The sequence below is a fragment of the Rhinopithecus roxellana genome, chromosome 1 (assembly GCF_007565055.1).
Source record: "Rhinopithecus roxellana isolate Shanxi Qingling chromosome 1, ASM756505v1, whole genome shotgun sequence".
Classification (NCBI taxonomy): Eukaryota; Metazoa; Chordata; class Mammalia; order Primates; family Cercopithecidae; genus Rhinopithecus; species Rhinopithecus roxellana.
Window position 1 is genome coordinate 32,558,385 of NC_044549.1, and position 72,089 is coordinate 32,630,473.

Here is a 72,089-nt window from a genome sequence, read left to right on the forward strand (position 1 = left end):
AGGGGTCTTTACCATTACATGTCACCTATTATTATTGTAACCCTGGTGAGGGCTGTTTATGAACAAAGCATATTAAAGAGCTTGGAAAATTTTTTTTATATTTACAAGAGAGGCCACTGCAGGTTTTTGAGAAGGGAAGCAAAATTATTCACATTGTATTTTAGGAAGATAATTATGACAGAATGGGGAATGGTTGGAGAAATAAGAGTGTAATGGAGAAAAAATTTCCAGAAAACAAATTTGTATATGTATTTACATAAATAAGATTGGTTGTGTTTAATAAAAATGGATGAACAGTTTGATGAGTTGTTCAAGTAATAAAAAGTAATTTAAGAGGCACGGAAGCTACCCACTCAGGCCTTAGAATTACAGGTCCTTGGGGTGAGAAGTGGGGTTGGGAAGGCAAGCATCAGAGTTAAGAAAGGCCATGCATTTAGTCTCTATGTGCCAGGTCTTTGCATTTTTTCTCACTTTGCTTAATTGGTTTCAGTGATTTATCTGAAAGACTGTTATTTCCCCAAGCATTCTCCATTCTGCCATAGTTACCCTCCTAAAGTACAATGTGAATCATTTTCCTCCCTTTCTCAACAGCCTGCAGTGGCCTTTTTTGTCAATAGAAAAAAAGTGCAATCTTTAATACGCTTTGGTCATAAACAGGCTTTACTAGGTTTACAGTAACAGGTAACATGTAATGGGAAGCCCCTGACACAATGATCAAGAGACTTGGAGTCACAGCTATGCAACTCACTAGCCATGAGATCTTGGACAGGGTTATGTAGCCACTAAGCCTCAGTATCCTTTGTAAAATGGGAACAGTAAGAGTACCTAATTCGTGGGGCTCAGACTGTAAAATTACAGACTGTGAAGATTAAATGAGAGTAAATGAACTATATTTCCGACTTCTCTCATATGTCACTCTAGTATATTTTCTGTTTCTCACATCTATCATTCATTGTCATAGCTTTGCCTCTGTTTTCCAAGTTACATATGCCTCTCCCATGCCAAAATCCTCCACCCATTTTCCATAGGCAGAAACTTTTCTCAGAATTCAAGACCTGGTTTGAATACCATGTCCTCTAACAGTGCATCCCTTGGCTCTTCCTCCATCAAAATATATACCTCTTTATTATCCTCCACTTGTGTGTCTCTGTTATCCCTTCATTCTGGCTGATATTACGATGCACAATTCACATATCTGACTCTCTTTTCTACTGGATTATATATTACCTAAGGATCATTTCACTTTTCTTCTACTCCTAGGACTTACCAGAACGATTTATACACAAAAAGCACTCCGTTTGCTTGTAATTATTCATTAAAATTTACTTACTTCAAAATTTCAGTCCTCCTGTTAATTGAGTTCTCTTCTTTTGATGTCATAATATAGTATGTATAAAAATATTAACTATCCAAACTCTAAACATTAATTTTTATTTAAAAAACATTTTCCCCTATATACGTACGGCATGGTAGAAGAATCCCACTAGTAATTTGGTTTCCATGACATAATAGGATTAAAAAAAAGACTATCTTAGAGATTGTTAGCTGAGTTTCTTTAAGCACATTTATTTTATGATTATAAAAGTTATGTAAAAACATTATAAAATCTTGGAAAAGAGAGAAAAGCACTGCGTATCCTACCTATCAAACATGAGCCTGTTCTCTAAGGCCTTGCTACTCAAAGTGTAGTCTGGGCCAGGAGTATCTGCATTAGCTAGAAGTTTGTTGAATATTTAGAATATCAGGTCCATCTCAAATTGATTTAATCAGAATATGATTATTTACATATTAATGTCTGAAAAGCACTGCTCTAAGACACTACTTAGAGCCCAGCAGAGCATGACATTTACCAAGAGCTTTAACCAAGCATCTCCCTCCTTCCAATAAATATTGAATACCTGCTATATGCCAAGTACTGTACTAGACACTGTGTTTTCATTTGCTAGATTTTTCCCAGGACTGACTCAGGAATATATGGAAAAAGTGTTGCCCTTCTTTTGAATTGTTTTCTTGGGCAAATCAAGTAGCTGTAAATTTAAAAGCCAATTTCAGAGAGGTGCGACTCATCTCATTCTGAAGTGGTTCTACTTGCTTTCAAGTTCTCACTTAGTGATGTCGCTAAGTGTCTAAAATTTGATGCTTTTTTTTTTTTTTTTTTTTTTTTGAGATGGAGTCTCACTCTGTCGCCAAGCTGGAGTGCAGTGGCAGATCTCGGCTCACTGCAACCTCTGCTTCCTGGGTTCGGGCGATTCTCCTGCCTCAGCCTCCCGAGTAGCTGGGGCTACAGGCGTGCACCACCACACCCAGCTAATTTTTGTATTTTTAGTAGTGATGGGGTTTCACCACGTTTGCCAGGATGGTCTGGATATCTTGATCCCGTCATCCGCCGTTCTCTGCCTCCCAAAGTGCTGGGATTACAGGCGTGAGCCACCGCGCCCAGCCAAATTTGATGCTTTCTAACTATCACTCATTCCTTTGGTTAACAGTTGAAAAATAAAGGGGAAAAAAGGCACTAAAATTAACATTTCACAGTAGAGACTAAAGAATACATTGTGTTTGCCTTAGACAACTTTCATAAAGTTTTATGTTTGGAAATTTTAGGCTGAAGGGGAAGCCCTGAAAGCTGTCACTTCAAAAATAAATCTTAAGATATTACTTCACAGAGTGATTTTTCTAGGCGAGTGCGTGGGAGGAAAAAACCCAAAAACATTGTTGATGCAAACACCTAGGTGACATATTCCCAATATCCTGTGGTATACTTAAAAACAAAGAATACTATGTTTATACTGAAGTGCCCTGTAAGCATTAGAAGATAAACGAAAAATGTAACACACCTTCTTGACATACAAGTGACAATGCCCCAGACCAAACCAAACAAACAAAACAGAAAAACTGGGAATATCATGTAGCAAAGCAGGTTTAAATGAATGTTAAGAATAACCTGGAAAAGGAAATGTTAATAAGATGTCAAAAGGGGACACTACGCAGCAGGAGTTATGTATATGGAAGGTGCTTTGGGGCCCGGGAGATAAGGTGGGGCCATTTGGTGATTAAATGTTAGCTGACCTACAGATCTGTATATGAGCCCTCAGTCTTGTCTTAGCTCAGGCAACCGCTTTCTTTTCCCATAAGGTCCTCCTGAGTTACTGAGGACCTGTCTGGTCTGAGCCCTCCGGAACAGTATCATCGAGTATTCGGAACCCTACCATCAAGCCCTCTGGAATCCTACCATCAAGTCCAGGGCGCTTTTCTTGATTTGTCTGTTTGCCAGGATGTCCCTGTGATTTTCATGTGCAAAGTCCTCAGACCAGCAGAGACCTCATAGTTTTCCGTCACGGAAAAGTACCATTTGAAGGAGTAGTGAACACTGCAGAAAGCGGGGAAATGAGTTTGTATGCAGCCTCCATACTAGCGAGACTCGTTCCAAAATGGGATTTCCAATAGTGCCACCACATTCAGCTCCCTGAATGCTTCCAGACTTTCATTTCATCTACTAAAGGGAATTATATCAGCAACCCTCCCTGCCTGGTGGGGGTACTGTGAAGAGCACATGGGACAAGGAATTTGAAAAAAGGTTCTAAACAACAGGACAATACAAATACGTTTCATTATTGCCTCCTCTGTAAAATGGGAATAACTGCACGGAACTACTGCCTAGTGATGTGCAGGTGAAGCTTAATTATGTAATGCCTGAAACACAAACCATCCTAGATGTTGTCATCCAAATATGAGATACAGCACCTTTCTGGGCCTCTTACCAGTCATATTTCTGCTGCTTCTGTGGTTTACGGAAAACGTAACCCTTTCCGTGTGTGAACATCTGAGTGCTGACTGTGTGAGGGACTGAAGGAAAAAGGACCTATCTGAGGACCGACTGGCCGAAGCCTGCAGGTTTCCACGAATGCAGTAGCTGCCGCGGGGTCTGTGTACACACACACAGAAAGGCAGGAGTAACGGAGGGAGGAGACTGGGGAGCAGGGGAGGCGTGGGAGTGGGACAGAGGGGCAGCCCGGAAGGCGCTGGCCAATCGGAGCGCGCTCCGCCAGCGGCCAATCACGGGCCGCCTAGCCCGGCAAATCTGCCCGGCAGTGCGGGGAGGGGCTGCCGGGAGTCGGGGTGCCGCCGGCTGCACTTCTGTGTGTCTTTCAGGAAGCCACAGGGCAGGGGGCGTCTGTGCAGAGAAGCGGGGGAGTGAGTAGCAGGCAGGCCCAGCTTGTGTACCAGCCCAGTGACATATATAGAAAAATAAATCAGGTTAGAGCCGGGGCGCCCGGGTGCGCACATGTGTATGGACCGGCAGGCATGTCTGTACACTGGGTGGGCACCTGTCTTGTGAGTGGCTCCGGGTGTGGCTGCTCCTCGGACTTTCAGTTTCTGTAAGATTTATCTGTAGGGGCCTACCTTCCCCCATCTCCAGAGGGGAACGTAAGAAGTTTAACGGAGCTGAGACTGAGCAGATTAAGGGAGTGGAGCAGAGGCTGGGCCGGGGAGAGTGGGGACTGCGGGTGCTAGTGGGTAGGGATCCATCTGTTTGTCCCGTCTCCCAGCCAGAAAGGCATTTTGGAAAGACTGGAGTGGCAAGCGTCGCCCTGAAACGTCCACAGAGCCCGAGAAGTGATGATCACTGAGTGAGTGGCACTGGGCTGAGACTGGCCAGTTTGTTAACAACAGGGATGCTAGCAGTTAGGAAGGCTAGGAGGAAACTCAGGATGGGGACCATCTGCTCCCCCAACCCCAGCGGGACAAAGACATCATCGGAGGTCTGCAATGCCGACTGGATGGCCTCGCTCCCCCCTCACCTTCACAACCTCCCCCTTTCCAATCTGGCAATCCCAGGTATTCGTCTATTCCTACTTGTTCCCACTGTGTTTAATTCTGCCATTTTAGTGTTGTTAAGGGGTTGGGTTGCTTTTCTATTGTGCTGAGAAATTAATTGTCAGTGACCCCTTTTTATTTTCAAACCAAAAACTTAACACTGAAGCAACTGCTTTAAAGAGATTTCAGTACACTGCATCATTGGTAAAAGGACTCATGAAAACGGAAGCATCATTGTTTTTGCTTGTGGGTTTTTTATTTGTTTGTTTGTTTGTTTGTTTGTTTTGCTTATATTTGCTAGCCCCAATCTAAGAATATTATCCTTCTTACTGTTGTTATGTGTATGTGAGGGGTGCATTGACTTAAATCACTTGAAGGGGAAATCAAAGGTAATGAATTAAAAGTCACAAATAATTTAGATCTGGATCAAAATTAAAACTGAAAAATATTTTATTTCTCATTTATCTGACCTTGTGTATTGGAAAAACAAAAAATAGATAAGCATTAGAGAATAGGTTCGGAATCAGAACTGAGTATAAAGACACATTTTTGTTGTTAGAAAAGCCAGAATAGAGAATGCAAACTCTCATCACAGGCAGTCATTAGGTGTGATGAGGTGGTGGTGTTTGAAGCTTTGTCTCTCTATATATGTATGTATACAGGTGTCTGCCTGACTGATTTAGAACTGCAGCCTTGAAAAGCATTTCTGCTCCAGCCACTGTCTCTCTGCTGGAGGTTTTATGCCTTGACTTCATTTGTTAAATGTGTCCTCTTCCTTCCACTCAGAAGGTGGTTATTGTATGGTTCTAGGGAAGGATATTTGGACAGTGAGTTTGACCTGGTGTGCTGAGCAAGTCCTACAATGGTGATACTGGAAAGCACTCCTAGGAGCAGGGGATGGACTACTGCCCATCCTTTCTTTCACTCGGAGACATAACAATTGAAGTTCACCATAGACTACCAGACAAACTCCCAAGCATTCCCTAGACCCGTCTGGGCTTTTTTGAGGTTTGGTTGGTTTTTTTGTTTGTTTTTGGTGGCTGAAAATATGACCTCATGCAACTCCCAATCTTTGCCTTCTGTGCACAAGGAAGAGCAGTGCTGGCTTCAAATACAGGCTTTTCTTTACTCACCTCGTCTTCTGGGTGTCTTCCAGGTTGATTGTCCTCATGGGCCCCGGTTGCTTTTGAGCAAGGAGAGGGCTGCGAAATTTCTTTATAGTTATGATCACGTATGTTTTATCAGCCATTGACTACAGCTCCTTGGGAAATGCCAGATGGGCATGCTTCAGAACAGGTCTTTTCCATGTTTAATTGGCTCCTGTGGAGTTGTCACTGAAATGATGCATGGGCCACTTTTAACATTAGTCATTTGCCTTCAGGCCTTCTGATGGAATTATTTTGTTGAGTGATACGGCAGGTAGTATGTGTTTGCAAACAGAATGGCATCTTAGGCAGGCCCTAAATGGCTGTGTCATTCAGGGCATGTCCGGGGTAGGTTGGGGCTTCCTCCTTCCTTGTTGTACTTTAGATGGCTCAAACCATAACACCAGCTCTGCTAATGGGTTGGCTGTGTACTCTGACCCCATGACTGTAGAAAGGAGCTGGGCATTTGTTCTGTGATCCATAGGATAGCTCACAGTTACTAGAATTGCTGGGGTAGCGGAGGAGCAAATAGCTGGGACCTGCTGTTGAAACTGGAAATTATATGATTAGCCACCATGGAGATCATGCGAATTCTTTCACCCTGCTTTGTGCAGTCTGGTCCTGCTAAGCAAAAAGAAAAAAAAAATGGCTTTGATTCCTCAAAAGATGCTGAACTCACTACTGTGAAATGCCGTTTCCTCAGCAGTGGAAGGGGCATTAAGTGTATGTATGTGTAGGCTCCAGACAAGAAAATAACATATTAAATGCTAGCCATTCATGAACTTCCCCCTACTAGTTCTCTTTCCTCTACCTCGAGCTTCATACTCACCAGATAAAGGCTAGCAGTCAAGTTCTACCAATCCTTGCTGAGAAATCCCGAAATATAGAAGGGATTTGGGAAATGGGGGCCATGATTGTCCCCCGTTTCCTCTTTAACTCTTCCCTCTTATCATCATCTGCATCATAATAGCTATTATGTACTGAGCACTACCATGCAGCACCCATTGGCATACAATACCTCCAGTCTTCATAACTTCATGAAGTAGATATTAACATCCTCAGTTTAGAATTAAGGAAATTATTGTTCAAAGAGGTTAAGTGATTTTCTCAAGATCACACAAATAGGAAGTGGTAGAAGTTGTATTTAAACCCCTATGTAGCTGCAAAACCAAGGTACTGTCTCTGTGCCCCTGAGGGGTCCTTGGGAATGGCAGAGCAGTGGGTGTAGTCTCTATCTGAAAGCCAGTTTCTTCAGACCATCCTCTGCAGTGAATGAAAGAATTTTTAAAAGCGAGTGGTATTTATCTAAGTGATTATCACTTTGAATATATAGGTAGATAAATACATATTATATATACATATACATATACACATGTACATATATACATATTATATATACATATGCCTGTTTAGCATTGGAACCCAGTAAGTTTTAAATTCAATTTTAGTGCTTCAACCTGGTGTGTGTGGGTGTGTGCGCACCCCCATGCCCAATCTGGGGCATCTATAGGACTAGGTCAGATCTATCAGGATGACAATGGGGGCAGGGGGATGTGGGAAAGGGCAGGGAAAAGGCAAGCCTTCTGGCAATAATAGCAGGACTGAGATGGAGTAAACTGTGTCACATTTGAGTGCACCTGCTGCCTTTGCCTAAGTCATGATGGGAGAGAACATGTATGAATGTGCACCTCTCAACAGAGCCTTGATGTATTATTTTACTTCCGCAACTGTTAAGAACACCTGTTAATGGCCACTACCACCAAACATACTAAAATATCTTGGAGAAGAACCTCAAAATAATTCTTATTGCTAACTGTATAGAATCATTTGATGTCTGAAGGATAAAGGATCCAGACATCATAAAGGACAGATTTTTAAATTAAAGCTTTAAACTCTACAAACATTTTCACTGATGTTTGTGAAAGCATGATGTTCTCTGTGGACAAATGGACTAATGGAAAGACATTTCTCTGTAATGTATACTGCTTTTCAATGAATTTTTTTCTCTGTACATTTTAATGCTGTTACATTTTTTTAAAAAAAAAAACACTTTCTTTCTTATTAAAGGTAAACTACTTGGTTTACATTTTGGGAAGGTTCTATTGGGAAGATCCTTGAACTTAAGGGTTGTAAAATTTATTGTTGATTCTTGCTGTGTAATATTGAATAAGTATCTAAATTTCTCAGAATATAGTTTCTTTATTTGTAATTAAGATATTGGGTTAAATGAAATATAGAGTCCTTTCCAGATTAAAAATTATGTGATTAATTTGAGTTTTGTTTTGTTCTGTTTTGTTTTATTTTGTTCCCTGTTCTTTGTCCAAGGTAGAAAGAGCTGGAAGGAATGATTGGGTCATTTTAGGTCTGAAGGCTATTTCTTTTATGCCTCTTCAAAACAAGAAAATGTACAAACAAGGTTTCACAATTGCCAGAATGCAGCAGGGTCTATTCACTTTAGCCTCTTAAAAGGGGCTGTAGATTACTTGATGTAAATGAACTTTTACCTCACCAGACCCTAACTGCACTTTAAGAAACCTCCATAGAGATATTTATATATATCTACCATATATATATATATATCTACCTTATATATATATATATATCTACCTTATATATATATATATATCTACCTTATATATATATATATATATATCTACCTTATATATATATATATATATCTACCTTCATCATACATAGTTTTTTTTAAAAAGAACTAATTAGAATAAATTTTAATCCAGAGATATAAATAACGTTACAGAAGCACACAGAATGGAAAGATTAATTCCACCTTCTGAGATTAGGAACTACCTTGTTGAGAAAATAGCATTTGATCTATAATTTGAGGAATGGTCAGGACTTCAAGGGATATAGGTTGAGGGTTAGGGTTGGGAAGGAGACTTTCCAGGTGGAATGGGGGTATATGGGGGTAAATGATGGGGGTATACGAGGGAAATGGCTAGAGGACACCCTCTCTGGTCCCTCCATATCCCTGTTATAGTTTCTTTGTCATAGTACTTCTCAACACATTGTTATTTTTAAGTGTATGTTTTTCCCATGTGAACAGTCTGCTGACAGAAAATATCTTATTTCACTTTATAATCCTAAATCCCAGTAGAAGGTAGCAGAGCAGCCATTGGTAACAGTTGAGTGAATAACTGAAAATATGGAAAGTATGGAGTAAGAATGCTAGAAACGTGGTTTGCAGCCACCATTGTTTTTCACTGTGATGAGAGCTAGAGATTGGTTAAGTTCAGCTTTCACAAATAACCACATGAAACCATATGAAGATTTTCCAATCCATTTCTTGTTATTGCACATAATATTCCTGAAGATTAGGCTTGATAAGGCTCATCACTAAGCCCGATTAGAAATGAAAATTTTAAGGCTGAAATGGTCACAAGAGTCAGAAGAAGAGGCCTTGTGTAACTTCTGTTCTAGGAGCAATTCTTTCACCCAACATCCCTCCTGCCTGCCTTCTTCCCTTGTCAGATTAGAGTTTTTCATCTTTGCTGCCTGGCTGCTGCCTCTCCCTGATCTCATTTCTTGTTCCCCTCTTTGCTTTCTTTCCACTGACCTGACCTGGTCCCCGGTCTTCCCTTGCCAGGATCAACCCTTCCACAGGTGCTCCTCACTGCTCTCCGATTCCCAGACGATTCTCTGTTCTCATGTTGCTAGTGATCATTCCCTTCTCTTCTTTTCTGCCTTTCTGGAATCCTATCCTTTTCCTAGCAGTTTTGCCCTTGAGCACTTGGTGATTTCTATAGGTCTTCCTCCTGTGGCCCCACACCCTCTTCCCACATGTGTGACATGGAGACAAAATCCCTGAGTGTTGCAGGATGGAGTCATTACTCAGATATTGCTTCTGAAAGTTGAACCAGATCTGGCATATCTGAAAGAGATTTGGGGACCACCCCAAAAGGGCACAAAATAAATTGTGTAACAAGAAGTTTTGCTTGGCTCTACTCTGAGGATAGCATGAACCATGAGTTGGCCTAAAACAAATCCATTCTTCTACAGGACTTGAGGTTGTGGGAAACCAGGGACCAAGCTGAGTCTACCAAGGCTAACTCAATCATGGAAAAAAAAAAAAAAAATCATACGAGACCAAAATGGTCTCTTAAATGAGGATAGTTTATTTTTGTTTTGTTTTGCTTTTCCCCCCTCTGGGTGGCCACACTGAAAAATAAAAAGATGCTATGACTGTGGTGTTTCCATTAGTAGGTTTAACTCCTAAAAAGGCTCATCATTTCTCTAGCCCTCTGTCCTCCCGCAAATCACAAAAGTCACAAAGATTTCCAGAATCACACATGTCTATAAAAAGAAAGATTATGGATTGGATTGGTTGAGTATGAATGCTACAGCCAGACTATGTGGATTTAAATACAGACTCTGCCCTTTACAAGCCCCGTGACTTTGGACAAATTACTTAACCTCTCTGTGCTTCAGTGTCCTTCTCTGTAACACAGAGGTAATCTGTGCACCACCTCATTTTCTTAGTGTGAGAAATAAATTCATTCATATAGTATGCTCTGTCACAAAATAAGCACTATATAATAATAACAATTGTTATTATGTATCTTTTTTTAAAAAAATCAGTCAGAACCTTCATTTATTGAAAGCCTGTGCCTGGAATGGACAACAAAAAAGAGGTTTAAAATGCAGTTCATACCGTCAGGTAATTTACAATCTAGTTACAGAGCTGACTGTCCAATTAAACTGTCTCTGACTCAGTGTTCTCTGTCTGATCAGATTAGGGTAACATGAATGGTTGCCCTGCAAAGGAAGCTTTAAAGTTAAGGGAAGGATACACAGAGGGTTGCTCAGGATGTGAGTGCCAAGAGTGTCTTAGATGCAATATGGGGTGGCTGATCAAGATGCCAGAAGACTTTCTTTAGTTATTTACTCAGTCCTGTCCCATCCCAAATTCAGCTGTCAGACTTTGTCATCCCCAGACATCCAGAGCCTTTGGGAAAAACTCAGCCCTCTGTGACAGAAGCATGTTGTTTAGCTTTTTTTCTGCTCTCCTCGTTTCCTCATCACTTGCCCTCCTAACCCAGTCATTTTGTTCCTAGCTCAAGAGTGGGGATGTTATAAAATGCTTTTCTTTGAACAAATCCTTATACATATTTTATAATTCCTTCCTCCAGCTATTGGAATAATAGCTTCATCATCCCTCCAAACACATACATCACCCATACATGCAACACACATACACCACCCATTGCCCAACACACACACATGCACAGATACTTAGCTATGGTGTTAGCCTCAGCCTCAACCTCCACTGGGCCCAAATCTCAATACCTGCTATCGTTCACCTGTCATAAATATCTTGCAAAACACACCCACTGACACTTCAGACCCTTGGAGCGTGCTGCTTCCACCTGCAAGCTCCTCTCTCAGACATGTTTCTGAAGCTGAGGAGTTGGTTTCTAACACGTGATCTGACCTGACCTCCGCTAGATTGACAGGTAGCTTCTACATCTCTCTCCTGCCTCTAGGAACTTAGGAGCACAGGCACACTAAAGGTAATGCTAGTGAAGTACTTTAGCATCCTGCAACTTTGGGAAAATCGCACACCACTTTGCCAATGCTGACTAACCCCAGTTAGAGTTTCAAACTAGGCCTGCAGAGGAGGGATTATTTGTAGACATTGTAATAGGTGGGTGTGTTTGTGTGTGTGAAAAGAATTTGAACATGCATCAAGAACCAAATTTAGGTGGAGGAGATCTGTGGCTAAATTTGTTTTAGTATTTACATTTGTGGTTAAGCGGGAGTCTTCCACCTTCTCTCTTGTGTTGTGAAACATCGACAGGAATTTGGATTATATTACTGAACACTGTGAGGATCAAAGTACATGGGAGGATTGTATTAGTAGGTCTCTAGGTAACTTCAAGATAAAACAGGTTGAGCTACAGAGGTCTGCATTGCTCTAAGGGGGATGTCTAGGTTATATGATCTATGAAACACAGGCAGTCTTTTGTGGCTTCATTGTCTACTAAGCAGCTAAAATTTTCTAAGAAAGTAACAGGTTGGGGTTTTTTTGTTAATGTCCAATTACTCTAGAACTGTCAGCTGTAAAGTATCATTTCTTCTTAGAGAATATTCTGTCAGTATTTTTATTTCTGTTCAGACCTGTCAAGATGAAAATAAAGGAAAAAATAGTACCCATTTGTGCGCTATAATGCAAATGTCTTGGAGTGTGGCAGCAGTCTGCAGTAATGGTGGAACTGAAAAATTCCTAGGCCCTGTCAGACTGAGATGAATATTTTATGAACATGTATGATTTGAAGGCTTATATATGAAAAGCATTATTTTTAAATTGAAACCAGATACACCCCTCCCTAAATAAATGCCAAACAAAGAAAGGTGTAAACAGTTCTCGTCCACCCTCCCCAGGTTTGAGTGTAGGTGATCATCTTGGCAGTAGGTGTCCATATGGATCCTCACAAGAATTATATGAGTGTGTTGTGTTAATTTGGCTAAAAATATACATCAGTGCCTGCTTACTCCTTTTGCTTTTTTTGGTTCTCATTGCCTATATTTTAAAAATTGTATTCATTTAAAGGAAAATCATTAACTCAAAAGGTATTTACTGAATGCCCTTTTGTGCCAAGTACTGTGTTAAATCAGGTGATCACACAGATCAGTAAGATTCTTCTCCCTGCTCTTCATGAAAATATGACCTTAGAAGAAAGCCAAAATTCAAACATGATAGAGAAAATGAATGGGGTCTGTAACACTCAGAAAACCAATACCCAATTCTGTTACTGGTAGTAGGAGAAAAGCTTGGTAGGTCGGACTTCCAAGAGCAACCTTGGGTCGAAATATAAATAGCGAGGAGTAGAAAGCCAGATGTCACAGTGCAGAGGGGACTGAGGGGTCAGATAGCATGGTAACCTTAAGCAAAGCCAACCAGTCTGGTGTGGTTAGAGCACGGATTGTATTTAAAGAAAGGAATAGATGTGAGGCTGGAAAAGTAGGCAAGAACTAGATCCTAATGAGCCTTATATGCCCATGCCAAGATTGAATGTCATCCTGATGGCAAAAAGCAGCCATTGAAAGAGTTGGTCAGAAATGGGTGGAAAGCCCCCCCTAAAATAACTGCATAAGAGTGAAGTGAAACAAAATGATCCAGCAGTTATTATGGATACTGTGGGTTAAGATGAGAAACTCATTGTTTCTTTTACTCTATTCAACATGTGTGTTAATTTTCTTCCATATACTGGGCTCTCTCCTAGGCACTGGTGATTCAATGATGATCAATACAGACATGGTCCTTGCCTTCAGAGAGCTGACAGTCTAGTTGGAGAAATGGACATTTAATCAAGCAGTTATAACACAATATGCTATGTAGGATGACTGGAGAGGTATACATTACTGCTGGAAGAAGCATATAGCAAGGGCATCTTAACAAGACTAAGGAGGCCTCCTGGAGGAAATTATGAATAAACTAAACTCGGAAAAATACACAGAAATGAGCCCTCAGGATAAGACAAACAGAGTAAGGATGCTCTAGAAGGGGAAATGAAACGGGTGAGAATCTTGAAGAAAGGGAATGGCGCATTTAACAAACCAAAATAGTTTATTATGGTTGTACTGTGGGTTACAAGGAGGAAAATGTCAGGGAGTAAAGTGGCAACATACTTAGAGGTCTTAAAAGCCTTGTTAGGCCGGGCGCAGTGGCTCACGCCTGTAATCCCAGCAATTTGGGAGGCCAAGGCAGGCAGATCACAAGGTCAGGAGATCAAGACCAGCCTGGCCAACATGGTGAAACTCCATCTCTACTAAAAATACAAAAATTAGCTGGGCGTGGTGGCATGTGCCTGTAGTCCCAGCTACTCGGGAGGCTGAGACAGGAGAATCTCTTGAACCCGGAAGGCAGAGGTTGCAATGAGCCGAGATCGCGCCATTGCACTCCAGCTTGGTGACAGAGTGAGACTCCGTCTCAAAAACAAAACAAAACAAAAAAAAAAAGGCCATGTTAAAGTTATCTAACTTCAGGCTGGGTACAGTGTCTCATGACTGTAATACCAGCACTTTAGAAAGCCGAGGCTGGTGGATGACTTGAGGTCAGGAGTTTGAGACTAGCCTGGCCAACATGGTGAAATCCCGTCTCTACTAAAAATGCAAATATTAGCCAGACATGGTGGTGGGCGCCTGTAATCCCAGCTACCTGGGAGACTGAGGCAGGAGAATCACTTGAACCCAGGAGGTGGAGGTTGCAGAGAGCCGAGATCGTGCCACTGCGCTCCAGCCTGGGCGACAGAGCAAGACCCCATCTTTAAAAAAAAAAAAGAGTTAACTGACTTTACGTGAACAGGAATGGGAAGGGTTTTAAGCATTTTAAGCATGCAAATCACAAGGTCCACTTTGTGTTTTAGAACGATCACTCTTGCTGCAGCACAAAATATATGAGAACCAGGAAGTACTGTAACCAAGGGGACCAATTGGGTTGCTGAGGTCATCCAAGCGGGAGGTGACCCTGACCTGAGGAGGAGGGTGACAGCATGGACAAAGAAAAAGAGAACAGACTTAGGAGCTATTTAGGAGGAAGTGTCAGCAGGACTTGGCTATTAATTGGAGGGCAAAAGAGAAGGTGCAATGGGCTTGGGTGAGAGAGAGGAAGTTGGTGGCATTCCCAGGAATATGGATAAAGGAGAAGGAGCAGGTTTAGAGGTGGTGGAAGGAAGCAGGTGCTTAGTCTGGAGCAGGCTGAATTTGAGGCACCTGTGGGACATTTCAGAATTGGGAGAAGGGCACAGGTGGCACACAGTGGAGATGGTTTCAGAGCTAAGTCTTCACATTTCACAATTTGCCCAATCTTCTACCGTCACCCACAGCTACTATTATATCCAATATCAGATGGTTTCCATTTAAAGCTGATATACTCATTTATTAGATTATGTCTTTTAGATTTGAATGAAGATTGTACTTCTTTTAGAAAATTTGTCGAGTTTCTAGTCCCAGAGAGCCCCTTCGTGTTCATCTAGTGTCCAGTGTTCTGCCTGTTCTATATGAATTGTCTCTTGGCAGGTTGGGCATGAGCGTAGGAGTTAGCTTCTGTATACTATACCATAAACCAACTGTGAAATGGAAACTTTTAGTTACCACAATCATCAAACCTGATTTATTTCATACATGGACATCTCGGGTTGCACCAATAGACCCAATAAAAGCAGGAGAATTTTACAGTAGAATAGTTCATTTAATGTAACTTTTTCTCCTAGCCTAAACATTTTTCTGGTTTTTCCTAAAGCTTATTATTGTTCTTTCTTCTGTGTTTCCAAAAAGGTTGTTAAAGCAAATATGGTTATCTCAGAGCTCAGAAGGCGCATTAGGGAATGACCAAGTGCCCCTTGCAAGGGGTTACTTCATACAAAGGTGATGCCATCTATTTGGAGACAGAGCAGGTTGCACGGTAGCAGAATAGAAGGATTTCTTGTGAATGGATTATCTACAGTATCTTATTTGGAGTAGGGATTGGGGTCTATTGGACAATGGAAGAAGAGAAAATCTTTCAAAAGAGAATAGGTACCCCTCCCTGTGTAGAGAGCTTTAAAATGCACCCCCACCCCCGACATGCAATTGAAAACCCTTTGACTCACATAAATCATAGGACATTGGAGCTAACTTGGAGAATACCTTGGGCAATGGAATGCTTATTGTGCCTGGCAGAGCAGGGAAGGTTTGGTACCCCTTTGGTGCCCCTCTGGCCACCTCAGGGCAAGGGGTAGAGACTGTTGGGGAGAAACTTCAACTAAAGAAGGTCTGGTTGCACTTGTTTCACATATAGATAGTTCATTTGAAAGTACTGCAGGTCTAAAAAGTGCCCTGTAAACCTCTGATTTACTTCAGTTATCTCTGAGCTCATCCAGCCAGTTGCAGGGGTAGACCGAGACTGACTCTTTGAATTCCCAGGCTGTCTCTCCTCAGATAGTGAGATGCCCCTTGGCTTCTCAGCACATAAAAAAGAATAAGTTGATCAACATCCTGTGCTTCCAAGTATTCTGCCTTAAACATTTGCTTTGTTGCATTGTGGATAATTATGAATTTAATAGGCGACTGATTAAAAATTAAATGGGCCACATGGCTCTCTGATTTTGCAGGCAGTTTGATGGTTATTATGAATACTCTCCCACATGCCTCATGGAAAATAAACAAGTATGATAGGTTGAGAAGAATGTTTAAAGATGTTATCTTTGGTTCAAGGGACTACTAAATGGCCCCCCTCATCTGGAATCTTGGATTCATAATGACTAATTTTGTATACCCTAAAGATGCCTCAGCCTTTCTCCACTTGTTAATATGGAGTGAAGTTCTCTACAAATGTTGCATTTTTCTCAAGGACCTAATTCAGAAGTGTGAGATTGGTGACTCCACAGAGATATTATTAGAATATAATTTATGCAGGCATAAGTTGCAGGAAATCTACTCTCTGGTACCTTTCTTTTAAAATTGTTCAATGTAATATTTTATTATAGTTGTTCCTTTGGTCATCCTTTCTGGTTAATTTTGTCCTCTATGTTTTCTGACACATTCCTCTTCATTGACCCAGATAACTCAAGCTAGAAGGACAAAGGGAGATAAATGGAGCTAGGTATAAACAGGTACAAGGGGTGAAAAGGAGCAGAGAGGGAACTCTACCTGTTTAATGTTGGAGGGACCAAATAGAAGTTTGGGAAAGGATCAGGAGACCTAGGCCTACCAGCCTTAGGCAACTCTCTTAGCATCTGTTTATTCAGGTATTCGTGCTTGTATTTATTCTGTATAAATGCATTCAGTACCTACTAAATTCCAGAAACTAAGTATGGAGACATAAGCATGAATTAGACATGATCCTGCCCTCAAAGACTTACACTTAGGTGGCAGAGACAGATGTGGAGATAAATAGCACTCAATGTCCTAAGTTCATCAAATATCAACTCACTGCTATGGAATCACAGAGGAAAGAGCAGGTCAGTCTCCTTGATAGAGTCAAGTGAGCTCACAGACTAATGATGGTAATTAAAATGGAAAGGCAAGGGATGATAAGATTGTCCCCCCAAGGGGACAATCCCCCAAGGACTCTAATGGTTTTTTGTTTTCTTAGACAAATCTTTTGCTACATTCAATAACCATAAGGTGTACTTCTCATATGTATTAATAACTTTGTAAATTAATATATTCTTAGCTCAGGCCTCAGATATTTTAACATGCAAAATTATTATCTGTTTATATTAAATTTATTGTAATATTTGTATAGATTGAATACCTGAGTCGGAATACAAGATGTTTTTCTATGAAAGCCACCCTAAGCATCTTAGCATTTAAGAACACATGTTCATTGTAGTGTCTGTTCTTTATGGGTTCTTTCTTTCTTTCTTTCTTTCTTTCTTTCTTTCTTTTTTTTTTTTTTTTTTTTCGAGACAGGGTGTTGCTCTGTCACCCAGGCTGGAGTACAGTGGCATGATCATGGCTCACTGAAGCCTCGACCTCCTGGCTCAAACAGTTCTCCATCTCAGCCTCCTGAGTAGCTGAGACTACAGGCACGTGCCATCACACCTGGCTAATTTTTTTTTTTTTTTTCTAGTAGAGACCAGGTCAGGCTGGTCTCAAACTCCTGAGCTCAAGGGATCCTCTCACATTGGCCTCCCAAAGTGCTGGGATTACAGGCATGAGCCACTGTGCCCAGCCTCTTCTTACATCTTTTATCTTCTCTCTATCTTTGTTATTCACACAGGAGGCACTGTGAAAAAGTAGTTCAGCGTGTAGGTTGTAGGCTCAAATCCTAGCTACTATTAATAGTTGCATGATCTTTAGTAAAAAGCTTTACCCCTCTGTCTCTTAGTTTTTTCATCTGTAAAATTGAGATAATTATAATATCCACTTCACAAGTGCAAAGTTAGAGGAAGCACAAACCAGAAGACCACCCTCACTCTGACACCAGTTACAGGTTTGGGAGCCTTAAGATCAGCCTTATGTTTGATAATTTGCTAGGAAGATTGACAGAACTCATTGTAAGTTGTTATACTCATAGTTACTGTTTATTGCTATGAAAGGCTACAGATCAAAATCAGCTAAAGGAAGAGGTGCATGGGGCAAAGGTCAGGACATTTCCAAATGTGGAGCTTCCAGTTGTCCTCTCCCCATGGACAGTATTTCTTTCCTTGTATTGATGTGTGACAGTACCACACAAAGTACTGCTAACCGGGGAAGCTCACCTGAGCTTTGGTGTCCAGAATCTTTTCTGGGCTTCCACATGGCTGACATAAGTATCCAGCCCCTTCAGAGGTTAAGCCCATACCTATGTGACTCAAATGCTGCACCATAACTCACATCCTTAGACTTTTCCCTTATGGCCCAAAGCTCTCAGGCAAATAAAGATACTTTGATCAGGTAGGACATTCCAAGGGCTTAAGCAATTGCTTCCCGAGGACTGAGGGCAAAGACCATACCTCTCTTTGGGTAAGGTTTAAATTTTTTACTACACAAAGTTACTTAAGAATTAAATAAGATAATGTATACAATGTGATTACATTATTACCTAGTATGAAATAAATGTTTTATATATATACAGCTATGATTATGAAACATCCTTTTGATTACCTAATATGTACCTAATATCATAATAGCTACTGTAGGAAGATTGAAAAAATGAACAAGATGTAGTTCATAGATCTTACAAGAGATATACAAGAGTTCAAACAAAAGCCGAATGAGGTGAGTACCATGATAAAGAAACAAGCAAACTGTGCTGGGACCTGCAAAGGGCAAGGTTACTTCTAGATGGGGCTTAAGGAACCACCTCAGGAGAAGAGCACCTGTGAGCTTGGCTGTGAGAGATAGGTAGGATTTCAACATGAAGAGGGAAGGACATTCCAGAGACAGGGAAGCAAATGCCCAAAATTAGAGATGAGAAAACAACGGCACCTTCAGGAAACAGAGAAGGGCTGCCATGGTCACCTGTGGAAGTGACAGGAGAAGGAAATGGAACAGGTAGGGAAAGACAGACAAACCAGCTGGAGAGAGATTTTCGGCATTGTACTAAGCACTTTATGCTTCGTGTTGTAGACTATAGGGAACCAGTGACAATTTTGGGCTTGAAGAAAACCGTGAAAGAAAATGTACTGTCCCTGTTATAATTCCAGTCTTTGAACACCCTCCCTTCCAATAACCCACCTTCACTTTGCCTGGCCAGTTACAATTCAGCTGAGGTATGACCTCTGTAAACATTTCCATTATAGGACATGGTATACCCCATTGAGACTGTTTATCTCTGCTGTGTACAACTGTTTTGTCATTTATGTATACTTGCTGTCTTGTTCAGAATAAGCACCTTATGATAAAAGTGGAGGGAAAGAAGGAGGAGGGGAGAGACATGGAATCTTGAAATATATCTACAAAGAATTTAAGCATAAAAAACAGATATTTTAAAAATCTATATTTCTAGTTAAGGAGAAACTAGGACAGGCAGGAAGCAAGTAGTAATGCCTAAGGTAAGACAAAATCTTATAACTGCATTGCAGTCTTCTCAAGATGCCTCAAGGCTTTAAGAAAAAGAACAAGTATAATAATAATAAAAGAAACAGAAGAAGAATAGCTTGCTCATTTAACATTTATAGAGCACTTCCTAGGAGACCAATATTGCTCTGTTTGATTGATATGAAGCCAATTAATTCTTATAACAAATTAATGATGTAGGTACTCCTACTATCCCCATTTTACAGATGAAGAAATTTAGTCACAGAGAGGTTAAGCAGATTGCCCCCCAAAATCCTGATAACAATACCAGAACTATAAAAAATTAGGTCATGCCAAATTCATTAAATTGCATTTGAATAAAAGACACTCATAGAGTTGAAGACTGACCCAGTGTTGGGTTGTAACTTTAGTTTCTTTTGTTGGTTGTAATATAGGGTAATTTTCTTTTCATCTGAGGCCATTTGCTCCCATGTCGGCACTCTAACGCATGAGCACCCATGAGGATGGTTATGTTTGAAGGACTACATGCTGACCTGTTCTGGCTGAACAAGTTACATTTTTTTTTTCAAGACCAGACATCTAGGAGGCTTTTTATTGACTCAGAACAAAAGCAGCCCAGTGGTTTAAGTGGTCTGTGTAGTAATCACCCAGCGAGGCTCCGGCACAGAAAAAAAATCTTTCTGGCCTCTATTCTGCCTGTACACAGAAAGACCAGCATGAGGCTTTAGCGGGTGTGTAAGCTCTCAGAACGCTGGTCTTCAAGGGTGGGGTGTGTTTTCATTCACTTTCTCCGTTGGGTGTCATGTACAAATTCCCTTTAAGCCCACCATTTCATGTAATTTAAACTGCTACTTACTGGATTTTCTCTCCTCCCTTTTCCCTTTCCTCTGTCAGAACACCTAGCTTAGGCCTTTATTTACAAGAAAGAGAAAAGACCTCTTCTTGTCCTCGAGGGGAACTAGCTAAGAAGCTTCTCTGTGTCTCAGTCATTCTTCAGTTTATCAAATGAATCTTAAAATAACCCTGCCCTAGATTGAGACCATCTTGGCTAACATGGTGAAACCCCATCTCTACTAAAACTACAAAAAAATTAGCCGGATGGCAGGCGCCTGTAGTCCCCCCTACTCAGGTGGCTGAGGCAGGAGACTGGCATGAACCCGGGAGGTGGAGCTTGCAGTGAGCCAAGATCGCGCCACTGCACTCCAGCCTGGACGACAGAGCGAGACTCCATCTCTAAATAAATAAATAATTAATTAAATAATGAAAAACTAAAGTAAAATAAAATAAAAACCCTGCCCTGTGAAAAATTCCAGCAAAACTAGGTAACCATAAATATTTTTTTTTGAAGTCCCAATGATAAATTCCATTAAAATGACCCACAAAATAGTGAAACACCAGCCTTTAAAGTGAAGGGCACTGTCACATAAATGCTAAACAATAAGTGAAATATTGACCGATGCATTTAATCACTGTAAGACAGACCTAAGGCCCAACAGAAATATGGGTCCTAAGAATCTGTGTGAGCAGAAAGAAAGAGCAATTTGACAAAATTCTCAGATGAGCCAAAAAGCAATAAATACCACTTTAGACTTGGCAATGATTTGCTTTTTGCAAATATGATGAGTTAAATTTACAGGCCTATTTTCTGTTTAAGTATGGTAAGTATGAAAGAAAAATGTTATTTATTTGCAGTGATTAATAGTCCTTCATAAATAGGGTGACAAATGCCTTTAATAAGCTGTTAATAAGTGGAATTATCCAATTCTTAAGATAGAAGAGACCCTAGGTCTCATTTCGCTCCCTTTCCTAAGTTTGCAAATGAAGAAACAGAACTCCAAGTACAAGTTTGGAAGCCCAGGTTCACGGAAGTAATCATAGCAGAACTAGCACTGGGATTCAGGCTCAGCTGTGGAATTACAGACAGTTTCTTCAACTGAGAGAAGGTTAGAGTGCCCTCCTGTGTCCCTATGTAGAAATTCTTTAGGTCTTTACAAAATTTAAACTAGCTTTAATCTCTTCATCAATTTTCCTGCACTGGGGCAGGGACCAGGCATTTAGGTCCAAAGACAAACTCTGCAGTCACCGTGTTATTGAAAGTACATGAGCAATGCACTTGACTTGTTTAATCAGTAAGGACATAGAACCAATAATATCATCCCTAGGGTATCTTTGTGTACACTGAGGTCTGACAGACCTGGGTCTATGTCCCAGGCAGCCACATGCAATCTTTGCAACCCTGAGCTAGTTGCAAAACCAGTCTGAGCCTCAGTTTCCTCATCTGTAAAATGAGATCATGTAAGTAAAATGCCCAGCCTGGCATTAGGTACATAATAAGCACTCAGTAGATTGAAGTTGTTTCAGTTATTTTCAGACAAGAGCTCCCACCAGGGTTATAAAAAAGTTAATGATGAAAGAGCTGAGGTAAAAACACGAGGGAGATAAACTGAATGTCTTCAGGATGCTTTTAGTTACTGGATGAAAAGGTTTCCATGAGTTCCAGGGGCAGAAGAAAGGGAGAGAGAATTTTTAAAAGAGGTATGTACTGAATATGTGATTCCTGAAAAATGAATTTCTTCTTCAGATGGGGAAATTTCAATGGACCTAAGCCACATGGCTTGACCACAGGTAGAAGCTCTCTCTCAAAGGTAACACCTGGCACTAAGGGGCCAGCAATTTTTTTTTAAAGTCTCTGTATGAAAGAAAATATTGGAAAACCAGATTCTATTTATGTCATTGACGCAGGTGTAGAAGTCTTTATTTATTGAGAGGGTAACCATATTAAAATCAATTAAGAACAGAGGTGAAAAACAATAGCTGGAGGAATCCATCCTTTGATTTTAATTTTCTTCAACTCTTCATGAAACAAGCTATCTCCGCTACAGTGTTCAGCAAAATTGCAGTAAATCAAGTCCTTTTGCCAAGTGAACTTTCAAAAGTTCTCTCCCCCTCTGACCTTAGCTAATTTTCAGTTATCCTTTCCCTACGTGTGGAAGGGAGATGTCGTTATTTATGATATAAGGAGACTTGACCTTTAAATGTCAGTGGAAGTGTAGAGTCTGGCCATTCTGTCTGTATCTTCCACCAGCTTACAGGAGAATTAAGGGAAATAGTCCAATAGCGTGCAAATGGGGAAGAAGGAGGGGTAGAAGGAACACATCATCTATGCCACCATCTTTTTGTTATATACCAGGGAAAAGCAAAGGGAGAATTGGGCTGGCCTCTGTTATTTAAATACTTATTCTAGATAGGACAATCACCAAGAGGTTTATGTAGATTATTGTACTGCAAGAGCTCATAAAAGGCTGCTCAGAGTTTGTGAGGCTTACCCCTGAGCCCCAGGGGCTTGCTTACCCTTTCCCGTTATCTTTTACCTTTAAATAAGGCAAATGCAGCACAAGGCTGAGGCATTTAATATTTATAGAAAGTTCCTCATCAGACTCATCTATGGCTGTGGAGGAGCAGAGTCGGAGTCTCTGAGCCTCCACAGTGATGACCTGCTACATTCTACACTAGTGCAGTGTTATTCTGGGCAACATGAAGCTTAAGCTGGATGCTTTGTGGTCGTAAATTTTTAGTCAACTAATGAAAAGATATTCCCGGCCTCATCCTTGAAAGTCACCTATTTGTATGGATTATCTGAATACTACATTTTCTGGCTATTGTAGTTACTTCAATAGTATCTGTGGGATGCTCTATTCCTGATGTTTGTCTCATTTTCTACTTCGTGGTTTTGTGACTTTATACATCATTCTCCTTCGAATGCCCCCAGATCGATATATCTTGCTTCTCGATGCTTATGTTGCTAGCTCTTTGGGTAGGGTTTTAATTCCAGTACACCATGAAAAAAATTCATTCATATAGGGGTCTCTTTTAAGGGGTTCATCTCAATCGAGAGAAAGCTTTCTCTTGTACTTTCCCACCTCCTTCACCCCTTTGTGTGGTACCACCCCACTCCTCAGCTAGGTCTACCCCTGCTCGGGGACTCTGGTGCAGGCACCAGGTGAGATGAAGCCAGGAGGCAAGGTCCACAGAGCAGAGCCCCTTGAGGAATGGGGCCTCAAAACAGGGCTGAACTGAGACACGTGTGCTTCAGACAGCTTAAGAATAGGCTACCCCTTCAAGTTGTCACTTTAAAAATATTTACTCCTCATTTGGTAAAAGATGTAGAAGTGAAAGTGTTCTGCAGCTTTGAAATTTTTCTATTAGGTTTGCCTCCTTTCCTGAGTCTCTCTTCTGAGCCCTGCAGCCCCCTCTGATCTCCCTCCCTTCCCCCTTTGATTCTCAGCCTCCTCAGCCTTCACTCCCAGCTTCTCAACCTCTCTGTCTTTCCTCAGCAGATCCACTGAGGTCTTTCCAAGAGTCTGTCTCTACATTGGCATACCCCCCACCCACTGCTTAATACTGCTTCAAGTATGTCAAAAGCTCTTAAAGCCAGAGATGAATATTGCAGTTGTGCTCAGCAAACAGGAGATACTACAGCTACCAGGATTCCGTGTGCTTGGAGGAGAGTGGTGCTTAAAAATGACTCTTTTTTTTCTTATCACATGTTCACATTCAAGATAAAGAGTTTACTCTGTGCACTGAAGAGAGCTTTTTTGTTTGTTTGTTTGTTTGTTTGTTTTTTTAACATCTTGCCCATTTCATAAGGAGTCGCTGGTGAAAACCTGCAGCAACTGGGACCAAATTTGCAGTTTATCTGAGCAATATCTTAACATCCCTTGTAGACTAGTCCCTTTGGTCACTGCTCTGTGGGTGTGCCCCCCAACATGGCTGTACCTGGAAGCCCATCGTCCTGGCAGAGCTGGCTGCTGTCGTGAGTCAGGAAGATGTTCTACAGGGAAGCGAGCTGGTGATGGTCTGCATGGGAAGTCAGAGCTGGATCCCTCCGGCTGGGCCAGTGCTCTCTGAGGGGCCAGAGAGGTGTTCTGGCATATCCTCATCACTGTCTAAGTCTGAGAGTGGACATTGATGCTGAAGGAGGAGCAGCTCCTAAATGGCTCTTCTTCCAGAAACCTGGCCTTGCTGATTTTGCCTGTATTGCCTATATGCGTATTGAGACATATGTTTTCAGCCGTTTGTAAAAGGAAGTAGTGGTTTCTCTAAACCTCAGGAATATATTCAGAGTTTTTAATCAGGTGAACTTGAGTGGGAATGTTTTGACTGCCTTCGTTTTAGTACATTTGAAAAAAAATGTTGAATTTCTTAAAAATCATAGGTTATTAAAATGCAAGCACTTTTAGCAAGATAATGTGTTTGAGGGCCTAAATCTCATGTTTTTAACCCATTTTCTAAAAAAAACAAAAACTTGTTGAAACATTTTTAATAGAAATTCTTTGAAGACAGGGTCTCTGGCTCTCTGTAGATCAAATCATAAAATCTTCTTACGGTAGTCTCTTTTTATCTGCAAGTCGTATGTTCCAAGGCTCCCAATGGCTGCTGAAACCATGGATAGAGCCAAACCCTATACATCCTGTGATTTTTCCTGTACATACATGCCTATGGTAAAGTTTAATTTATCAGTTGAGTACAGTAAGAGATTAACAACAATAACTAGTAATACAGTAGAACAATTATAACAATATGCCAGCATCACTGCTGTCACACTTTAGGGTCATTCTTAAGTAGAATTAGGGTTCCTGGAACACCAACATTGTGATACTGCAACAGTCATGCTTGGCCATGCTTACGTCTCTAAGAAGTCATCATTAATATTTTCAGTTTGTAGAAAACATACAGAAAAACTTCTGAAAATATTACTGGTTCTGCTGTCTACATTAGGGAAAGATTGTCTGTTGATGGTTATATTGGTGTTTGAGTGTTGTAATGATAATTGAGATGGCTAAGTGACTAATGGTTGGGGAACCTCTACCAAATAGATACGCTAGACAAAGGGATGATTCACATCTTGGACTGGAAGGCCTGTGGGATGGCAAAACACTTCATCACACTCCTCAAAATGGGGCACAATTTAAAATTTATGAATTGTTTATTTTTTAAATTTTCCATTTAATAGTTTTGGACCACAGTTGACTGTGGCTAACTGAAACTGTGGAAATTGAAACTGCAAATAAGAAGGGACTACTATATTTTCTCAGAAAAATTCAACTCTTTAAAATTGATTAACAACTCATGAGGTTGACATCTCTGAAACCCTCAAAGATGGACTGGCAGTGATGAGGGAGGAGGAGCTATTGTTTAGCTGGACATCTCTGATTCCAGTTCCATCAGAAAGGGGCATCTGTTCTCTCTTCTTTTCCTGCTTCGGAGATGGGAACAAATTACTCTTTTTCTTGGCTTGAACACTTATATCTTTTATCTTTTTATAAGCATGATACTGCTTTCTCTTCTGCTGTTTGCACAGATTGTCTTTTGACCTAGTTGAGCCTTTACTGCTGCCCAGACACCTTCTGGTAGCTAGCATCATATGAATTACTTAGCTTTATTAAGATAAAGTGTGAGCAAAGGGTTTTTTTGGTCTTTTGTGTTTGGGCACCTTTAATATCCTTTTGCTGTTGCTGGGCAGGAAAGAGTCTTTGCAGCTGAGATCTTATTAATTTGCCTAGAATTTTTTTTAGTTTATATATTTTATATTAATTAGAAAAACTAAATTTGACATTCAGTGCAATTTTATGTAGCATCAGCTCTAGTGGGTAACTGGAAAGATAGCTGCACCTGGATTTTTTGCAAGCTGCCTGCATTACTTTGACCTCACTTGACAAAGTATAGGCTAATAGAGGCAAAATATGCAAATTACAGACATGTGACCTAAAATTCAGACTGAGATAAAATAGACAAGCTTTAATTGAACACTCTGACTATTCGTTATAGAAAATACATGCACATCTAGTATATGTTTTTAGCCCAAGCTTACAATGGACCAGACCATCTTAGTTTTGATAGAAATAATATTATTTAGGTCTTGATAAAAATTTGGAGCTTACATGGAATATAGATGACTCTTTCAAAAATGAACTCAAAATAATATTTGTATTTAAAAGAATTTTTTAGAGAATAATTATTATCTATTAGAAGTTCTCTATTGATATTAGTAAAAATATTTCCAAATAAATGAAAAGTGGACTTTTTTCAAACTGAATAAGAGAATTTTCTGGATTTCATTTCAGATGGGCCAGTTTTAGTGCTAACATATACACATAGACATGCACATAAATACTTTGGTAACTGAGAGGAACTTAGCTCCAAACACCTCTGTAGATATTTCATCCAAACTCTTGCTGTCCAAACATTTGCTATAACAACTTATAAGATTTGTTTTATCCAGAATTCACTACCTAAATAAAAAATCCCATTGTGGGAGCTAGCAAAAACATTTAAGTTGCAGGTACACCTTGGCAAAAAGATGGAGAATGTGTTGCATCCATAGTTCAGCTACCCTCCCAGCAGGCACGAGCTGTGCATTAGTGCTCTCAGCTTACCACATTATTGAGTGAAATGTCTTCTAAAAAAAGCAAACAGCCTGTGAATAAAACAAGCACACTCGAGAGGCCTAAAAAGAAAAATTGGGTGATAAAGCATATTGAGAGAGATGAGCTAACATAAACTTGGCCATGCTTACATCTCTAAGAACTATGCATTAATATTTTCAATTTGTAGAAAAAAAATACAGAAAATTTTCTGAAAATATTACTGGTTCTGCTGTTTATATTAGGGAAAGATTATCTGTGGATAATTACATTGGTGTTTGAGTGTTTTAATGATATTTGATATTTGAGAAAACTGATAGGGTTTTTTTGATGGGTTGGGAAGACATTACTGTTCTTTCTATTTCAAATAATGGATCATACAGGCTTCTACTCTCAAAAAATCTGTGATTCAACATATTTTTGGCAACAGGTTGTATTTGTTTTTCCATAAAAATCACTTGATGACATCTAATTTTATATTTTTAAAAATAAAAAGTTTAAGAACATCCTCAGAATTTTCTCTCTTATACTTTCAAATTGTGTAGTCACTGTATTTATTTCCAAGTACTGACATAGGAGCAGATTAGAGATATTAACAATTTATAATTTTAGTTTTAGTGCCAATTTGAACTTCAACTGTAGAATACTATGATCCAGACTTACTCTTTGGATGTCGATTTTGGGTGTAACCTAAAATAAATGACGTAAATTACAGACTTCATTTTTCCTAGCCCTAAATGTTAACTGCCACGACAGATCCTCAAATATAAATATTTTCTGAGGTTTCATGGCTTTATTTAGAAACCAGAATTATTTGTTTCTCAGATAGTATCATCCAAATAAAAGATGACACAAATTTCTTAATAATTAATAATAATAACATGTTTGAGCTCATTCTATTAGCCAAGGATGACTCTGAGTGCTTGCCTGAGTTAACTTGTTTAGTCTTCACAACAAACCAATGAAGTTAGTACTGCTGTTGTCCACGTTGTGCAGATGAGGAAACTGAGGCCCAGCATTTTATTCACATAACTAGTAGGCAGTAGGGCAGTAGAGTCAAGATTATGAACTCAGGCAGCCTGGCAACAGACCCTGTGCCCCTAACCACTGTGTGGACACTCCATTTAGCTTATTCAGAGCTATGGTAATTCATTAAGTTAGGTGTCAGGACTCACCATTTGTAAAGTTCTTCTTTCTTAACTAGTATCTTTCAAAGTGCAAGTCTGGGTCCTTTGGGACTGCGTAGACAGAAAAATGATTTGTTGGTGGTCCTGGAAATTGTGAGTGAGAATACTTAAAAAGATTACTGGAAAAGAAGGAACTCAGTGGTTCCCAACCCATTAGTGTTCTAGGGACAGGGGATGGGAATAGAACCTTCGAGTACTGGGTCACCTTGTGGATGGGAGGGAAACGTTGCTGGAGGCACTGAGAGGCAGGCCAATTAAGGTTAAAAAGAGACAGGGTCAAAGGTTCTGCCCAGATAAGCCAGGAACCTCAATCTAGGGCAGTGGTCTAGCTCAACCTTTTGTTCATAATCACTCCCCGAAGGAGTCTTTTTAGGCATTTCTATTCCTTATTTCCCCCACTCCTCCTCTGTGAAATTGTAACACTCAGATATATCTGTACTTTGTACATAGAAGAGTAAGATTTTTCGCCCCCTAAGAACAAATTTTTTCGACGTCAGTGCTTAGAGGCACAGAAACACTGAATGGTGTCAATACACATGGGGTGGGGAGAGTGGGATCAGTGAAACACCTGGAGGAACTAATGGGCTTCAAAGTTAGAAGGACTTAGAGACAGGAGAACCTAAGGGAGGTGAAGACAGGAGGTTTTCTTAAATATGTGAAGTCAGGAGTTATTTTACTTGGGGTGACCATCCTCACCTCCCCAGATGGGGGAGTTTCTCTCTGTCTTCTTATGCTTCACTTAACTCTTGTCTCAATCTTCCCTCCATGGCTAGAAGTGTGGTCATCCTATAATCTGAAATGCCATTGTACTGTAATGAAATGTATCATTTCATAGTGTGTGTTTTGAATTCTTTTTATTTAGAAACCAGGTTCCCAAGAAGCTAGCTTTAAATTCTTTTTATTTGAGTTAAGAAAATGGCAACTACTCCAATTTGCAAGAAATGGGTAATGAAAGTGCTTTAACTAAAAACTAGTATGCACTCATTTGAGATCTCTAATCCCCAAATGACAGCCCTCTGAAAGAATCAAGCAGTAATTTGTGTTCCAGATAAAGAGCAAACTGATTGTGCCTGGTCTCACGAGGCCAGCTAGCTCATTTTCTCCTACCTTACCTCTCAGATAATCTAACACCACCTAGGAGACAATAACTATAACTAACAGTGAGCAAAAATCTTGCTAACCTTTTCCCATTCAAATCTCTCTCTTCCCGTGTGACTTTGCTGCCACGGGGACTTTATTCTGAGCTCTGTAACCCAGCGCACATCCCAAGGACCCTAATAAACCTTAAGTAACCTAATCTAATCACATACTAGGAGGCATGATAAGGAAACCAAGGCCTCCCAATATTTTCTGCTTCACAAACAAGCTGTGGTGACTTAATTGTTTAAAGGGCAGGGTGTATCTTAGAACAAAAGGAGTGATAAAGAAAGCATCTACCAATATGTGGGAAAGGCACTTCACCAGATTATTATGTGAAGGTTTGAAAGTACTAGAAGACCAACCAGAGAAGACCATGCCCAGAAGTTAGAAAACTTTTGGGAAACTATAATCTTAACATTTGTGGCTGTAAGTATCAAGCCTGGGTATACATTACGATCAGCAAGAAGCTTGTCAACTTTCATCCCACAGAGATTTTGACTTGGAAGGTTTGGGGTGAGCTCATGAGCACTGGTGGTTTTTAAAAGCGCCCCCTGCTCTGCCACCTCCCAGTGATTCTGATGTGCGTCTAAGGTTGAGAATCACTGCTTTACATTATAAAGTGCTTTCACATACATGATTCAGGGTTTTGTATGCATACAGAAAGGAAAAAGAAACATTGTTAATGACTGTTGACTATATAAGAAAATAGGAAGAAACGGGTAGTAATTTTGAAAATGAAAGGATTAGAGAAAAGTCAATTTCTAGAAACTGGAGGAAAAAAATTTCACCTTTCTAAGGGCTAAAATTAGTCCTAGGCTTATAGAACATTAAGGAGGGACTTATATGTCCATATTTACTGCTATATATGGAATAGTTTTTAGATGACAACGAAATTCTCTGCCCAAAGGAGTCTGAAAACAATCATTTAGTATTTGATGCCAATTACGTCCTAAGATCATATTGCTTCTCCTCTATAAATGAAATACATCGGAGAAAAGGAGAAAAACGTTGTTAGTCAAAAGGTAGGTTAGAAAATGTCATATTAATATTTCTATGTGTATTTCAGGACTGTATAGACAGACAATGTACCTCAGCAGGCTCCTAACAGCTTTCAGATAGTTATAATTAATAATTCTGCATGTGAAAGCTGGCAAGTGGATGATCTTAGATATAGCTGAAGGAGAAGTAAAGCCAATGCTGGGCTCTCAGACTGCAAGGGGTGGGGTGCGGGACAGGGGAGGAATATAAAAGTCAGGTTGAAGCATGGCAGAAGTAAAGAAGTTAAAAAGTCAGAAATTAAATTTTAAGATTTTCAATGTGGGTGATGACAAACTTAGACTGTGACCAAAAGAGTGGTGGTGGCTATAGCCAACAGAGTGGAGGCTAAGCTGTCATCTCCATGTCAACTAATAAGATAGAGAGGAATGATGAATCAGGTACAGAAAATAAAATCTTCTAGACCATCAGTATTTAAGGCAAGAAGCTTCAGTTAATCAGCCCTTCACCCTCTGATTTCCGACTAATTAAGAATGACTAATAATAGCAATAATTATAGTTCAGCACTTACTAAGTGTCAGTATTGTTCTAAGCACTTTGCTTATGTTTCAATATTCACAATAATTTTGTGACAATAGGTACTATTGACCCATTTGACAGATGAGGAAACTGAGATATGGAAAAAGTAACTTACTCAATATGGGTTATAAATGCTGGGGAGAAAATATAGACATAGTTGGGGTGAACAAATATTTTACAGAAGGTATCAGCAAAAGTGAACAGAGTCCAGAAAGAGGCCTGCCTATCTGTCTATGTTGCATACCAACAGTTTCCAGGCTGTATGTAGGGGCCTGGTAAGAGATGAGTCTGAAATAATGCATTGGCACCATATTGAAGACAATTCTAAAACCCCAGTGTTGAGTTTGAGCTTTATTTGGAAGGCGGGAAGTGGGAGGAATGTGTCATAATCAAAGCTGTATCTTAAGAAAACTGCCTTTTGAGTATGAACAAATGAAAAAGAGTGAAAGGATCCAAATTAGGGTTTCTGTTTGGTGGTTGGTTGGTTTTTGGTACTATTTGACAGGCAATGAGTGTATCAATGAGAACAGTGGCAGTTGAAAGTTAATGAAAGAGACAGGTTTGATGTATGTTGCAAAGGTCAAATGTAAAGTTTTGGTAACTGGTTAAATGAAGACGGTGAGAGAAAGAGAAGAGTTTAAACAGAATCCAAGATTTCAAGTCTGAGTGACTGGGTAACTACTGGCAGAAATTCAGGAGAGACACTTTGGGGGATGAGAGGGCCAGCAGGAGAAGCTAGACTTTGAAAATACGCACTTTATTGTGTGAGCAGGCCATTGGAGGCAGGCCATAGCAGAAAGATGGGAAGGTAAGTTTGCAACTTACAGGAGTCTGGGCTAGAAAGGAAGCTTTTGGTGTCATCTGCATACTGTGGTAAACTGGGGAGTGGGACTGAAGTCTCTGAAGGTGGACAAAGGAAGAGAATACAGAATAGATCCTTGGAAAACATTTAAATTTAGGGACAATAAAGAGGAGTCAGAAAAGCAGACAGAAGGTAAAGGCAGGATGGGAGCACCCAGAAATATGCAGAAATATACACTGAGCACAAGGGAATGGAAGATTCCACAAACAAGCTGACTTGGCAAACCCTCATAGAAAACAAGAAGAATATGGCCATTTGAATTAGAGAGTTGTTAGGATCAAGAGTAGCAACAGAAGGAGAGAAAGTGGACTCAGATGGAAAGGAGTGAGTGTGTCATAGCAGACAAAGGCAGCAGGACTGGCCTACACTTTCAAGAATTTGACAGCAGGGAGGAAAGAGAAGACAGTCATGTGTGGAGTAAGGCATGTAAGGAAAAGTACTTTGTTTTAAGACAAAGGGGTACCATTTAAATATGTTTTAGACAGAGATAAAGAAGCCAAAGAGAGAGGTGAGTGAAGGTGCATAGGTAATGCCAGGTAATAGCAGCGAAGATTATTTTAGCTGCAGAAATTACAGTGGGATGAGGTCCTAAGCTGTTTGCTGACTTTATCATAAAACAAGCTAGAATGCATGGAGCTGCTATCCCTACCAATTCCCAAGCAGCAATTCTCTTAGAGAATAAGGCAAGGACCAGTGGTGCAGGGTATTTTCCTCCTCTTCTGAAGAAATGCTAGAATTTTATTCATACATTCCAGGACAGAAGGGGAAGAATCACTGTCTTTAAAGAATAAAATAATTTCCATGAGTTGTAGGGGAGTAATAGGGGAACAAACTTTGATAGTGAATTTGGATTATAAAATATTAGGATTTTCTATTTGTAAGTACTGTTGGCAGATTACTTGGTTTATAAATATTGTATGTGCAGGAAAGGGGGGACATTGTTAGCCTGTTTTTCCAAAAAGAAATAATTTAATGTACTTAGGCAGTTAAATGTTATTTCACCCACTCCATATGATGCAAAAGCTTTCTGGAAAAGAAATAAGTAGAACAGGAAAAATATTGATAGTGGTTAATAAGTGATGGTTGGCTTTGGCTGCTATAGGCCTATATAGGGCAAGTGCTATAAAACATTCAGCAGTCTGCTTCATTGTTCTGTCCTGTCCTGTCCTGTAAAGGGGTTGGAGGGATGCAGGGACGGTGCTGGGCACAGGAGGTCAGAAAGCATAAGGTGGGGCCGGAGAAATGAAGAGAGAACAAAGAGGTAAAAAAAAGACTCTGTTCCTAGGAAATATACACGCTCTCCCTCTTCTGTGGGATGATCTGGGTACCATGTATGTCCTTGTGTATTCAAAATGATCCCTGGGGGTCCCATTGCTGTCACATTTCTGCACAGTCCTCAGGCACAGAGAAAAGTGTTGGAGGTTGTTAGCACATCTCCCTCTGGAGATGAAACTGGTCTCAACACCAACAGGAGAACACCAGAGGGGATTTGTCTCTCCTCTACGCTTGGATAATGGCTATTCCCGAATGCCCAGGGAAGAATTAAGTTCAATATGTGCCTTGCACTATATAACACACTCAATTCTGAACAGCTGGGCTGTTAATGCAATTTAAAAAGAAGAGAGAACTCGCTATTCACCATCTATATCTAATGTATTCATAATAAATCTCTCAATGAGGAGGTATAAAAATTTCCTGTTCCTGTACAGCCAAAGGAAGCAGAGCATTAGGCAGGTATCCAGGGAGCCTCATTAACAGAGATAACCACTGTGGAAAATCCAGGGGGACTTGTTCCACATTTCTATTAGTAATGGCAATTTTTCTTACCTGAAATATGCTGGTAATTTTCTCACTTGCAAAATTCAATTTGCCTAAGGATGAATAAATAGGTCTTTTCTTAATACTTACTGGATAGTCTCTGTGTTCCAGATGCCACATAAAAGTAAAGCATTATTTGCTATTTTTTTTCCTTTTTCACTTTATTTCTTAGGAAACAAAACACTGAAGTCATCACAGAATTATTTGTTTTCAAGAAAATTGAAATAATATAAAATGGTAGTGTTTTGTAAAATTTTGCATTATGTGTGAAATACCTACACTAAAATTTAGAAAAATGGAAAATGGATGACAGTGAATGAGTATGAATACAGGAATTCTGATGGTAATATGGGGGGTAGTGGTTAAGAACAAGGTTAGTAGTGCCAAAGCAAAGGCATTTTCCTTCTAGATTTTACTTGCAAAGTGAAGCCACCTCTGTGGAGTCCCTCACCTCAGAGGCAGTCACAGCACTAACCAAATTAGCTTCTGCATGAGTTAGTGGATAATAGACATAAGAATGATTCACCCTGGATAGAACCAATAACCAAAATGAAAGATATTTGCTAAATAAGATGATTTTCATCTAGAAATAGTTACTGTTGAAATATTTTCTCACTATAATTAGGAATGTGCCTATGGTGGTCACTCATACTTCAGAAAAAGATAATCTCTGTCTAGGGGGATTCATGCTTTCTTTCTCACACACCCTGCCCTTTTATTTTTAGTTGACAGTAATAATTGCACATATTTATGGGATACAGAATGATATTTCAATACATGTATACAATGTATAATGATCAAATTCGTGTAATTGGTATAACCATCACCTCAAACATTTATCATTTCTTTGTTTTGTGAGCACTCAGAATCCTCTCTTCTAGCTCTTTGAAAGTATACAGTAAATTATAGCCAACTATATTCATCCTACAGTGCTGCAAAACACCAGACTTCATTCCTCCTATCTAGCAACTTTTTTTTTTTTTTTTTTTTTTTTGAGAGAGAGGGTCTAGCCATCACCCAGGCTGGAGTGCAGTGGCGCCATCTCAGCTCACTGCAACCTCTGCCTCCCGGGTTCAAGTAATGCTCACGCCTCAGCCTCCCAAGTAGCTGGTACCTTGGGCATGCACCACCACACCTGGCTAATTTTTGTATTTTTTTAAGGTAGAGACAGGGTTTCATCATATTGGCCAGGCTAGTCTCAAACTCCTGACCTGAAGTGATCTGCCCACCTCGGCCTCCCAAAGTGCTGGGATTACAGGCATGAGCCACCATGCCCGGTCCTAGCATAATTCTGTAACTGCTAATCAGCCTCTCTAGCCTACCCTCTCGGCTACCCTTCCCAGTCTAATACCCACAGTTCTACTCTCTACTTCCATGAACTTCAAAAGTTTTTTGAGTCCCCACGTATGAGTGACAATATGTAATATTTATCTTTCTGTGCCTGACTTATTTTGCTGAACATAATGTCCCCAGGCTTATTCGTGTTGCTGTGAATGGCAGGATATCATTCTTTTTTATGGATGAATAGTATTCCAGTGTATGTTTATGCCATATTTTTTATGCATTCATTGGTTGATGAATATTTAGGTTGATTTCATATCTTCACTATTGTGAATAGTGCTACAGTAAACATGGGGGGTGCCGGTATCCCTTTGATATACAGCTTTTCTTTCCTTTGGTTACATACCTATTATTGGGGTTGCTGGATTGTATAGTAGTTCCACATTTAGTTTTTTCAGTAACGCCCATACTGTCTTCTATAATGACTGTACTACTTGACATTTCCACCAATAGTTACATACATCTCCACAGTTTCACCAGCATTTGTTATATTTTGTCTTTTTTTTTTTTTATAAAATTGCCATTGTAACTGGGCAGGGATGATACCTCATTGTGGTTTTGATTTGCATTTCCTTGATGATTAGTGACATAGAGCATTGCTTCCTATGTTTGCTTACTATTTATATGGTGGTGTTGTTGTTGTTGTTGTTGTTGTTGTTGTTGTTGTTGTTGTTTTAGACAGGGTCTTACTCTGACCCAGGCTGGAGTGCAGTGGTACGATGTTCGTCATTCACTTCAGCCTCAACCTCCTGGGCTCAAGCAATCCTCCCACCTCAGCTTCCTGAGTAGCAGGTGTGCACCACCACTCCTGGCTACTTTTTTTGTATTTTTTGTAGAGATAGGGTTTCACACGTGTTGCCTAGGCTGGTCTCAAACTTCTGGACTCAAGTGATCCACCGGCTTCAGCCTCCTAAAGTGCTGGAATCACAGTCATGAGCTACCATGCCCATCTGTGTGTCTTCTTTTTGAGAAATGTCTATTTAATTCTTTTGTCCTCGTTTTAATTTGATTATTTCATTTTCTTGCTGTTGAGTTGTTTGAATTCCTTGGATATTCTGGATATTAGTCCTTTGTAAGATGAATAGTTTGTAAATATTTGCTCCCATTCTACAGGTTGTCTTTTCACTCTTGATTGTTTCCTTTGCTAGTGTAGACACTTTTTCAATTTAATATAGTTCCATTTGTCTATTTTTGTTTTTGTTGCTTGTGTGTTTGAAGTCTTAGCTATGAAACCTTTGCCTAGACCAGTGTCTTGAAGCATTTCTTCTATGTTTTATTATAGTAAAGTTAAACAATAAAAGAAGAAGAAAGGAACAAAGAATATACAAAGTAATTAGAAAATAATTAACAAAATGACAAGGAGAAAGTCCTCATCTATCAATAATAGCCTTAAATGTAAATGGTTTAAATTCCCCAATTAAAAGATATGGACTGGCTGAATGGATTTTAAAAGAAAAAAAAAAAGACACAACTATATACTGCCCACAAAAAACTCACTTCACCTGTAAAGGCACACTTTACAGTCTACTGAAAGTGAGGGATGGAAAAAAATATTCCACACAAACGGAAACCAAAAGTGTGCAAATTAGCTATATTTATATTAGGCAAAATAGACTTTAAGGCAAAAAAAAAAAATAAACACAAAAAGAGACAAAGAAGGTCATTATATAATGATAAAGGGATCAGTTCAGCAAGAGGATATAACAATTGTAAATATATATACACCTAACACCAGAGCACCTAGATATATGAGGCAAATATTATTAGAGCTAAATAGGTAGACCCAGTAGAATAATAGTTGCAGACTTCTTCAGCATTGGCCAGATGGATTATCTAGAAAGAAAATCAACAAAGAAACATCAGACTTAATCCGCACTATAGACCCAACAGGCATAACAGACATTTACAAAACATTTCATCCTATCCCTTTGTTGAGACAGAGGAACAGAATGTGCATTTGGACCATTTAATAGCAGTTTTGGCTCATTAAGGTACGAATTCAAAAAGAGGAACATATCAACTAAACTGTGTCGAGCCCATCAAAATGGTTAGCTGATCTGTCAATAAATCATTCCTACTGACTCCGACTTTTACAATAGTAAAATAATAAATATAATTTTTTATATGTTTTAAAAACATAGAAAGTAAGTTGGGTTTCTTGAAATTCTGCCTTTCCTAGAATTTAAATCACTTTCTCAGCATTGTTGAGATAGACACAGTGTTTTCATATCCTCTGTTTCAATGATGGCATGAATAAAGTGGATATATCACAATGAAGCATTCTTCTATAAGAGACACTTAAGCATTATCTCCAGTTTGTCTCTATTATGAATATTCTTTGGCAGACATCTTTGTTTTCCTGGATGTTAGAGTTTATTTCCTCAGAATAGCTTTCCTGAAATGAAATTACTAGAGCAAATTGTATGAATATTTTAAAGCCCCTATTTTCAGCATATTTCTAAATAGCTTTGCAAAAGATTATTTATTAATTTATCTTACACCAGCAAAATATATGAAAACTATAGTATTACCCCAGGCTTAACAAGCTGCAGCATTACTTTTCTTTGTGTTTTTTTTTTCCTAGCAAACTTGGCAAATTTTGCTACTATTCATTTGCAGTTTTAGTGTGTGTATTTGGTTCTTAATTTTTTGTTTGTTTGTTTTCTCATCAATTGGCTTATTTTTCCCAGCTCCCATCTCATCTGCTTTCCTCACCTTTATTCCTTTGTACAGGCTCACATGATTCATTCAGCTACTGGGTGGATGAAAAGTCCCCAGTGGGGCCTGACCAAACCCAAGCTATCAAACGCCTCGCCAGGATCTCCTTGGTGAAGAAGCTAATGAAGAAGTGGTCTATGACTCAGAACCTGACATTTCGGGAACAACTGGAAGCTGGGATCCGCTACTTTGACCTGCGCGTGTCTTCCAAACCAGGGGATGCCGACCAGGAGATCTACTTCATCCATGGGCTTTTTGGCATCAAGGTCTGGGATGGGCTGATGGAAATTGACTCGTTTCTTACACAGCACCCCCAAGAGATTATCTTCCTGGATTTCAACCACTTCTATGCCATGGATGAGACCCATCACAAATGCCTGGTTCTCCGGATCCAGGAGGCCTTTGGAAACAAGCTGTGCCCAGCCTGCAGTGTGGAAAGTTTGACGCTGCAAACTCTGTGGGAGAAGAACTGCCAGGTAGGAGGGAAGGAGAGATAAGCTTCCAAGGACAAGAACTTAACTCTTCCTGCTTTTCCCGAATTGCCATCTGTAAAATCACTCAATCCAGGGCTCTTAGGCTGGAGAGTGGATTGTTTGGAACATTAAACATATGCAAACTAGTTCCTGGGCTCTAGGATAGGTTCAAGGGCTAGGGCTAACCTCTGCCAAATACCTAAGGCTTGTCCAGCAAACTGTTTGCCATCTAATTACTTTTAGTGGCCTGGCGAGAACCAACCAAGGCAAAGTTGTAAAATTGGGCCAGTAGGTCATTCCCGTTCTCTATTTCCTGAGGTCCCTTTTTACCCTTCTAGTTTCCCTCAGGGATAGTCTGTTCCATCTTGCCTTCAACTCAGTGTGAGATAATCCCGGCCAAGGTATTGACTGATTAGGAAAAGTATTAGCTGACTGAAACATAGTGATTCATCTCAGGAGTGTTAATATTATAAAAGTATTTGGGTCTTAGAGGGAGAGAGAGTTAAGGAAGGAAGAGCCTGTTGAAGGGGCTCCAGCCCAGGAGAGCATTCCGTAGTTTGCTTAAGTTGAGAAGAGCCTCCCAACCTAGGACCATGAGGGACATGCTCAGGAAGAGGAATGTGGGCCTCAGATGTATTCCATTCTGATCCCAAAGGATGACAGTAGGAGAAAAGAGCTTCAGGAAAGTGTTTAATTTACACTCTCTTAAAAAAAAAAAAAAAAAAAAAAAAAGACGTATCTCTCATTCAAAGTTACTCACTTGCTCAGCAGATGCATTAACCAAAACATCTTTAAGAGGCAGATATTTTTTAACTCAAGGAGGAACTTTTGATTAAAAATAGTTTAAAGGTCATTCACTTGAAAATATTTATTAAACACCAGGTATCTGCCAAGTAACCTCTAAGGACTAGGGATAAATTAGTAAATAAAACAGACAAAGATACCTTGCCCTAATGGAGCTATCATTCTGGTGGAGGGAGACAAATCATAGATAATAGAGATAATAAACATACATATATGTGTGTGTATATGTGTCACATATATACATATATGTATATTCTCAGACACACATATATACATATATGTATATTTATTCTCTCTCTCCACACATGTGTGTGTACACACACACACACACACCCACACACGTAAAGTGTTAGAAAGTGATAAGAGCTATGGAAAATGAAAAGGTCAAGCATGGTAAGAGGGAACCAGGATTCTGTGGGTTGGAGGATTGGTTGAAATGTTTAAAAGGTTGATCAGGAGCACCTTCATTGAAAAAAATGACATTTGAAGGGGTTAATCACATGCATATTTGGGGGCAGAAGAAGCAGCCAGTGCAGAGGCCCAAATGCAGGAGTGTCCCTGCCATCTTTGAGGAAAAGGAGCATGCGGTGTGGCTGGAGAGCAGGTGACGACAGAGTAGTGAGAGGAGGTCAAAGAGGTGACTGGTGGTCATGTGAGCCTAGAAGGCCCTGTAAAGACCCTTACCTTTACTCACTCTAAGCGAGGAGGGTTCTGGCACAGGATGTTGTGGCCTGATTTAGGTCTTAATCAGATCTCTCAGGTTGCAGTGCTAGGAAGAGCCCAAGGTAGGGAGATCCGGCAGAAGTAAGGAACCCAGTGAGACTGTTAGTGGCAAGTGGTCAGATTTTGCATCTGTCAGAAGATAGAGGCGACAGGGTTTCCTAATGGATGCAATTTGAGGTATGAAAGAACGTGAGGATTCCAGGATGTTTCCCAGGCTTGGCCTGAATAACTGGAAATACCAAGTTGTTTTTGCACACCCAGAGAAGTTCTAAATGTCTTTGACACCATAAAGGCTTCATGAGTTAACTCTTAGTAGCTGCTAAAATCTATCTAAACCAGTTTCTTCACTAAGACTTTTGTAAGTGATATTTTGCTAAATATTTATCACACCTCTATCCCATAAGAGTAAGTTTATATCTGTTCATGTCTAACTTGGAGAGATGTTTTTCCCAATGGAATTTCTCTTTTACAATATGAGATAATAGTAACAACAACTAATGTTTATTGGACCTTTACAATGAGCTAGGTACATGGATTAACTCATTTGATCTTCTCAGTGACACCATGAGATGGGTACTTGTTATTGTCTCCATTTTACAGATGAGGAAACTGAGGTATGGAGACACTAAGTAACTCGCCCAAGAAAAAAATGGGCAAATTTTAAAATCCTGGTTAGTGAGAACCAGGATTCAGTCACATTCTTTCTGGCTTTCCAGAGTTCCTACAGCTTCTCATGCTCCCTGAGGGGTATTTAGGCACATTGGTGTTTTTCAGAACTGGTGTTGTATATCAGGCTAATGAAATACATGGCTTTTATTAATGAGCTGCAATTATCAGAAGATCTCAGAGAATTAGCAGAATGGGAGAAAGGGATGGAGAGCTTTGGAATTTGGGGATTCTGTAAGGTTAAATTTGAGTACAGATATAATGTTATACACAGCCAGGATTGAGATGGGTTGACATATTGCATACTAAACTGCTTACAAATCTGCAGGAGTAAGGGGTATCTTCAGGAATAAAGAATAGTGCAGGCAGTGAATTTCTAACAGTAGAGTGATGATCTATCATAGTTTTTTAAGCAGTTTTTTAACCGTATTATCCAACTACAAATACTTCTAAAGTTATGAAGGAAAGAGACTGTGATGATATCTCGGAAAAAAAGGAGCGCATCATCAGTTTAAATCCTAAGATCCCCTGTGCTCCCTTCTTTCCCTTGTTGTTCCTGCCACATCTCTTCTTAAAAGCGAAACAGGCCGGGCGTGGTGGCTCACGCCTGTAATCCCAACACTTTAGGAGCCCAAGGCGGATCATCTGAGGTCAGGAGTTCAAAAGCAGCCTGGCCAACATGGTGAAACTCCATCTCTTTTTTTTTTTTTTTTTTTTATTTTTATTTTTATTTTTTTATTTTTTTTATTTTTTTTTTTTTTTTTTATTTTTTTGAGACGGAGTCTTGCTCTGCCACCCAGGCTGGAGTGCAGTGGCCAGATCTCAGCTCACTGCAAGCTCTGCCTCCCGAGTTTTTTACACCATTCTCCTGCCTCAGCCTCCCGAGTAGCTGGGACTACAGGCGCCCGCCTCGTCGCCCGGCTAGTTTTTTTTTTTTTTTTTTTTTTGTATTTTTAAGTAGAGACAGGGTTTCACCGTATTAGCCAGGATGGTCTCGATCTCCTGACCTCGTGATCCGCCCGTCTCGGCCTCCCAAAGTGCTGGGATTACAGGCTTGAGCCACCGCGCCCGGCCGTGAAACTCCATCTCTACTAAAAATACAAAAATTAGCTGGGTATGGTGGCATGCGCCTGTAATCCCAGCTACTCAGGAGGCTGACACAAGATAATGGCTTGAACCCAGGAGGCAGATGTTTCAGGGAGCTGAGATCATGCCATTGCACTCCAGCCTGGCCTACCAGAGTGAAACTCCGTCTCAAAAAAAAAAAAAGCTAAACAAAGAGATTTCACACAGGGGCACCAGTCATCCCTGCTACTGCCAGGGCAGAGTTAAACTTTAAATATTCTTCATGTAATGAGCCGCCTCACATGTAACCCCCTGCGTATTTTATTACTACAATTTAGTAGAAAGAAGTATGCTACCCTTCAGTCAAATTTCATTTACTTAACATGCAATTACATCATAGGTATATATTTATTTGTACATTAGTGGCTATGGGTTTTGAGGGTACAATGAGTTGGAAGATTTAATCTACATCTTGGAAGTATTTAGGATCTTAATGAAATGGTAAGAGTACATAACACTAGAGAATACGAAACAACTGATAGACAATTGCACGATAAAAGTGCCTCAAATGTTCTGTACTATATGAAGAAGGCGATTTTGTAATAAATCAGTTGAAAAGTAGAACGTAGCATTAAGTCCGTATCCCAGAGGCTCCAATTAAAAGAATGACCAAAATAAGAGGAGGTCCGTCAAGGAATCATTCTTGAAGGAAATGAGATTTTTAATCTGAGTCTCGAGAGAAAAACTGAACATGAACCACTGAGCTAGAGGGGAGAGTATTTCAGAGAAAAACACAGCAGGCAGAGTTGGGGGCGGGGGGCAGATGCGAAACACAGGCCCTGAGTGAGAGTCACCTGTAGAGTCAGAGTTGGTTTGCAAGGCCAGCCTCCCCCTGTAAACAGAAATTCTCCCTGTAACCCTTAGAGTCAGATTGCTCAAGAAGGCTCTTGGAGAAAGGCATAAAGACCCTTTTGGATAATTTGTGTTTTATGCACTTTTTCCAAGGCAGAGTAAAGAATGGCACAGTCCTCTCGTTCCCTGCCATGCGGCCCAGGGGCAGGCAGCAGGCACAGGGCATGTCTAGCAGGTCCTGTCACAGGACCGCACCACCTCCCACCTCTCCCACCGTCCACTGCACAGGATGGCTTTCCTCACAGCCCCCAGCCTTACCACCTGGCCAATTACACTGCTATAAGGAAATCCTCCCCTTCCCCCAGGCAATCTGCTTATCATGAGCCTGTGATTAACCTCATTAACACACTGCGTTTACCACAGACGTCATTAGCAGTCAGACATTACTCAAAACCATTAAAAACAACAAGAACAGCCATTACCCGGTTCAGTGCAACCAGCCTGGTGCACCCTAGCTCTGGGCCTCGGGGAGCAGTTAGTCAGGCACCTTAGTCACGAGCTAAATGCACACTGGAAATGAGGCTGACATCCAGACCTCTTGTTCTTGGGTGCCTGGAGGATTACCCTCTGTGGCCAGCTATCCGGGGATGGCAGTCCAGGACTCGTGAGCATGTGCAGGGCATTCCTCCAGGAAAAGATCACTAGTGCCTGGGACAGGGAAAAATATATTCCTTTAGAAACCTTCACAGCAGAGCTCTGAATTGGGACGATCAAAATAGCAGTTTCCTATCCCACAGCTGCCTCCCAGAAACTAATTAATGCTGTGGATGTAGCTTGCTAATTATTTTCAACATCACCACCATCCTGAGCGGTCTCTGTGGAGACCAGTTGCCTCTGCAAAGTCTCCCCTGACTCAAGTGGCACACTCCCCACTCTCCTGGGAAGGGCAGTTCCAAGCAGAGCCAGCACACACGATCGAAAGTCTGTTTACCCACAAATTAGTTCAATGTTTTTCTTTCAACTCCAAAAGCTGTCAATTTTGTAGTTACAGGAGACATAACTTCTAGACAGCACTTGCTGCTCAGCCTGAGAGTTCTCAGCCTGAGGTCCAAAGCTTCCCTGGGGGATACGAGGGTAGAATTTAAGAAGTCTTTAAATTTGGATGGGAAACAAATATACATTTTCATTTTTACTAAAATTAAACTGAAAGTTAGTATACCCATTGATTATGAGGGCAGGCGGTGACCCACAGCAATCTTAGCCCTGCCTGATATTTATCTCCCTAGATGCATCCATCTCACATTTCGGTTATTGCAAGTATCCGAGATACCACTTATGCTCATCACTAACTCACAGTTACCAGACTTATTAGACTTACAACAAAATATTTCTATTGAATGCATTTATCATGCAGCACATACATTAATTTATTACAGACTTATTTAATATAGTGATTGCTATATTTCCATATCATAGATTTTCTTTGTAATCCTGTCTATTTTATGCATTCATTTAAAATGTGATTCTGAGAAGGGGGCCCATGACTTTAGTATACTTCCAAAGGCATTTATGCTAAAAAAAAAAAGTTAAGAATTTTTGAGTCAGACATATGGCAAGTACTCTGTAAATCTTTGCTGATTTCCTAAAAATATATATTAATATAAACAGTTCTTGACTTTCCACATATGATTATATTTTCTTGCCTTTTTCCTAGCAATCCATGTAAAATGAAGGAGTTAACGTTCAGCATTTTTATGGATTGCTCTCCTTTTTGTGTTTTGAATATTTCAGGTTCTTATTTTCTACCACTGTCCCTTCTACAAGCAGTACCCCTTCCTGTGGCCAGGAAAGAAGATTCCAGCGCCCTGGGCAAACACCACAAGTGTGCGCAAACTAATCCTCTTCTTGGAGACCACTCTGAGTGAGCGGGCCCCACGGGGCTCCTTCCACGTCTCCCAAGCGATCCTCACCCCCAGAGTGAAGACCATCGCCCGGGGCTTGGTTGGGGGCCTCAAGAACACGCTGGTTCACAGGTAAGAATTTGCTTCCACCCTACAAGGAAAGCTTTTTAAAAAGCATTTATCTTGATCCTGAGTAAATAGCAACAAAGTCATGTAGTCTGAGGATTTAGAAAAACAACAAAACAAGCAAAATCTTTATATTTGAGAAAACCATGCAGTTGAGGTGGATTGTATTAACAAAGGATCTCTAAACACTTTGTTCATAAGTACACGTCATACCATAAATACTGTACTCTCTAAATTTTGCTATAAGGCAAAGCACAGTGAGCCAACACCATGTCTGTTCATTCCTGGCACCTGGCCACATGTGGTCCTGCCTATGCCTCGCAGCTGGCCCAGGCACTCATTTAAGAAGCAGTAAATATAGGCCGCTGTCCTAGGTGCTAAGGATTCAGAGCTGGCCCTTCAAGAATTTGTTCTCCTTTCCTTGGTGACCATGAGTCACTGAAGAAGCAGCTTAGGATGCCCCCCACCATGCCCATGCTGTAGCTTTAAATACTTCCTCAGGGCAGAATTGAGCCTGGCTGTACAATTAGGTAGGAGAAGCTTCAGGAATTTTGTATCAGATGGTGTTCCTTATCCTGGACACCAATGAATGATACATGTTCTCAAGAAAAAGGATGGTTTATTTGTATGCATGTTTGTGTGTGTGTGCACATATATGTGAGTATGTGTATGTGTGTGTCTATGTACCTGTACATGTATATGTATATATGTATATGTATAAAAGGAATGTTATAAATACATTTGGATAACAGGGAATCCCTTGCAATCCAAGCTGAGGAAGCTAATAGGTTTGGGTAGCAAAAGATATTTACAAGAATCAGTCTGGTCCCTGAGTTTCAGGTTGATGAGCAGAGTTCAGATAATGGAAGATTCACCCAAAAACATGTTTCTATTTATTTGGTCCAGAGTTTAGGTAACATGAGTTCAGGTAACAGCAGTTCACCTAGCAGGAGTTTAGATAGCAGGACTGGATTTTTCTTTCTTTGTGAGAGCTCCTGATTATGTCAATTATGGGCAAAACCAGAAAGTCTTTTCCGTGTGGCTCTACTAAGTCTTGACTGAATTCGTTATGCTGAACTTGAAAAAGTGAATTTTATAAACCAGTATTTTATCTCTTTGAAAGATCCCAAATTAGAAGCTTTATTGTTTTAATAATATATGTTCGTGTATCCACACTGTTTTCCTCGTGCCTCTGGTATATTTGTAGATCAACATTATTTATATATTCATTCAACAAACATTGAGTACCTAGGAAGAGCTAGGTACAAAGATTCAAGGTGAATAATATACTGTCTGCTGTCAAGAAACTCACGGTCTAGCAGCAGAAACTGGCATGAAAATTTCTATAAAGCAATGTGAAATACCACTGTAAAGAGTCTGTGCAGAGAGCAATACTAATAAGGGAGAGGGAGTATTTAAAAAACTAAAGATAAGTTATATCTGTACACCATATTCTGATTATCAAATGCCTTTTTGCAGATGATTTCATTTGATTCTTAAGTCAGCCTCTAGGATGGCACATTGTCTACAGCATATTATCATCCCCTCTTTAGATGGGATTCAGGGAGCTTAAGTGACCCCAATCCATACAGCTAGTAAAAGTCAAGAATACCTCTCAGACTCTGGCCTTCTGACTGTTAGACCACTGCCCTTTTCAGTGTTGGACACTGACTTGGATACTGCATATTTTCCTGCTTATTATTTTCTACTCCACAGGTTTGAAGTTGTCTTATTAGTACCTGAATCTGAATCTGGTAATATCTCACAGGTTACAACTGGTAACCCACAATGTCACAAAGCTTTTCATACTGGTACATTCCTAAAACTCTAATCTGGCTGCAAGTGACACATGGCTCTTTCCTTTATGATGAGAGATAATGATGCTGGCATGCGCCCAAAGCCAAGGGATCCTACTATGCCAGAGCTCTTGCACTCCTGGTAGCAGCAAGCCGGTGTCCCCAGGCTTGGAAAGATACTTTCTTTGGCATCTCGCCCCCTGCCGGCCGTAAGAATATTACAAGTATGCATCATGCATTCCTAGCCCTGCGTATCAACTGAAGGAGGAAAAAACAGCTCTGGTTGAGTTTGTTCCAAAAGGCCGGTGCAGAGTGTGGCTGTCATTTCCTCTGGGCTGTTGAACAAACATAGGACCTTCCTCTGTGTACCAATACCCAGAGGGTCTGTCCTAACAACTGGTCTCTGGCACTGGTGGTCAGCTGAAACCAAGAAGAAAAAGACAGGGTATGTTTTCTTACAAATGTAGAGGTGGTTTCTCGGCAGGGATTTAACCCCCTAACTCTTCGATAAACTTTGGAGCTAAGATCTTGTTCATTTTGGTTCAACACCATAGGAGGAAGCCAAAGAAATACAGCCATCTGACTTAATTTCCATGGTGGTTTCTTCCAGACTTATAGACACCTGAAATTCAGGTTCATGGCACTCCCACTGAAATCAAATGAAAATGCTTTGCCTCAGCCTGAGGACAGAGCATCCATGAACTCTAGAAGGGAACATGGACTGAAAGCAGAAGGCCTGAGAGTGCAGCCTGACATGCTCCCTGTTCCAGGGTGCATTGTTTTGTGCCCCGTCCCATCCCTGCCATCCCCAAGTTCACATATTGAAGTCCCAACTCCCAGTTACCTCAGAATGTGGCTACCTTTGCAGATGCGGCCTTTAAAGACGTAATTAAGTCAAAGCGAGGATGTTAGGGTGGGCCCTAATCCATTCTAGCTGGTATCTTTAAAAGAAAAGGAAATTTAGACAAAGAGACACCACAGATGTGTGTTCACAGAGGAAAGGCCATGTGAGAATGCAATTAAGAAGGCGGCCGTCTGCAAGCCAAGGACAGAGGCATCAGGAGAAACAAAATCTGATGACACTTTGATCTTGGATGTCCAACTTCTAAAACAAGAGAAAATACATTTCTGTCGTTTAAGCCAACCAGTATGTGTTATTTTGTTATTGTAGCCCTAGCAAACCAATGCAGTCAGTCCCTGAGCAACAGGGTGGCATTGGACAAGTTTTCTGAGGTCTTTGAGCTGTGGTTTTCTCACCAGTTAAACAGGATTAATAATGCCTCATCAGATTGTAGCCTTAACATGAAAATGCCAGCCACAGTGGCTGGCACAAAACAGACATGCCATCCCTATTTGTAAAGACACCCAGGAACACCATGGACCACCCTGGTTCCCAGCTGGGCCCCAAGGTCAAAGGGAAGTTTTTAACCTCCTGCTCTGCCATCCATGGGAACTGTTGCCTCACAGGCCTGTCAGCACTGTCAGGTTCAACCTTTTGCACAGATCCCTTGTCTTGGTAAATACCAAGAGTTGAGAAAATAAAGTAGCTCCTCTTCACAGTGGGTTCTGCATTTCCCCTTCTTTGTACTTAATCCTGATTATTTGATCCTTGCCTTGGAGAAGGTTGACACATGCTACCCGAAGCTGACACAGAGCTCTTTGTCACCGGAAACCACAGGTACATACCTTTCAGCACATTTCTCTGCTCAAGCTCCAGGGATCCTCCAATGTGAGGAGCTCTGGCTGCAGTGGCTGGAGTTGCCCCAAGCCTTCAAGGCTCATTTACCGGTGAGGACCAGCAGAGGGCGCCTGCACCTCATACTTCAACACTGACTCAGGTTTTTAAAATGAAGTCTTGAATCTATCAGGCTCGGTACTACTGTGTCGTTGGTGTGGGTCACTGTGTATCCTTGGTCTATCTTTAAGGAAGTCTGTATTTGCAGCTTCTCATTTCCAAACCACAACATGTTGTCACCTAAGCAGCAGGATGTGACCTCTTTAAGGTGTAGTTTCTTACCCCCAGCCACCAAATATTTCTACCTCACTCTTCCAGTTATGATTCCTTCCCCCTGCTTTTTTTTTTTTTTTTTTTTACCACACTTACCATATCACAGGAACTCTTCTAAACACTTTACATGTATTATTTTGTTTAATTCCCCAAAAATCTGTATGAAGCATTATTATCTCCATTTTACAGAGGGAGAGGCAGAGGGACCACGAACTTCAGTAAGCTAAAGTCATACTGAGATGATTAAGTCTTCAGGAGTCCCCGTTCAAAATGGAAGTACCCCTGGGAGGGTGGTCTAGTAAGTAATAATCAGCTATTAATATAAAAATATAGGCTAGGTGCAGTGGCTCACGCCTGTAATCCCAGCACTTTGGGAGGCCGAAGCGGGCGGATCACGAGGTTAGGAGATCGAGACCATACTGGCTAACACAGTGTACCCCGACTCTACTAAAAATATAAAAAATTAGCTGGGTGTGGTGGCGGGCACCTGTGGTCCCAGCTACTTGGGAGGCTGAGGCAGGAGAATGGCGGGAACCCAGGAGGCGGAGCTTGCAGTGAGCCGAGATGCCACCACACTCCAGCCTGGGCGACCGAGCAAGACTCTGTCTCAAAAAAAAAAAGATAGGTAGATTTATGATACGTGTTTTAGCCCATGGCTGATTGTAGAGTCCATTGAGAGAGGGAGGAGACCCAGGACTGATTATAGTTGTTATGGTAAGAGAAAAAGAAAGCGGAGAAGGACAAAATGCTACCAAGGTCTGAACAGGGCTGTCTGGAAAACTGGGAAGTCAAGATATGTGCTGATGAAAGAAGGGCAGGCAGCGTCGAGAGAGAGAAGGAAGAGAGGATGACAGTCAAAGAGAGGGGTACCCGAAGAAGAGAAAGTGGCCAATTAAGATAATTAACTTTGCTTATTCTCATTTTTGACCTAGACCAGATCTTCCTAAAAAATCTCCAATTCCTTAACCAAAACTTGAGCCCTAGTTTTTTCTGTCTTCCTTAAAGCATTCTCAGCCTGATGAGTATGTATTGAGCTGTTTTTACTATGATGTAAACTGTGAGTACACTTTATTGCTTTCTTCTCTATGCTGCCTGTGGTTGTTTACACTTTCTACTAATGCAGAAATGATCACATTGAATTGTCATTATTCATTTATGTCACTAAACAACTGGCTGTTACCTAGGAAGGCTTTGATTAATAAAATGAGACTGAAAGACCATCAGTAAGACAACTGATTAAGTATTGGTCTATTAAGAAGCCACACTTAGTGATCGAATAACTGTATATCCATATGAAAAAAGTAAGCCTTGACCTCCTACTTTATACCATATACAAAAATCAATTTGAGATGGTTCTTAGAGCTAAACCTAAAAGCTAAAAATCATAAAGCTTTTAGAAGAAAACATAGGATATGTGTGTAAATTGAGAGTGAACTGAAGTGGTTCTTAGATCACAGAAGCCATAAAAGAAAAAAATGGACAAATTAGAATCCATAAAATTAAGGAATTTGGCTCATCAAAATATGTCACTGAGAAAACTGACAGACAAGCTATAGACTAGGAGAAAATATTCACAAAATACATCTGACAGAAGACCAGTATCTAGGCTATATAAATAACTTCTACAACTCAACAATTTTTTAAAAGAAAATGAAAAAATGAGTAAAAGAATTGAACAGATAACAGTTTTACTCATAATATCCAAAAAACTGACAATAGCCCAGTGTCCATCCAGCCAGTGAAGGAAAATGGATAAACTAACTGCAGTATATACATACAATGGAATTCTCTACGTTGATTTTAAAAGACAGCGAACCACTGATACATGCAGCAACATGGATGAATTTCAGAACAATTATGCCAAGTGAAAACTCACATGAAATAATATATTTTTCATGGCTTATATGAAGTTTTAAAACAGGCAAATCTAATCTACAGTGGAAAAAAAAATCAGTATAATTGTTGCCTCAGGGAGGATGGGGCAGGCATTGATGAGGAAGGCGCTTGCAGGAACTTTCTGGAGTACCAGTTATGTTCTATACCTTGATATGAGTTTGAATTATGTGTATGTATTTGTCAAAACTTGGCAAGTGTACCATTAAGATTTGTGAATTTTATGGAGTGTAAACTTTATGTTAAAAGAAGAACAAATTAAAAACAGATATTGAACTCCAGTTAATCATATACATGCTGAAGTACTCAGGGAATGTGTACAGATGCTTGCAGTTGGAACATGTCAAAACTACAAGATGGACTGATGGAAGGATAATGACAGATTGATGGATAGATACGTAGTAAGCAAGTATAGTTAATGGTGGGATCTAGGTGGTGGATATATTTGCTGCAAAATTCTTTCAGCGTTGCCATATGTCTGAATATTTTCATGATGAAAAAATTAAAGAACCCATTAAAACTAAGGCTCTTGGTGTTAGCTTTTCTTTTTCTTTTCTTTTTTTTTTTTTTTTGGAGACAGAGTCTCACTCTGTCACCCAAACTGGAGTGCAGATCTTGGCTAACCGCAGCCTCGACCTCCCAGGCTCGGGTGACTCCCCCTCCTCAGAGACAAGGTTTCACCATGTTTCCCAGGCTGATCTCAAACTCCTGGATTCAAGTGATCCACCTGCCTCAGCCTCCCAAAGTGCCGGGATTACAGGCGTGAGCCACCGCACTTGGCCTGATCTTAGTTTTTCGAGTTCCTGTTGACGTGGTATTTCTTTGATGCTTGAAGCAAATAATCTCCTTTTCCAGCAGGGAAACCCTGGAAAGTGTAATATTCTAATGGAATAGAGAGCACTTCATCCCTGAAGGAGATATAAAACTTAAATGGAAATACCTCTGAAAGCTTGTGGCCTTATTAACATACTTTTGTTATATTAAGGGAAATGTTTTATGTCCATGTCTGGAGAAGTCCTTCTAAGCTGTACTGTATCCATTCTCTTCCTCCAACACTTTCCTCTGTATAGGAATCTTCCTGCCATCCTGGACTGGGTGAAAACTCAGAAACCTGGAACCATGGGTGTCAACATCATCACGTCTGACTTCGTGGACCTGGTGGACTTTGCTGCGACTGTCATCAAGTTGAATGACCTCCTACAGGAGGACACAGCTCTAGCTAAATGCTGATTTAATTTTTAATTTAACCTTAATGTTGAATTTGTTGATCCAGGGTAGAGTTCTGAAGGATGTCCTGTTAGGATGGCCCCTGGGCAGTGATGGTGAAGTAAGAGGAAGATGGCTTCTTTTTCTCCCTTCCTCACAGGGTCATTTAGATAAAATTACAGGGCTATTAATTGCATTTTTCCCAGATGAGACTTTTTTAAAAACTTAAGTCCAAGGGAAGAAAGCATGCGTCATGTGACCAAGGTCAGGACCTCCCCAGTGGCTTATGGTGGTGAATGGAATTTGGAAATAGGATCTCTAGGACCCACTGGGGTATTGAGTGTCCCCATAATTGGCCCCGCTCCCTATTGTCTTCTGAGGTGTTGTGTTTGAGCCAGTGAGAAAGTAGAACCAGAAACACATTCCTGGTGAAAAAGACTAGCTCATTGCAGGTGTGGACCACTATCGGGGTGGATCTAACATCAGCCTGGGGCTCTGAGGGGGAAAAGAGCCAAGCACCAGTTGTCTCTAGGATTGTTGGATGTCACCACTTCTCTGAGAGTAGGACTCATTTATCACTAAGATGTTTCAAACACAAGCTGTTCTTGCATAGCGTATGCTGGTAACTGGTCACCTTCATTCCTCAGATAAACAGTGCATACTACCCTTAGTATCAGAAATATGCTTCCCAGTTTTAAAACTTGGATTCCTTTCTATTTCTTTTGGCCCCTTCTTAAAAGTGAAAAGAACAATGGTGGGAGATCTTTTCAGCATGGGGCCCAACAAGAGATAGACATGCATGTTTGTTGCATGCCTGATATCTTTTATTTAATTCTACAGCTTTTCCAGAATGGCTGCCAGGTAGAGCACCTGCATCATTTTGGCAAAGTCCTCTTTGGAGTGGGGTCTTCAAGCCTGATCTTGGAATTGCATTTTATTATTGTCTGCCTAGGACTCAGGTCTGCGCTGTGGGACACAACGCGAAGTGGAAGGCACCTTATCCATGGCACCATGGAAGCAGGTGCAGGATGCATGGGAAAGTGCAATGGCATTAAAGGAGGAAGCTCCAAGTGGGTTTGGAGCCATTCTGTAACTCCTTGAAAACAAGACTACCTCGGGGATATTTGGGATGACTCGTGCGTCACCAAGTGATGATAAATACCTAGTGCTGGAACATTTCCAGTCCTTCTCTTGATGGTTCTACTTTCTGCAGGTTGTTTTGAGCCTACCAATCACTACTGCATGAGGGCTTTGAAACTCAAGAGAGAATTTTTTTTTTTTTTATTGATAAGAGGTGCTTATCTATAAAGGGGCCCTCTTGTGTTTTGATTGACTTATTTATTTATTTATTTATTTATTTATTAATACATTAAATATCTGCCGTGCTTCTTACATCAAGAGCACTCACACAGGAGCTTACTGCACTTTTCTTATCCAGGATAGATGCTGCTATGGTCTTTCTCTCCTGAACAGGACCACGCATCTCAGGGCTGTGAGTGACCCCTGACTCTGCTGTTCATGTCCTGGCTCCCCCAGTCCTCCTGGGGACAGTATACATGTGTGGATGTGGCCTAGAGCTGAGAAGTCACTACCAAGCCATGCCCATGAATGAAGATAAAATGGGTCGTGAAGAACTATTCGTTCATAAGTAAACCCTCCGGAAGAGTGGTGAAAAGAAAGGACCTAGAAAGAAAACTAGGCATAGAAGTGTGTGCACTTTTCTGCTCCTCAGCACCATCTGAGAATCCCTAAGGTAGTGGCAGCTTCTGGATTCTTAAGAAGGAAATATAAACATGGAGTCCCGAATGGATGTATGCATTTATAAAGATTGTCAGACTCTTCTTCCAGCAGTTTCCTGTTTCTGTCTTTTGATGCCCATAGATGGATTTTGCATGTTGCTTGCAGAGAGGGGTGTCCTAGGTGAGCTACTAAAAGCACATGCACACCCCCAACTCTTGGTCTTCCACCCTATACTTTCTGTAAAATAATTTAAGCCCTCGCTTTTAGCTTGCACACCTTGAGGAGGTCATAATAGAAATGCCTCTGGGAAAATCTGGTTGAACTTTCCTTTTTTTGCATTTGAACCCCTCCCCAAAGGATTTTCTGAAATAATGTCAAATTCTGTAGGGCCTTCTCTGCATAAGAGTAAGAAAATGTGTTCCCTTGCTTTCTAAACTTTCCTTCAATTCTGATGCTAAACCCTCATGACAAGCTCTGAAATCCCTGGTCTACCCTCAGGGTTTTATTTTTGTTGTTGTTTCATTTTGCTTTGTTTTTAATTTTTGGTCAATTGCTAGGGGCTAGATCATTTCCCCACTTTTTACCCTTTGTTACTTGGCAAAGAGATAAGGAGGCAAGAGGAGAATTATTGTTCTCTGTTTTATTTGAGCCTCGGCTTTGTCCAGGTGTTTGGTGCTATGAGGCCAGGTGTGTTGACAAGTATCTACGCAGGATGCCAGTAACATCCAAGGGCTGTTGACTGTTCCATGAAATGTTTACATGATTTTGTCCTTTAGTTCTTAAATATATGGTTGCATTTCACTTCGGTTGTAACATTTAAGTGCACCTCAGTGTTTGCATGATAAATGTCATCAAGCATGACACAAAAGCCCAGAAAACTGTACCAAGGTTGCATGCACGGAGTCCTGCTCTGCATGGTGCGTGCAGGTGCTCGCTCCTTCATGCTGCTTGGAGCTGCCAGCCTTGCTTGCAATTTGAAAAATCTGCACAAGAGTTCTGGGAGATAGGAGGATTATTTACAGTTTTCCCTTGATAAACACCTTGCATCGGCAGAATCTCTGACTCGAGAAACAGTTCCTTAACATATTGTAAAGGATGTGTGCCTTCTGCTCCTTGACCATAAGACCAGACAGGAGAACTCAGGCATGTGGGACAGAGGGAAAATAGATTTTAGGTTCATAACTCATTCTGCAACTGCAAACAATAAAATAGTGACCCAACCACATCACTTATTCTCACAAGTTCTAGAGACCTTTCAGATCAAAACAAGGCTCTCATACTTGCTCAGAACTAACTTGAAGATCAGCTAAGAAGCTACTTGATTGAGCCAAAAAGGACTTTAGTTTCACAGAATTTGAGGTCATATTTATTCTGAAATGTAACTAAGCTATTCATGAGCTCCCTGGACCATTTCCCACACAGCCACATTTCCATGGCTTTGTGGCAGAGGGGACCATCAAAGGTTTTAGTTCGGTTAGAGTAGTGTTTACAGGCTTGAACTTTGAACCTTTTAGAGATACCACCATGATTTCATGGATACAGAAGGATTGGAGAGAGAGGTCGAGATGGACTTAATGGAAGGAAATAAGTTATTGAAGATTAAATTTTAAATTAGTGGCAGACCTCCAAGAGGGTCATGCCAAAAAAAAGTTTTTATATTTGCTGTATTAAACTCAGTAGTAATTACGTTTAGTCATTTTCCTTAGCACTGAATCTAAACCCTGAATTACTGAGAGCAGTTAAGCCACAGTCCCAGGATTTTATTATAAACTCAAAGAAAAGCACAAAATCTGAGCCCAGGTAATGATCCATCTTAGGAATCCTAGTTCTTTTTACATGATCCCATATTTGTCCGAAGAAATTATGTCTCTTCTCAATAAGACAATGTAGTAGAGTACTCTGGAATTAAATGCAGTTTTATGGCGTGTCAGGATTTTCTATCTCTGGTTTTCAGAATCTTTCTGGTTTTCAGAAAGTGCTTCCCAATGAGACATTACTACCTCCCAGCTAGGAGGCTTAGCACAAAACTAAAGATGGAGCAACAGAAGAAATTCAGATGGAAATGAAACTACTTCTTCCTGGGAAGTAAAAGAGCTACAGGAAACCAGTCCATCCTGCAGATTTAGTTCATGCCACAGTTGAAGTTTGTGTGATGTTTCTTATTAGCTAATTTCAAGTTTTTACTGTTAGATTCTAAGAAACAGAGTGGGCTAATGATTGGAGCACAGCCATGAGACCCCGCTCCATTAGCTGAGCATGTGATCCTGTGCTAAATCTTTCTGGGTTCCTTCATCTTTCAAGATGCTGTCTGCTACTTTAGTGCCGACTGACTTGCAAATCTTGGTTGACTAGCTCCCCAAAACATAAGGTCCCTAATGATTGGGGGCTGTGCAGATGTGCTATTCTTCCTTCTGTGGCTTGGGTGGAGAAGCTGCTTGGGCTTATTTCCCAACAGTGTGACATAGGATGATAGAACTTACCTAGGAATGGCACCTTTGATGATCCATATAATGAAATGTGTAGAGCTTAACAAAATCTGCCAACATGTATGTGGGCTCTTGAGAGGTGGGCTTTCCCAATACATGCTAAGTAGACTTGTCATACCAAGAGGAAATGAATAGAAATTATAACATCAAATATCCAAACCAACAGGAAGTTTGTTTGCATAGCATAGAACATGGTTGCCTTCTGAGTTCCACTAATGTTCCAGGATATCTTGGCCCTCTGCCTCAGGCTGCTGCCTGGTATTTGGCACCATAGCTTTGTCACTTAAAACCATTGCCTTGGTGAACTGTTTGAGTGGTAAGTCATTTAGCTAGAAACTTTACCCTCAATTTCAAATGATACCAAACAGCTCATTATTACCTACCCCAAGGGATGCTCTCCGTAGCTTCTGTATTCCCCAGTTTCCTTTTAGAAACAGGGACACCAATAGTACTAGAACCCTGAACAGGCCCTAACCCAGAAGAATGCACTACAAAATGCAATTGATTTTCTCAAAATATCACAGTCTTAGACACCATACAAATAATTCAAGAAAACTGTCTCTACCCTACAGTGAATATAGTGTTCTATTATGTTCTCCAACAAAACTTTTTTAGGACTTTTCAAACTCATATCTAAGCCAAATAGTTTAGCTAAATATTTACCCTTATATTTGGGGGGAATTCAGGCTCACACTTTGCCGAGGCAAGCCCATCGATAGTCTAGAGGCATATTTTGTGTCGTTCCTTCCTGTCTGCTTCATAGAATACTACTTTTTCCTTTTGTATCCTGGCCATTCTCCATCATTGCTGATTATTGCTAACCACAGGCTGCTGGCAAAGCTTACAGTGATAGGCACATGTGATGTCCAATACACTCTTATCACAGTGGTTATTGCTTCTTACTCTTTTCAAATGCATTATTCTACCCCTCAACCTACATCCAATCATTAGACCTATACCTGATTAGAGCCCAGAACTTGGGACCAATACTTAATTCAAATAGCAGGGACTTGCTCACAAACATTAAGCCCAACAAGAAGCACAGCACTTTGAAAAGTCAAATAGGCCTTTGGTAGCTCTGTACATTTGCAATTTTACATTTGTTATTAGTTTATAACACTAATAACACTTCAGTCGTGAATCTATAGTCTCAATATGGTAAGTCTTAGAACATATTCTAGAAATAGTGGTACCTTGCTGCTATTATAGTTAGTAATTTATACCCCAATATAATAATAAGTATTAAATACAGATTGTGTATGCATTCTTTGTGTGTATATGCCAACTGTACTACTTAACCTCACTGATCAGCAATTAGAAAAATACAGAAATTGTCATAGTGAAAATAAGTCTTGGTCAATTCAGATGATACGTGACCCTGATAAATGCTCTAATAGATATGATATTTTGTCCTGTATTGTTTGTTTTACAGTATGGTGCATGTTGTTTGCTAAGTAAAATGATAATAATAATAAAGTATACCAATTTTAAGGTTATAATTAAAATTTTGCATATATGCTTCTTGATATTCTGAAATGTATTCTGTGGCTTAGTTATCTTATTCATACACATTTCACTGGGCTTTTTACCCCTAGGAAATGATTGTTCAAGTATATATTTCATCTTCTTTCTTGTAATTTTGATTAAACTGCTTACTTCAACTTACAACATTGTAAAGCCAGAATACCTCATTTTAACAGTGAAAAAAACATGATGACCTGATGTGTTCTCTTGTATTTGATTTGAACTACCTAAATAGGCTTAACCCTAATAATAAATATACAGTTTTGACAGGTACTTTTCCTTTGTTTGGATGATATTTTGTTATTGGTCCACTTCTAATTTTGTTTTAAAGAGTTATAAACTTAGTGTCAATAAAACATCTTGTTATATAATATTGGACAAAAAACCTCTCGAGCATGTCTGACACATATTTGGATTAAGTAAACGTGCTTTCAGTCCCCAAGATTGAGCGGTGCGTGAAATGTATACACAACCTTGACCCCATGCTTTTCCAAGCTTCATCCTTAGCAGTTCAGTTATTTCCATTAAGCTTAGACAAGCTCTTATTGACATCCATACGCACATCCACACTCACCTGACCACCATCTCTACCCACATTAATTTGAGTGATTGCTAAAATGCCCAGAAATAAAACAATGCAGAGATAATATGTTTGTGTATGCAAAGAGTAAATAAGGGTGGACCTGCAGTTTCTGCTGCAATGAAGATGCCAATATCTTCCTCATTTCTAATTATTTTTAGAATTAGAATATCCAAGACCACTTAATTTAAGTGAATTCTGTGTTTCCCCTATCCTCTACAAAAATAATCGGTTGAGGTAAGACTTTTTTGTATGAATTTAGCAGAGATCAAATTAATTCTAAGTAACCATTAATTTCATATAGTCAAAGGTTTAAACAGGTAAGCAAGAATAATTATGAGTGTTGAAGTTACCATAGCAATTTAACAACATAGTCATATTCAGAATGTTTAACTTACATTTATAGTTATTGTTTAGTAAATCTACCATACTGTCCTCTGGTTGGCTTTACCACTTACAGTCAATCCTGTGCAGTTTTTAATAATAAATTGCATGATGTAGATAGGGCTGGGTCCAAACATAAGCAAAGTGTGTATTACCTGCATGGTGCAATTGCAAAGATACTACTGGCCTGCCTCAATTTCTGAACATATACTTGGATTTAAATATTGCCTCTGTAACAATGGAACTCTCACATTATGTATGAATTATTTTATATCATCTATTCACAGATTGATTTATCATATTACAACAAGGTTGTGAACATTCTATTTAGCATAGAAGTTAAGTATAGGCATTTCAGAAGTGCACAGACCTGGGTTTCTATCTGAACTCCATACCCTGGCTGAGTAACCTTAGGCAAATTAACGTCTCTACCTACATAGAAGATAGGGCTTAAAATACCTACCACGAAGGGTAATTAAGAAGACAAAATAAGGAAATGCATAGAAAGCATTTTAGCACAGAGCATGGCACATAGTAAATACTCAAGAGTAGCTATTAGTCTTAGTAATAAGGGACTTTGCGCCCTCCTCCTTCAAGTGGCACCCAATGATCCCCTCAACATGATAACCTTTGTGTTGATTGGTAGATGATTTAGCAGGAACTAATTAATGAGAGGTAAGTCAATATAAATTTGGACAGTGAAAGAAAACGTGAAAGCCCTTTGTGTGGCAAATTCTTGAGGCTCTGCTGTGGAAGGTCAAGGCAGCTGGATGGTGCTGAGTGATTAGACTTGGTCATTCATCTCTCTCTCTCTGTCTCTCTTTCTCTCTTTCTCTCTCTCTCTCTCTCTCTCTCTCTCTCTCTCTCTCGGTGTGTATGTGTTTGTGTGTGTGTAGGTGAGAGAGGGACGGTTGTAAGGGGCAAAGAGTAGAATGGTAGGTGTGAGGAAGGCACTAGAGACAAAGTCCTGGGCTTTGGCTATTGGTGGTTTCCTCCTCTGGAAGCTTCCTGATCTGTTGGTACTCATATTAATATATATTTCTGGACCTGATCCCTGAAGATTATGATTCTTTATATCTTAGGGCATATCTTAGGAGGAATACTTAGAAATATGTATTTTGGTGTGTAACCAGTTGGAGAGTTATTGAATCAAAAATGCATTACTCAGAACGTAGCATTTATGCCACAGGTGGTATGCAAGATGATGTAAGTTGGAAGATGGCCATATCCTTAAATAGCATTAATATCATTAATCACTTAATCAGTCCTGATTAGTCTAGAGAGAATTCTCAGTTTAGTAATGAAACCTCTCTATCCCTTGCTTATCAACCAAAACCAAAAAGGCAATAGTATCTAACATTTAATCTCATTTTGTTCGCACTGTGTTTATGTTGTAGTTACCTTCTCTTTGTAGCAGGCAGTCCTACGTTTTCAATAGTGATATAAAGTCCCCTTTCAAAATAAATTTATCTAAGTTTTTTGAAGAGCCCACTGTGAAAAAGCTATGAGAATGACCTAAGTTTATGATCCTTTCCAGGTTGAAAAAGAAAAAATACAGTTAATTGTACCATTCATTTTTGCCTGGAACTGGGTTTGACTTTGTTCTTCCTAAATATTTCTTACTAACTAAATACATGAAGAAATTGCCATTTGGAATAGAAATTATCTGTTGTTTTTCATAAAGGAACTTCCTTTATGTTTCCTGTGGAAGTCCATGCTCAGATAATCTATCTCCGTGTTGTCCTGTAGAGCAGTTTAAACTAGGGAAAGAAAAGTCATGGAGTCACTGAGTCCCATCTGTGGCTGAGCTTGACAAACAAGAAATGCAGAGCAAACTCCATTTCTTCAACTTTGAAACTGATTCCTTCTCTGTTAATCCCTGAGGTCTGGTTGCCTGAATGTCCTGGATTTTTGTTGTGTTTTTTTTCCTAAGGAATTCTTCCCAATCAGCAAGACGTGATCATGTTTATCCCTCTGCAAATCTACTCGGTATGACCAAAGGAGTGTTATTATTTTTAAGACTTGAAACCTTTCATTCTCAGAGAGGATGGGAGGTTGCAAGGGAGGGACAGTGGCCAAAGCCCATGTGCCTCAAACCTCACCCGGGATGGCCTGGATAAGTGCCAGTGAGACAAAAGCACTAGTCAGACCAGGGTGTTTTCACAGCTGGGCAGTGTTTTTGGACAGCATGGGTGGGGAGGAGGCCACAGCAGTGTCAGCCTCTGTCCAGTAGCATCTTGCAATTGAGAGAAGCCTTAGGCAGGCAGATGGCTTTAATCTAAGGAGCTAAGCATCTAAAGAATAGGATTTATCCTGTAGAGAAAGGCCATAAGAAGCAATGGTCTTGTAAAAGGAGGCCACTGAATGCTGTTTTTTGTTTAACCTGAGAACTGAGCTGCTTTTTAGCCTGGAGACTTTCCTACCTTGATTCTCACTGGGCATTTGCACAATCCAGTTCCAGGAGATGTTTCTAGGACCTCCATGAAGTGTAAGGAGATCTGGAAGAAAACATTAGGCTGTCTTTTGCAAAAACTTCCCCCACCAAAAACTTGTGAGTGTAGAACTAACTTACCACACATCAGAGGGGCAGTGGACTACTTCAGGGGGGCTGAAATGCCCCAAACTGACACATACAATTTTTGATGTATGTGCACTTTTTTCTGGTAGAGGACCCATAACTTGCATCAAATTCTCAAAGAATTTATCATCTTAAAATGTGATAAACCACCGCCTTTCAAATGCCTATGAGAATGCATTATCATTTAAATGTTATTAAGCAAGCAAAGCTGACTAATTGAGGCTAGCACTGGCAAGTCTTGGTCCTTCCTATAAAAAAAAAATTTAAGATTCTTGTAGAATTGTTCACTAGAGGTGCTCTGTTTCGAGAGGTAAGGTCAGATCAAACATGAAAAGAAATAGACTAGGCCAAGTTCAAGGGATCCTAAGGAATAGTTAGATGAGACCCAGCAAGAGAGTGTGGTCAGAGGAGCCAGCAGAACCAGGCACACTAGCAGACAAGAAATGGCAGGGGCACTATGTGAAGACTTGGGCACCACATTTCAGAGGGAAATGGGTAAATTGGAGCCTTCGTAGAGAAGAGCAGCTTGGAGAGGGAAGGGTCCAGAAGTCATGTCACATGGAAAACTGGGGTAGTTGGAACAGGAAACATTTGGAGCAAGGTGACAGGGATATCTTCAAGTATTTTTAAATTGTTGCATTACTTGAGTTTAGAATATTATGGCTTTAGAGATAGAAGGGATCAAAGAACATTTGCACAAGGCATTAATGTTATAGGAGAGAAAACTGAAAGCCAGAGAGAACTGACTGGCTAAGGCAAAGCTGGGACTAGAATCCAGATTCTGATTCCCTTCCCAGTGCTGTTTGCCACCATTTCCAGCTGCCTTCCCGAGTGCCTTACGTGCAGGGAAGAGCTAGGACCAATGAATGACCATTTTAAGAAGGTTGAGCTTAGCTTGATAAAGAGTATTCCTTTGTAGAATAGGAAGCTAAGTGAGACAGTGATCTCACCATCATAAAGAGTATTTCTGAGGGAATGTGTATTCATGTTCTATAGTCCCTATAAAAATTTACCACAAACTCGGTACTTACAACAGTAGTTTAAAATGGTCAGTGCGGCCATGCTCCTTCTGGAGGCCCTAGAGTAGAATCCAGTTCCTTCCCTTTTCAGCTTATAGAAGCGGCCTGCATTCCTTAGTTCATGGCCCCTTCCTCCACCTTCAAAGCCAGCAGCATAGCAATCGCTCACCCTGCTTCTGTCATCACATCTTTCATTTTTTTAAGACGGAGTCTCCCTCTGTTGTCCAGGCTGGAGTGCAGTGGGGCGATCTCCGCTTACTGTAAGCTCCGCCTCTTGGGTTCACACCATTCTCCTACCACAGCCTCCCAAGTAGCTGGGACTACAGGTGCCTGTCACCACGTCTGGCTAATTTTTTGTATTTTTAGTAGAGACGGGGTTTCACCATGTAGGCCACGATGGTCTCGATCTCCTGACCTTGTGATCTGCCTGCCTCGGCCTCCCAAAGTGCTGGGATTACAGGCCATCACATCTCTTTCTCTTATTCTGACCTTTTATAAAGACCCCTGTGATTACACTGGGCCCACCTGGATAAGCCAGGATAATCTCCCATCTGAAGATCCTTAACTTGACCACGTCTGCAAAGTCCCCTTTACCGTGTAAGATAACATACTCATAGATTCTGAAGATTAGGATGTGGACATTTTGGGGGGGCTGTAATTCAACCTACCACAGAACGTATGGAAAGGTTTATTGATGCTGGTGCAGGTCTTAGAGCAGATCTGGTTTCATTTCTTGGCTTCAGCACCTACTAGTTGCAGGACCATTACCCCTTTGAGCCTTTATTCCCTTATGCATAAAAAAGAAATAAAATCTCAACATTACCATGAGGACTTGTGGTAATATTCATGAAATGCATAACATATAACATTCTCTCAATGAATGGTAGCCATATTTATTTGAAAAACTGCCAGATGCTTCTCACCATACAATAATTTAATAGAAGAAACTCCATTATTACATGGGACATTTGATAAAGTGACCTGCAGGTTTCCCTCTGAGATAGCTAAAATCTAAAGGAATAAAAATTTCGTTTCCTCTATAAACTATTCTCAGGGCCTCTTGTCCACTTCCCAGATGCAGTTACAAGGGAATCACTTTTCTGGATAGCCAATGGCTATCAGACTGTGCTTTCTGCCCCCTACAGTCCTGCCATCTGATTTTGCCGTGCAGCTCTGGTTGAATTTAAACAGGACTAGGAATCTGTCCTGGTGTGTAATGATTGGCTAGACCAGGTGGCTGAGGCCAGGGCAGACTCCCTCCTTCACATCTGTCAACATACCTGGCTGCAAGCAAGTTGCTGCCTGTGACCACTGTCTGTAGAGGCCAGAGAGAGCAGGAAAGGAAGTGGAAAGGAACACCTCAACTTCATGCTTGGGGAAAAGGAGAAACCTGTGTTAATGTGTCTTCCCAATGTCCCACTCTCTTCAGCAATGGTTGGAACAGCCGTGGGTCATCTCTGCTGAGTCAGGAAAGAAGCTGAGGGAAGAGTCAGATTGAAAAGCAGCAGACAAGGTAGGTGATCTCTCGGGTCATTGACCCTTCTCTCATGATCACAAAATGAGCACCGTACACAGCCTTGTCACCAGAGTGTCTCTGAGGATGGTCTGCTGAAGGAGATATGGTAGACCTGGGTATGTGTCTGAATTCAGTCATTTTTCCATCAGCCTGTTCTGGAAAGCAGGCTGTATTTTCCTTCTGTCTTCTATCTCTTCTGAAAATTGTTGTTGCCCCTGTACCTATTTCAGAAACTTGGAAGGTTTTTAAAAAATCTTTCATTATAACAAATTATATGTGTGATTTGTTAAAATGATTTCATTGGTGGTAGCTCCACAAGCATGGTTTTGTTCCAGAATTTTCCTTGCATAATTTTTTTCCATTTTCAAGACATACCAGAGAGGACAGTGTAAGTATATTGTAGTACATGGTATAGAATAATATATTCTGAGAAATATACGGTCCATTCACAGGGCTGTCAATCTCATATGATAGACTCTTTCAGGAAGTCATGTATTTTTCTGCTTTGGAACCTAGAGAGTTAAAAGTTCTGAAATTACTGGAGCAGAATCAAGCCTATTTACCTAAGCTTATCACACCGGCAGCCAGGTCAATCATTTACTGGGACTAGGCTGCTTCTTACCGTGAGTGGAGGACCACCAAAGCCTTTGCTGGCCTGAGTCCCTCTGTAGAAAAGACTTGGGAAACATAGAAGAAATGCTTCTCTGAAGCTATAGTCCAGATTCTCTTCTCACCAGAAGTAAGTTTTTCTCCTTCTCAGAATAGTGAATATCCCAAGGCCTCCCCTCCCCAGCTCAATGATAAACAAACATGAGCAAAACTAATACACAAACCTGATACCAATGCCACTTTAGGTACAGAGCTTGTGGCTGTGGAGGGAGCTTCCCTCATCACTGGAGGTCTATAGGGAAGAAGGAGATGATAACTATGAAACAAGTTATTGAGTGATTCTTGAGGAAGAACAAAGTTGTAAAGTAATCACCAAAGAAAACATAGAAATTTTCCCTTTCAAGTCTATACATTCTAGAAATATGTTATTTTTATCAAATATGATTCACTCTTCCTTAAGTCTGAATATAACTCCTCTAATTGCAGAAATGTTGTTATATTGTCACCACATACAACTTTCAGGCCTGTGCAGTGGTTCCTGGATCCTGTAGTCATTAGTTAGAAGCCTGGTAATGCTGAGGCCCTATTTTTCTGAACTCCCTTTAGGGAAGGAGTTGGGTCATCTAGGACAAGGTAATGTTTGACATTATTTTTGTCAGCTGTGGAACTGAAGTGACTCACCTAGGTAAGGTTTGTGGCTGAATATTTAGTGTCTGAGGCAGTTAACTAGGTGCAAGGGTGGAGGCCATTGTAGATACAAACCCATGTGTAATTTTGGGTAAGTCTGTGGCTACCTCCCAAGAATGTTGTGGAGAATTATGGAAAACTGATACATTTCTGTGAAGATATTAAGCACTGCAAAATGTTAAGTGTGAATCTGGGTGGCATCCAGAGGATGTTTATAGATAATACAAGTGATGGAGGTGGTTTTGATGAGGGAAAAGGATCTTGGGGTGATCAAATGTATTGGCTAGGTTGGGCATGGTGACCCATGCCTGTAATCCCAGCACTTTGGAAGGTGAGGCAGAGGATTGCTTGAAGCCAGGAGTTCAAGATCAGTCTGAGCAATAAAGTGAGACTCTGTCGCTACAAAAAAAAATTTTTTTTTTAATTATGCATTGGCCATATTTCCCCACATTACCGAAGGCTGCCTTCAGGACAGACACACAGGTCTGAGCTGTCCTTTTTTTGTAGCTTCTGGCTCAGGACCTAAAACACACTGGAAGCCCCTAAGAGTATATCCAGCTTTTTCTTTCCGTTTCCTGAATATTGGATAGTAAGTAGAGGGAGACTACTCTTCAGATTAACTAGGTTAGAATAGGCATTGTCATTGTTCTTAAATGTTAGGTAGTTAGAATATGGAAGTTCATTAATTTGTTCAAAGTCGTGCAATTAGTCTGAGCCTGGATTCTACGCAGTTCTGCCTTGTTCCCAACCCGGTGCTTTTCTCATAAGGTCATGGAGATGACCATATGAATAAGCATAAATTGGAGGGTCACTGAGGCAAGCAAGGCTGACTAATACAGTCAGAAGTTCTCCACTGGCTCTTGGATGTGCCATGCCTGAGCCACTGTAACCAAAAGGCCAGTACTGGACTTCCGAAAAGGATAGAACAGGCAAGAGCAAAAGGAAGTGTTTTTAGTTGTGGCAGTCACTGGAGTCTTCTCTGTTCTGTATATTTTCTAAATAACCCAGCTAATCCTCAGGCTAGGCCTTTGCCCCTTTTTATACTGTAGACTCAAATCCATGAGCCCCAACTAAAGTACATCTGAACTATTTCCAGAGAAGAAATGACCCTATCTCAATCTTTCTCAAGGAACTCAAGAATTTACTTACTATCTCATCTCAGCAAATATCCACTCATCTAAATCTAAGAGACTTGGGCACAAAGACGCTTAAAGCCAGAGAAACCATCAACAGTCCCTCCTATCAAGGCTCTCACCATCTGCAACCCAAAGATACCCATGTCGGCTTGGAGTCTAAATGGCTTGTTGATGTCATTTGAGCAGTGAATGAGTAATGTACAGCAGAAGCCTTAATCCACCCCCCACCCCTATTTTCACTTTTGTTCAGATATGTCCTAAAGATTCCATTAGCCGTCTGTCATAAATTCCAAAGCAGCCACAATTCCTGAGCATTTACAAGATCAAGATAAAGAAATGCCATCATGAAATGAGGTCGACTAAATGTCTTTGAACAAAGGGTTTCTAATGACTTGCCTCACACGTATCTCAAGTGTGTGATAGCAAAGGCATTACAAATAGGGATTGCATCACCATGTCTACTAGTACCCTTTACTAATCAACTGACCTCGCATGAACCGTATTTACATGCCATCATTTTCATTAACTAAAACACTAGGAGAAAGAAAGTTGAAGCTAAAACACGAAGACTCATCACAACATTTCACCTGTATCAACTATGAACTGCTGCCTTCTTATCTACACTTTTTTCATTTAATTTTCATAACAAACCTATGCAACTTGCCCAAGTCACAGAGCTAGTAAGATGAGGTAAAATTTGAGTTGAGGTCTGACTCCAAATCCCATGTTCTTCAGCATTCTGTTCTGGGAAACATACTCACCCAACAGTGTCTACACTGTTCACACTCTACATGTAAAAGAGTAAAAAAAAGTTCTTTCTAAATTATTTGATCGCATCCTTAGAGTACATATTTATTCCCCCTTTCCACCCACACCAGATGTTCTTGATGTACTTGAGTATAAGCATAAAACTCAATATGACAGTGGTTTTCCTCTCTCTAGAAAAGGAACCACAAAACACACATGCACGCATACACACGCACAACAGCAATTGCCCAAGAGTCAGTCCTTTGATTCCTTTCTGAAGCTGAGAGAGAAAATTGTTCTTATCTCCTAGTTTATAAACATTGTTTTGTTTGTTTGATTGATTGACTTTAATGTAATGTATAAGAAAAGTTTGTCATTTATTATACCCAACATTTTTTAAATTTTATTTCTGCAGTGAAATTTCAGTCTTTGAAATCAGCTACATTTTTCAAAACTGTCCAGTATGTCAATAGTTGTATTTAATCTTCACTACAGCCCTGTAAGATGAGTACTGTTTTCAGATGATATCCTTTCAGATTAGGAACCTGAGACTCAATACAGGTGAATGCCCTTCTCAGTCTCACTCAGCTAAGTCCCTTAGGTCTTGGGACTCCAAATGTTTTTTTTCTTTTTTAAATTAAATATTCATGCAGTTCCCTGGATTCCTAAGTCCTACAAATGGTAGGAATGGGGCCTACAAGCTTTTTATTTAAATTTTCAGAAATTAAAAATGGCAAGTGACTACACAGCCTATTCTCAGGCAGAGACCATTCAAATATTGATTGCTTTGCTTTGGGCTAGAATTCTAACAGCTCAGTGTGGTAATGCTGTTATTCTAATTAGATTTTCATAGAGTAATGAAAATAAAGACAATAATTGTTACTTAATAAAATCTGCCTTAAAGTCAAAAAATCTTTCAAGCCCATGTGCCCATGAGCAAAATAAGGTATCAAAGGGGTTCTTGCTAGAAGGATAAGCCACTGCTGTCTTCTAATTAGTTGTGTGCCTAGAGAATGGTATACATGAGTAGGGGCTAGAGACCGCATGGTGTCTTGAGATGCATAAGCCCTCTCTAGCCCTGTAGTTAGATGGATGTCTCATGAGTCAAACAGTTGCCAAGTGGTATGGAGCCTAAGGAAGTCCTTCTACAAATTGAGAATCCATTATTGTAGTTTCAACCCTACAGAAACCAGCTAGAGTTACAGGAGGAAACCTTATGCCCTAGGAATTCCATTTCAGTCCTAAGATGTTCTGAAGGGTCAGGGAGCCCTGCATCAGTTATGCATCTGGAGATCAAGTGTTTTCTTATCCCTAATGCTTCACTGGGAATAGCCTCTGGCTGGCTGCCTGAGTCTCCATCCCATGCGACAGTCGTGTTGTCCACATCGTTGCTCTGGTGTTAATGTGCATCCTCATCATACTTTTTGGTACCCATTTCTGTGACCTCTGAGGTTCTAAGGATCTTGGTGCAGGAGAACCCATAGTTTTGGGCAATGATCAAGCAGAATGAATGAAACTTCTGCCCCTGACCCACCCAAAAGTTGTTCCCCTCCTCTCTACAGTTCCAAGGTCAAGTCTCCCCATGAGAGCAGTAAAGGAACTGAAGGTCACAAAATGCTGGCAATTCACCATGCCTTGGAGGGTTTCCCAGAAAGTAAAATGAAAATGAGATTGTTTTCACATAAGACCTCTGTATTTGGAGGACAGGATTCAAACAGTTTGAATGTGCAATTTCACTGTGCACTGAGGTAACCCCCACAAAGTCTTTCTTTTTTTTTTTTTTTTCCAAAAGCCAAAATAATATCAAAAATACTTCCTGCAGAGAACTCTAACTAGGCAGAATTCTTTTTTGTCATCACTGGGCTGATGTTTTCAAGGATTCATTTCTCAAGATAAGCCTTATATAGTGCATTTGGCTGGAGCTCATGTGTACTTCTGTGGAATGATGGCTTTCGTCCATGGGGCCTACTTTGTGGTGATCTCATTAGGTTTCACAAGGTAAACAGCTGAAAACTTGTGGTTAGTACGTGAACAGGCTTCAAGAGAAGAGAAAACCCGGGAGAGGTCAGCCAGAAGATGTTGCAGTAAATTGGCAGGTTGCAGGCTTCTCTCTATGACCTAAGGAAACCCAATACCCCTACACATTCCAAGGAGATGTACTTTCAATTTCAAATACATGTATCCCACAAAATTTAGCTCTGCTTCCTAGAAAGGAATCCTGATCATGGGAAGAGCTAATGCCTAGACTTCCCAGAATGTGACTGTTCTCTACTCAAATTCATCTCATTTTGCTTTTCTTTGCAAAATGAAAATTCTCCATTTTCCATAAGAATAGTATTGTTATAGAATATAGTTGTGTTGATAAATTATAGTCCAATAAATTAAACTAAAATAGTCCAACAGAGGCATCCTAGGCCTGACATCACTGTTATCTTTCTCTGTGGCTTTATGCCAATTTTTAGACATCTTGATGGTGGCTCAGTTTCACATCTTTACTCATCTGCATTCTAATTATGGATAACCACAAACATTTATTGATGGGTTATCTACTCAGTTCAGCAACAATCATCTACTGTTTCCCAGAAGTGTGTTAGACACTGTCTTTGACATAGGATTAAATAATCTTGCCACTTATCGGAGATGAGAAGGTTTTAAATTTATCCAGTAGGCCAACCACAGCTTCTTTAGAGTCCTCTGTATTTGTGTGTATGTGAGTGTGCATGTATGTGTGTGTCTGCCTGTGTGTGTATATCTGTATGTGTATGTGTACTTTTAATCATTATACAGTACCAAGAAGATAACAGGTTCTCAGTAAATATTTGTTGGTGATACTAAATTAGTAATAAACTAGGAATTTAATCAAGAAATTGATTTATCAAAAGAAAACTGGAATTGCTAGGGGAGACTAAAGAGAAGAATCGGAAGTGTTAACCATTGGTGTAGAGGGAATAGGGCATTGGGGGTCTACTTTCTCTTCTGCCAATCCCCAACTCAATGGTACAGCACATAGGCAGACCTCAGTTATGTTTGATTCTGCTACTACACACACCAACAGGGCAACTCTGGGCAAGTCACTTCAGCTCTCTTGGCCTCAATTTTCTCATTTTCAAAATGGAGGCAGGGGATTGGAAGTATAACATCTCTAATGTCTTCTCTAGTTTTGATACTCTGTGTTCTGTGCAAAACTAGAAAAGTTTACTTCAGAAAGTTCTTTAAGGAAAATACAGAAATAATTTTAATTTCTCTAGGGAGATCATTCCTATCTCTTGGGTAAATAAAGGGAACGAAAAAACTGCTCAAGAGATCCCAGCTATGCTGCCTTGAAGATGTTATAAATTGGTGAGGCTGGGCATTGATCTTTACTAGAGAAGAAACCCATTTGGCTGGGAGAGTGCAAGAACCACATCTGAGTTCTCATGTCCAGCATTCAGCTTTGCCATGCCTGTGTGTCACTTATGCAAGCTCCAGCAAGCAGGCAGTCATGACTATCATTCTCTCTTTATAAATAAACGGAAGCCCTTAAAGGTGACGTGACTTGCCCAAGGTTACAGAAACATAGCAGTGAGTCAGATGGAACTGTGTGTGTTTGGAGGAGGAGGAGAAGATGACATTATAAACAAAAGGCAGAGAGTGAGGGACAGATCAACACCTCTTCTGAAGTTATAAAAAAATAAATAAATAAATAAATAAATAAATAAATCCACAATGGTCACAGGCTGCAGAAAAGCTTTGAGTCTGCTCTGGACCCTGAGATCACCCCTGTCTGCCTACCTCTCCCGGAGCCACCCCGGGCGCCATGCCCAGGGTTACTCTCCCAGGTTGTTGCTAACTGGGTGCCTGTGCTCGTGTCCCTTCTTGTAAGCTTCATGAAAGGCTATTTGTAATGAAGAGAGGTCATATCAAAGAAGGGAGACTGCATCCTCCAGGCCCTGAACCAAAAAGGCAGGTTTTTTTAAGAGGAAGTCTGGTTTCCCTATTACAATCTGCAGAAATGAATGGTCCTCAAGATGACTAGCAGAATTATGAAATTCTATTTCAAGCATTTAAAATTTTTTTTTACCTGAGGTTATTTTACTTCTTTTTGCTCTCCTTCTCCACATGAAAAGGAAAGAATAATGCTTGCTCACTATGATACTGTATGAGAGAAAGCAGCCCAGGCAGTACAACTCAAAGGAACCTACTAATTGCACCAAACAGCAAGGCATAGCTAGACATTTCAGTAAATAAAGTGTGATATCATCACAGCCCACACTGGTTTATCTTATCACCCAGATCCATGCCTAGGGAGTGCTAAGACCCTGAAGAACCACAGTCACAAGTGATGGCAAAGAACCTCTGATCCAATAAGAAAAATGCTGAAAGAAATTGGGCATCAATGGTCTTATGTCTCAGCAGCATTTAAAGGCTGCATCACTTTGCTGCCTGTTATTGTCCTTGTTAAATATGAGAGAGAGAGAGAAAGAGAGAGAGAGAGAGAGAGAGAGAGAGAGAGAGAGAGAGAGAGAGAGAGAGAGAGAACTAATTATCATCACCAGGGGAAATCTGGTAATTTTCAAGGTACATGAAGGGGGCAGACAATGCCATAAATTCAGTAAGAACACACTGATTTCTTGGCAGAGTCTTCAAGTGACTTTCTGTTATACTCAACAAAAATCTTTCTGAACATACCCACTTCTCTGTTTCTACTTTATTCCTAATATCTAACTAACTTCTTCTTAGGTAGTGTCTTGGGAAGAGGGATAGATAACACGTAACACAATATATAATGCTTAGTTGACTGTCACAGCTGTATTAACTACACTCACTTTTTAGAAGCCACAAAACTAACAATCACCAAAAGTCACCCTTGGCTTGCCCCCTACCCCATATACATTCACTTAAGGTAGGATAGGAAGAGGACAGGCTTATGATTCAACAATATAACATTTCTTAACAAAGTCAGAGAATCGGAACAGCCCATGATTCCAACAAACATTGTCAATATCAAACTTAACTCAAATACAGACCTCAATGCCTCAATTCATGCCCATCAAGGTGAAAAAAAAAAAAAAAAAAAAAAAAACAGTGGGGAGAGGAGAGGGGGAAAAAAGCTAAAAGCAAAGAAATATCAACAACAATGATGAAAAAAAAAAGAATTAGGGCCGGGCGCGGTGGCTCAAGCCTGTAATCCCAGCACTTTGGGAGGCCGAGACGGGCGAATCACGAGGTCAGGAGATGGAGACCATCCTGGCTAACACGGTGAAACCCCGTCTCCACTAAAAACTACAAAAAACTAGCCGGGCGAGGTGGCGGTGCCTGTAGTCCCAGCTACCCGGGAGGCTGAGGCAGGAGAATGGCGTGAACCCGGGAGGCGGAGCTTGCAGTGAGCTGAGATCCAGCCACAGCACTCCAGCCTGGGTGACAGAGCCAGACTCCATCTCAAAAAAAAAAAAAAAAAAAAAAAAAAGAATTAGACAAGGTGCTGAAACATGGAGACAATCTCACACAGTCCTAATGCTAACGACCAAGTACCAGTTGGCACCTTTACAAGTTGTTCTCCAGTCAGTGAGCACCATTGCTTCTTGAATTGAACTATATTCCTATTATTGGACTGGATTCTCTAGTACTGCCAACTTTCTCACAGGAGAAAAAGAGTTTCAGAGCATGACGTAAAATAGAACTCTTTTCTCCTACTTTCAAAAACTAATCTCATACACCTACCCAAAGCCCTCACTCATTGATAGTCAAGAGTCCATGGGTCTCCTATCTGTGCCCGAGCACCTGCCTCACAGTGAAAAAGGGAAGAGGGGGCTTATCCAGTAGAGGAAGATGCAGAACTGTCTCTGATAGTCCCATGCTTCACTGACCAGTAGGCCAAAAGGGAGGGAGGCAGCATTTTGAACAGAGGAGACTTTCATGCCATAAATCTTCAGGCATTTGTGGGCACCAAGTGTCTTTCTGTGACTGAGATGGAACTAAAATAATTTATAAGTTTGTGTGTGTGCGTGTGTGTGCATGTCTGTGTGTATGTGTGTTACATGGAAAGAATTTTAATATGAGAAGGGCATTAAATCAATTTTGCAACAAGAAAAATCCTTTGTC

The 72,089-nt window shown here is 40.4% G+C and overlaps 1 protein-coding gene across 1 annotated transcript; it reads left to right on the plus strand.

The window, feature by feature from the left end:
* Window positions 1–4,349: 4,349 nt before the first annotated feature.
* Window positions 4,350–57,123, plus strand: PLCXD2 (phosphatidylinositol specific phospholipase C X domain containing 2). The gene is made up of 4 exons (XM_030940860.1): window positions 4,350–4,836; window positions 37,505–37,965; window positions 43,864–44,105; window positions 50,867–57,123. The coding sequence occupies exons 1-4, from the start codon at window positions 4,674–4,676 to the stop codon at window positions 51,024–51,026; spliced, it is 1,026 nt and encodes a 341-aa protein (XP_030796720.1). The 5' UTR covers window positions 4,350–4,673; the 3' UTR covers window positions 51,027–57,123.
* Window positions 57,124–72,089: the final 14,966 nt, after the last annotated feature.

Coding starts and splice junctions, on each gene's coding strand:
- PLCXD2 (XM_030940860.1), top strand. CDS start 4,674: ATGCTAGCAGTTAGGAAGGCTAGGAGGAAACTCAGGATGGGGACCATC. Junction 37,966..43,863: donor TGTGGGAGAAGAACTGCCAG/GTAGGAGGGAAG, acceptor TGAATATTTCAG/GTTCTTATTTTCTACCACTG. Junction 44,106..50,866: donor AAGAACACGCTGGTTCACAG/GTAAGAATTTGC, acceptor TCCTCTGTATAG/GAATCTTCCTGCCATCCTGG.